Source organism: Anabas testudineus, chromosome 8 (assembly GCF_900324465.2).
Source record: "Anabas testudineus chromosome 8, fAnaTes1.2, whole genome shotgun sequence".
Lineage (NCBI taxonomy): Eukaryota > Metazoa > Chordata > Actinopteri > Anabantiformes > Anabantidae > Anabas > Anabas testudineus.
Genome location: NC_046617.1, coordinates 6260127 through 6332215, shown reverse-complemented (window position 1 = coordinate 6332215; position 72089 = coordinate 6260127). Strand labels below are relative to the sequence as shown.

Below are 72089 nucleotides of genomic sequence, written 5' to 3'. Positions count from 1 at the left end.
CAAATACAGAAAAAAACCCTCCCTGTACTGATAGACCTGTTTATGTGATTGTCACACATAGCTGGCACACCTGGGAACGATGCCATCAGTGTGGGATGTCCTGGTTAGGATTGTTGTTCAATCACCGCTCTGTGTTGTCTCTGGCATTTTGATTGAATGTTTTCTATTCACACACAGAACTCCCTTTAATGGCCTTTTTCATGTGACAGTGATCTATATGCAGGTAATTACAATTGGCTATGATGGATAGTGCTGTCGGGTTTACCATGATTATCCTGAGATTAAACATGTTTCAGAAATCCCAAATGTCAAGAACTATTACAAGGTCACAGGAAGAGTCACTTCTCCACTTCTTCACATTATTATTTCTTGTTAATGAGTCGGCTCCAGAGCTAAATGATGTGCACAGTTTCTATTGTGCATCCGCTGAGGTACATGAAAAGCAGCGCGACTTCTGTGCAATGAAATCGAACAGTATGTACCTTATAAACCATGTGCGCCTTGTTTATGATGATTAAATCTCTTAGCATGGTCGTCACGCTGCAGAGTGTGAAAATACATTCAGTTGATGTTTAGTCAGACAGGTTTCACAGGCATGTCTGACTGACTGAAGCCTGCCAGAGCTGTGATGGATGCTCTATAGATGGAGTGACAAAGCCAGTGATGTGGAGTCTTCTGTCAGCGTGTGTGAAAGAAACAAAATGCAGAAAATGGTAAAAGTGTTTACCAAGTGACCTTTTCTGTTTGTTGTTGGTATATGGTTCACTTTTTGTGTTCCCTCACGTCAAACCGAGTCCCTTTAAGACCCCCGTTCGCTTTTAACCGTCAACGTAGGTGATAATTTGTTCTTAATTGACCTCTCTTGTTAAAATAAAGGTTAGGTTGGATATAAAAATTAAAAAAGGCTCAAGGTTGTTCCCTGAAAGCTCGACTGGATCATTGCCAGTCAAGGAAGCCAAAGAGTTTCTCAAACTAAGAGGACATCCACCAGAAAGACACAGCCTTAAAGACTAATTGGACTGATTAGAGGGACTCCTAAGCCAGCGTTTCTGATTAAGTGGAGTGATGGAGGTGATAACGTCCGACTGGCAGGTGGCACTGGACAATTAAGCGGGCAAAATGAAGCACGGTTCCCTCCTGTCTGGATGGGGGGGGGATCCTGACTTACATTTTATTCTCCATGAGCAGTGAGATGTGACCAAATCAGTCTTCATCTCATGCCAGCACTGGCTCCATGCATCTTTATGATGCAACCATTCATTGACTGACAGATGCTCAAAGTGTGAACAAAAGCAAGGGCAACGATAGGAGCAATTTTGTTTCAAGAGTTTCACACTTTCTTCCTCAGCCATTGTTGAATTGTCTCATTCTTTTTCATCTTTTTTTGTGTGTTTATGCTGCTGGACCCAAACATTTTCCCCACACAATTACGTGCACAATTCAATATTTGTACTTACTGTATATATATAATAAGCAGATTAGATTTCATTTTCCCTCGGAGACACATCAACCAGTTAAAATTCAGTTTAAAAACAATAACTGGGGAAAGGAGAAAGCAAAGACACCCATGTAGCTCTGCAGGGTGTGTTCTCTAACTGAGTTTTAGAAAACACAGGAAAAGCAGCTCTTATCTTCCAATTGTGGTGATGTATGGCTGTATTTGCTGTGCAGCTGTGACATATGTGCCCCAGTCTGTTTAAAGTTCACTTTTGCATCTTAAAAGTCAACTTCCTGCAGGACAGACGCTGCACAATGTACCCGTTACAGGGTATTATTATACTTATACCAAGTGTACAGAAATACCCAGCTTGCCTATCATAACTACTGACGCTATAAATTAAGAAGCACTAAGTAATACTAACTGAAAAAAGTGGGATAAATGTTACCAGTAAACTAATGGTGTAAATGTAAGGTCACTCTTTGTATTTAAAAGTATAGTTTGATAAAGTTGACAAAAGTACTGGGCTGTTTTTTCCACACACCACTCGTGATTGAAGACGTCCTGTACGTGTTTCCTCTGTGAGTTTGGATTTAATTCACTGTTCTCACTGCCCCCACACTTCATCTCCAATCTGAACCCACTGAATGTGACCCACTGAGAGACCGAACTGATGCACTGTTATATAATGTACTACAAATTATGACGGGACGATATCATGAAAAGCGTGTTACGTGGCTCCACTGAGCCTGCGTACAATATGTCTGAATGAAGTCAAGCAGCGCTCGAATAACAAACACTGTTCACTAAGCATGTACAGAAGGAAAAGACTTAAGAGATTGCTCCTCTCGTAATGCATGCCAAGTCGTTTTTGCCTCTAGTTTATTAAAAGTAAATGTTGTATTGACTTTTCAATCACTCAGCCTTATTGCTTTCTTGGAGACACTGACAGGGAATGCTTTCATCTGTGTTGTGTCTTGGTGAGATGTCTTTGAATGTTTCTGTAGCCTTTTCTTTTACCCTGCATTATTAGGTTTTCATGATAACCTATAGAGCTCACACTTCAGAGTCCCTGGGGAGATCCAAAGCTGTGCGCTATGAAATGCATCTGGAGGTTTTTACGGCACACAAACCATGTGGAAAAGTTTATCCCAACCACACTGGGCAGTGGATTTTTCACTTACTGTTTTCTCCCTCTGCTCTGCATGTCCAAGTGTAAGATGATGCTTTAATTGGAAATATGTCATTTTTCCTACCACAGAAAATGTGTTTATGAAACCTTCAGCATCTATGCCATCCTTAATAAACCATTAGTTCCTCTCAGTCCCTGCCCAGTGACAGCTTCCAAGGCTATGACATTTATTTCCAAATGGTAATTGATTCAGGGGATGCCGTTAGTATGCAGCTACAATTTAACAAGTCTCCTCTTGGGGGGAAGAGCAGGGATCAAACCCTGAAAAGCAGAAACAAGATTTCCTCCTCCTCCTCCTCCTCCTCCTTCTTCTTCTTCTTCTTCTTCTTCTTTATTTATTTTGCTGTTGTTGTTTATGGGGTTTTATGCAGCCCCCTCCTGAGATGGGAGAGAAGATTGGAAAAGGAGCTTCCCGGCACACACAGCTCGTGCGGTGGGATGCTGCTGGGGCTGTTATTGATTGGATGCCACCGACGGAATGGACTCTGTCACGGGCGGTACTCTCCGCTCAGGCTGCAGGCTGTGTTTACCCGCGCGTCTTACCTGCGAAGTGGAGGCATCAACGCCGCCGCGGACAACAACAACAACAGCATGAGGGGCTGACAAGCAGCAGTAATCCTCACAAGATACTGTCATGCCTGCTGAACAAAAATAATGGTATCGCATCCAGCACGTTGGCTGCATGCAGGCCCCCCGCAAAATAGCCAGAGTTGTCACTCATGATTACTGCTCGTGAGCGCCACAGACCGTGGCAATTATGACACCCTCAATGAGAACACATGAGGGATTGACTCACCATATAATGTGATCCCTAGCAGCTACTAACAGGCGTCATTGTGCGCCCTCGCTGCGCATTTCACTTTAACATCTGCTAACGCGGATGAAGGCAATCACTTATCGTAAAAAAAATAAATAAATAAAAAAAGCACCATTAACAAGACACACCTGAAACCCGAGTGTGTGTGAAACGAGCAGTTGCCGCGCTCCGGGATCATGTGGTTCAGCACATCCCAGCAATGGAGGGCGCCGAGTTTGGAGTCGGTGCTGTAGAGAGCTGAGGTGAGGCGAGCTCAGCGCCGCAGCCTTAACTGAACAAGACAAATGCACCATGTCCTGCAGTTTACACTCTCTAATCCAGCCTCCCTCCTGATCATTAGTGTTGCACAAGTAATGAAAAGCAGGAAATGATCAACTCTCTCACTTCTACCCCCCCTCCTTCAGTCTAGTGGAGTCACGCAAACCAGTATAAGGACACACGAGCGCCACAGCTCCTCCAAAGGCATGTTCTCCTTTATGACAATAAAAACCCTGTTTGTGCTGTTATTTGATTTTATGCCTAGAGAAGAGCTGTGTCCTCGTGCTATGATGTCTGTCTCCACAATGCGGGGCTTCTTAAAGACCTAATACTACACTTTATTTGCCTGAAAGCCAGATGCCGTCTCATAAATGTGTTTTTGTTCAACGCAAAGCACCTGGGATGGTGTGATGAGGCACTCAACACACACACACACACACACACACACACACACACACACACACACACACAGTTTGCTCCTTGACTTTCTGTTTTGCTATTTACTTTGCAATCACTGACCTCCTCTGAGAAAACCTCTGCAGTTTGCCCTCCTCCTCTGACGTACAGTGCAGTTGCTCTGCAGCTCAAGTTCATACCCTGCTTTTATGCAACATCTCAAAAACCACTTGTTTAGACAATGTTGCTAAATGTTTTAATTTCCCTTGACCTTACTTTGTGTTCTTTAGAAATTCATTAGGTATTCTTTAAGCTGTGACTCATCCAGTCACTTAGGTCCAAATTAGAAGTTTTAGTGCAGCTTATAAGCCCCTTGTATGCATCACAGAGCAGTGAGGTGTGTCAAATGAAAACAAATTGCAGGAATTAACTCACCAACAAATCTCTCTGGCTGCACAGCTTAACCAAATTTGATCAAAAGGAAACTTTCTTTGTATTTATCCGGTGATTGCTTCTGGTGCCAGCTCAACACCTTCAAAGAAATTAATATTCATGGAGAGCTTTTATTCATTGAGTTTAGTTTGTCCATATCTTAATTATGTAATTATATCATTTTCTTTTCAAAAACAGTGCCCTGACTTAAATATGAATCTAGATACGTGTGTCCTTGTGGAAGCAAGTGGACAGTCGAGTGTTGCAGTAAAACTCCAGAACTGAAAATGCTTTCTTCCTCTTTCAGAATGGTCCAGTTTGTTTTGAATGAGGATCAAAACCCATTTATCTATTGACTTATTGTGAATTTAAAGATGTTTCACTATAGATCCCAAAGGTTTGTTAGTGGATGTTGAGTTCTGCCAATGCCTTACCCAAATCATCAGCGTGTTTGTTATTCGGAGGTGATCGGTGGCATTGCTGCCTGTTCCCAGTGTCGTTCTATTGGTTTCATCAGACTGTGACCTCCACTGCACGCAGCCAAGTGTGAAGCAGTAACCTTTATACCTTTTTTCAATTTACAGTACAAGCATCACATCATTTCAGTCTCTTAACCAACTGTATCCAATGTGGTGGTTAACCTCGACCATCTCCACTTGACGATGTCTTTGACCATCAGCTTGTCTAACCATCCCATTACTGGAGGATCTTATCGTCTAAAGGGGCCAGTTGTCCTAGAATAAAAGTGATTTGTATGACATGTGTCCCAATTGTCACAGTTACTGTGAGATGTGTCTTTTGACTTTTGAAAGGTGTGTGGGGAGATGATTTCCAAAGCTATTTGACCATAGACCATCCAAAAAACATCTCTGAGAGAATATACCAGCAGCACCTTAATCCCCATTTACTCTCTTTTATATGACTTTTATTGACCTCTCACAGCATTTATGGATAACATGGGAACATTTTTATAAAACAATTTGTTTCAAAAACTTTGAAATATGAAGGTAACAATGATTAATATTACACTGTGTGGCATTGACATTATAAGGGACATGAATATCCTTGGACGATATCTGGGATCCTTCCTAGTAGGCCCATAATAAAATACGTTGGTATGTTTTTAGTAAACTATATTTCTAAGAAAATCTCAAATGTAATTGAGTAAATGCAAATGACATGATATGGCATTTATACATCAAGTGCACTGAGAAAACTTCAACATCACTTTTCTAAGTCCCTGCAGGATGTCAGAGGCACACTCCATGAATAAAAAATGGCAACAAATCTGAGATTTTCCTCATTTACATAATATTTGGTAAATAATTCATCAGACCATCAGGATCACTTGGTGACAGGTAGGTTGGTGGAGTAGAGCAGGCTCGATCAGCATGCTCCAGCATCCTATCATCACCTAAAATATGATACGGAAACTACAATATTTTGTTCTGCCTCAGGCTTTTAATAAATAACATTTTTCCAAGTCAAACAGTAAATAAAAGACTTAATTTTTTCCCCACTGTGTAAAAAATGGCTCCAACACTGGGTTATGTGTGATGATGTGATTTTATTTCAAAAGCTGTAACTAACCTTTTTATGAAATGCCAAAGGATCAACTGTAGAACAATAGACTAATGAATAAATAATAACTGTGTAAAATATATAAATTGACAAGCAATTTAAAAGATAACACATTTTTAACATACATTAATTTGATTATTATTTGTATTATTGCCTCTATTAGACTTATTATTATCCTATTGAAAAACCCTATAAAAAAAAGTCTGTTTTTATTTATAATGACACATTTTACGTCATGTGACTTTTCAGGATAATGGCATTGTCAACATTCACCACTCAAACATGCAACACGGCCAATATAGTTCATTTAAAATAGAGTTCAAGCTGTAGCTACAACCTTAGCACTAAGACTAACCTCAGTGTCACTCTCACACTCTCCAGTCTAAATAGGTTGTCTGTTCTTCTCATTTTAGTAGGACTGCAGAAATACAAATTACTTAGCAAAATCATAGTTACTTTTTTAATTTGTTATTCCTTTTTCTTTTATCACATATATCTGACTAAATAATTTGAACCAGGGAAAGAAAATGTTCAATCGAAGCCATGTTGTAATAAACTAGAACAATTTTGCCTTTTGCCTTCGATCCAACTTTCACACCTTTAACCTTTAGTAAGTGGAATTTGCCCAAATGATCCCAGCCAACTAAGAATGTATTTATTTATTTAATATTGAACTCTTTTGAGCAAGGAAGGAAAAGCTGATCCCTCTGCCCAGTTTATCTTACTTCAATTTTGTAAGCAACCATGTACAATGGTGGATATTCCAGCAGGTCATTGGCTGATGTTAAGATATAATAAACTACATGTAAACTACCCCTCAAATGTTTGGGATCACTTAGATATTTTATTGTTTTGTTCAGTTGAAATAATATTTAAAAAACAGCAATTACAGCCTGGTGGACTTTAGGCACTCTAGCTGTCAATTTTAACAGCTTTTAGAAAAGTTTCCTGGTAGTTTCTAGCATTGAGCCTTCCTATCTAAGGACAACAATAGACTGACGGGTCTCTAATGAAAGTTCTTTCTTTCTGGCTATTGGTATCTATTGGAACCTGTAAACAAACAACTGCTGATGTTCAGGTACTAAACTAACTTAAAGACCTCCACGCTCCCCTGTTTGCTCTCAGCTGTAGATCATTCTTTAAATATCATTTGATTCATTGGAATTGCTTGTGAATTGCATGAAAATCTGTTTTTTTTTTTTTTTTTTGGAAAACAAAGATATTTATCGAATAACATGTGGTCCCAAACTTTTGCTGCACTTCTTCTTTGCATACATGCAGTCATGCCCAGATAGTGTTAAGATTGACTTTGTAGTGTTGATCTTTTCAAAGATGTTGAGACTGTTTGGCTCATTAACAAAGGCAATGGAGTGGACCCTTGCACGGGCGGCCGGTGTCAGAGGAGAGCAATTCCCTTCTGCCCCAGAACTGAGGCAGGCGCTTTGGTTGGTGCTCTGATCTGAGCCAAATCAAGACCCACATGAAATCCCTGATTGGAAGACAAAATATAGACCAACTAGATGCTAGAGAGAGAATGTGGGGCAAATATCTGTGATGCTAATCAATGTGACAATTACAAGGCGAGTGGTTTCAAGAGCCTTCTTCCTCCTCCGCTGTAAAGAGCGGTGTTACATTCCCAGCGTGATTGTTTTGTGCTGTTTGGCGTGGAACGCTGACTCCGAGCTTGAGATCTCTTTGGCATCATTCATTATTTCATTGTTCTGTGGAAATATGGTCTCATTATTCTTCAGCCAATGTCGACCCCATCGTTACCTGTCAGCACTTTTTGCTGAGGCCAGCTCCGCGCACTTGAAGCTGCTTAACACTAATGGACAATCCCTCTTCCCTCTGCGCTCAACATGCCATCTGATGTACCATTTTGACTGACAGAGGAATGGAGGGCCAATTTGCAACTGCTGTCTTCCAGAGCATCCAGTGTGGAAAGACATTCATCAAAAGCTGTGTGCCCTTTTTCTTGTCTCCTTGTCATATTATCTGTACAGCACTGTCAGGGGCGCCTTGAAGTTGATCATACTTTATTTCAAAGACATGCATGACTGGATCACATGACTGCCATAAAGTAAAGGCTGGCAATTAGAGTCAACTTCTTCTTCCTCTGTCCAGAAAATTAGGACTGTGAGATAAAGTGCTGTGGACTGATGAATTCAACAAGCAAGTGCTTTGTATCAGTGCTTCCTGTTAATATGGCATTTGAATTCATTTATACAGAGCAAAGAGTGGGAGATACCTATGATACCTAGTGATGACTCTCTAATCAGTCCTGCAGTGTATTGATATAGCTACTGCCATATCTGACTGGCAATTAAGATCCTAATGCTAAATGAAAAACAAAACAAAAACAGTCCACCATCAATGTTACTGTGCAGCTTTACATCAGCAGTAACACTGTGTTCTGAGATGTGTATTTTCATTACTGGGAGTAGTTCTGGTTGTAACGTCTGATAGCAGCAGGGACAAAAGATCTGCGATATCGCTCCTTCAGACATTTACGATGGAACAGTCTGTCACCGAAGGAGCTGCTCGGAGATGTCACTGTGCTATATTCGTTCTCCAGGGAAGGATGATAGCTTGGCTCTTTCCCCCCACCCCCTGCATGGTGTCCAAGGGCATCCCCCAGTCTGCGCTGGCCTTTCCTATAAAATGCAGCTGTGTTGTCTGTCCAGTCCAGTTTGTTGTTCAGTGAACACCCAGGTATTTGTAAGAGTCTCATTGTCCTTTCCCTGGATGTTCACCGGCGCAGGTGATGATTGTGTATGCCTTCGGAAATCCACGACAGGTTCTTTGGTTTTTCCCCGCGTTGATCTGGAGGTGGTTCCGCTGGCACCAGTCCACAAAGTCCTGGATCAGTTCTGAGAAGAACATGCTGACAGTAAAGAGGAACAGAGCCCAGCACCCTTGGGATACTGGTAGAGAGGGATGTGATGTGGGCAGGTTGTAAACTGAGGAGAGTGCAGAGAGAGGTGGGGCTGGAGCATTCATTCATGTTTGCTTAACAGGGGTTTTAAACATTTGTCCTTGTGTTGAAGTGCATGAAGTCCTGTGTTGAGTTGTTAGTGTCATTGTAGAGTTATTGTTTTGCTCCATGTTGAAGCTCTTTTTCAATTAGGTTTGATGCAGTTGTCTGAAAATTGTCCCGACAAAAGATTTTAATGCACTTCCCAATTCTTCCTGCTGCTATTATGATCATGTTCTTCATCTGCAGTAGAAATAATTCTTCTAAAAACCACAATATTTTGTGAGCTGAACATGAGCCATGTCCATGGATGTTATACTGCATCATGTAGTATCTACTGTATGTTTAACGTCCGTCTTATCTTCCCTAACCCTTATACAAGTATTCTACTGGATGACCAGTTATACTACTATGCTGCATATCCAAACCTTATTTTGCAGATCCCGATGATATGAAACAGACTAAATTATCTCTAATGATGTCCAGGACAACTGTAATATTCATTTGTTGTAACGGTGAAGCCATTAAAAAACATGGAGCCTAGGGTTTGAATATTTAATTCCAAGAAATTGTAAGAAAGGGAAAACTGTAAAAACTAAAATTTAACAGCACTGATTTTAGAAGAAGCTCCAGAAACAATAATCACGTAATTTCACATGTGAATTCATGTTGCTCCAGATTGTTTACATCTTTGTGAACCTGACACAAAACAGAATAACTTTCATTTGACAAAGTGAAAATTACTTTCTGGAACTATCTCAATATCTAATTTGACCAGTCAAACAGGTAAACAGTTACATAAAACAAGTGGCACAAACAGTGTTTAGTGTCTTGGGATCCATATTAAACGATTAGTCATAAAGAATCTTCTGATAAAGGCTGGTAGTTTGTGGCTATTTCTGAACAGTGTAATAACTTCGCTGCAGTTAAACGTTGCAGAGGATCTGAATAAATATGACCACCTTGCCCCAGTGGAGGCTGGCATAAAAGTAATAACAGCAGACCTTTGTCAAACTGCATTCACCTTGATCAAATAGCACTCAGGCTGGCTGAAACAAATTTATCTCGGCAGTAGTTTTAGTCTGCACACCAGATGGATGAGCTCTGACACGGCGAGTGGATGAGGACAGCAGGGTTTAGCCAATGACAGCAAAGTATTTGAAAGTCAATTTGATATGGCTTCCTCTCACTGTCAAATTACCTGTCTGGATGTTTTAATGTGGTAATATTTGCCATCTGGTATGACCAGATTTTACCAGATTAAAAGACATTTTTGAATACAATTAAAACTTCATAAAAATGAGCATTACTATTCTGCATTAATAGTGTGAACGTCCCCCTTGTAGGTGCTTCTTTTTTTAATGCCTTTGTAGCGATGGGTCGTTGCTTCGATCAATTTAGTGATCTATACTTACAATATGCAGCCTCATTAAGGTGCAATGTAGAGACAAGGCTACACATTTAATGTATCTATCACTGAAACTCACAGAAAAGTTAAACTGTCAGAATTCTGCACACTCAGGACGCCATGCGTCAATGTGATATATGAAATCAGAGCTCAGACAAGAAAGAAATAAAAACCCTTGGATAAATAATATTTGACATTTGAGGGAAAAAACAAATTCTGGGAATAAAGTTGGAGAAATTAGAAAAAGTTATAAATAAATTCATAACAAATAAACACACTGGATCATGTTTCCTTTACTCTCCTTGTGTATTAGTGTCCAATCCTTTGTGTAAACGATGTTCTGTCTCAGTGTTTGAAGTGAACAGATAAGTGGCATTTTCCAAATACTGAATCATTTTTAGCTTCTGAACTGTTGAGTCTGAGACAGGAGGGATACAGTAGGTGGTTTGAAAGAGGAGTGAAAGACGCCCGGTGGAGGTGGAGAACTCTGACACGGTCTCCAGTTTCTCTGTCCATTCATCCATTCTCAGGAAGTTTAAGACCACTTCACACGTCCACCAGGGAGACCACAGCTAATGATTCATTTTAGGGAGCACACAGCCTAGTTAATCTTATTTTTAGAGTACTGCTCATATATGATGGTACTTTGAGGTGCTTCACATCAACATGAAAGAACATTAATCAGCATTATTATATTAAAATCACCTTTAGTGACAACGTCAGGCCTTAAAATCAGGTAAGGAATTAAAGGTTGTAGGAGTCATGAGTCTTAGATTCTAGTCCAGTCCAGTGAGAAATGAAACTATGCAGGAGGATAAATTAAAGGTGTCCAAGCAGCTATCCTCAGACTGAAGAAACTACCTGGATGAGTAGTGAAACATGAAGGAAGTCCAGTTACCATGACTCAACTTCCAGACACACAGTAAATAAATAACACTTCAATAATAAAGACAATATAAAAGGCACATTCTTAAATCTAAACTGTGACTTAATTAAGTACATTTTGCATATTTAGATTAAAGTTTCTTAAGTGAGAAAAGCTGAAAATAAATCCACAAGGCAACCTTAGAAAAATGTTCTGCAATCAGAGTCAATCTGACATTTAAGATCCTGGAATTACATTTTTTGAGACCAGAGTCAGCATAGGCTTAATTTAGTCTTTTTTTTTTTCCACATGGCTTCTTCCATACATCCAGTCTTCAGAATCCAGCCAGAACACTAATTTCCCTTGGTACAAGACATTTTTAAGCAAGCAGATCCCTTCCACCCTCCCCTCTCTGAACTTAAACGGCATTTGATTTAGAAATCTAAAGACAACCAGCAAGGGCATGTGTTCACACACACACACACACACACACACACACAGTCGAGATGCCGTTTAGATAATTAGCCTAACTAAGGTACCTGGATCGGTGACGTGGGTGGGGTGGCGAGAAAGAGGTGAGGAGAGAGAGAGAGAGAGAGAGTGAGAGAGAGAGAGAGAGAGCAGGGGAGGGAGGCGGGCCAGAGAGGAGAGAGAGGTCTTGCCTCTTGTCTTGCTGAGGTTCTTTATTCAGTGGCAGTGGCTGAGACAACCCGTTACTGACCACCGTTAATCCGGTAAGTCCTCACCAACTTATCTTTCTTTCTGGTTCACTGGAATCTTCTCCTTCTTCTTCTTTCAATCCCGCACAAGTAAAAAAAAAAAAAAGGAAGCTGACGATTCGTCCAAAGTTTATGCGTAAAACGAAAGCGTGTTTGTCATCTTAGTGCAACTCGGGACATAGTTCTTCTTGTTAAATAGACAAATGTATGTTTAAAGTGAAATGGGAAAAGGTTTAAACTTGTTAGTTTTTTCTTTTTTTTTTCACTGAAGCGCCTCAAACAGGCAAATGGAAACTTGGGCGCTGTCCTTGGTGCTGAAAGTGTTCGCTGCTCTCTTAACTCTCCATGATCGGTCCAGATTCTTCTTTCTGTCACATGTGTTCATTCATAAACTTTATAATGGGTACTTCACCTAACGTTAAGTGTTTTTTATCGACTAAATCCCACTTTGCATGCCTCTTCTCTCGCAGTATGACCACAAGAGTCGTTCAGAAACGGCAGGTTTCCCCTCGGACGTCGGGTCTTTATTGCGCCTCTGCAGCCAAAATCAAAGGAGAGGTTTAGCCAAGCGAAGAGAACGGGCTCTGTGCTGGATGACAACAAAGTCTGAAGATGCATTGTGCGTCTGAGAAGCGCACAAGCTGCCTGTCAAAGTCCGTCAGTGAAAGCTTGACACGTAAGGGAGTAACTGCGATGAAGAAAGCCTCAACAAGCTCCTCTCGGTGAGAAGTGGAAGAGCGAGAGAAAGATCAGACAGAAGAAAGTGGAGGCCAAAGAACAAACACCAGCGCGTCCTCGAATGATGGGGATAAAGCTTCTTCTCCTTCTTTTGATTTACTTAGATCCGCTGAATGTGCTGTGCGCCGCCACCACCCACAAAAAGAACAAAATCCCGCCAAGGAGGAACCCAAAGGTGAAGGAGGTCAACGGCAGCACCACTGCGGTCGCGGTGGTCGTGGCGGTCCCGGGGAAGATCACCCAGGTCCAGGCTCCCTCGGTCGGCGGCGTCCAGCACGACACCTGCCTGGGCTATTACGACGTGAGCGGCCAGTACGACAAAGAGTTCGCCTGCAACAACACCGACCACCGCTTCTGCTGCGGCAGCTGCTTCCTGCGCTTCTGCTGCGCGGACCGGGGGAAGCGACTGGAGCAGAGGAGCTGCACCAACTACAACACTCCGGACTGGATCAAAACCCAGCCCCCTTCGCCGGCGCCAACAGGTGATACGTATGACCCGGAGCTGGACCAGACCAACACCACGGTGTACATCACCTGCGGGGTCATAGCGCTCATCATTGCCATTGGGATTTCCGTGAAAGTTGCCTATGATAAAGCCACTAAGCCCCCTCAGGAAATGAATGTGCACAGGTAAGATTTTGTATGTTATCCCAATTTATTCAGTGTAAAGAAGCAGATTGTTTTTTATCATTTGCACTTTGACTTTACACTTATGTCAGTGTCACTCTGTAATTAACAAACCACGAGTTTAGATATAGCCACTCAGTGATCCTGCAGAATACATGTTCCCTTATCACCTTACCACAAAAATGTGCTGAAGGCATCTGTTGTTCTCCCATCTTCAGCGGGCAATAAAGCGGGGAGGAAAGACCTTCTCATAACTACACATCTACATATCCACAGTTTGACTGACTGTACTGGGGCGTCCATTCGCTCTGACAGCCTTCAAATGAAAATCTATTTACACTCAGCCGGTGTTCTGGTGACTCATCTGATTTATAGCTTGAGTTAAAGCCTCAATATCATGGATTCAATCCAGCTCACGACCCTTAACACATGCCAATACTTGCCTCCCTGGAGCTCCCTGTGTCACAAAATGTAAAGACTGTATATTTTGCCATGGTACACGTCCCATTATGTGTCAGGTTTTTGGAGTGGGAGCGCATGGTGTTTTATGTCTGTTCAAGCCCAGGAGGGTAAAGTAAATGCCGCTGAAAACCATTATGAGTGATCACATTCATCCAGATGGGAGGTCTCCCCCTGCAATGACAATATTTTCAAATCCTCAAGGCACCAGTAGTGGTCACCGGATTGCTCGATGAACGTTAAGGCAACATAAAAACACATTCTGTGGCCATTTCACTCACCAGCTGAACGAATTGCTTTATGGTGATGTTAGAAACACACCTAGGGGAACCGATGTCCCACAAACCATCAGAATGACTTGGCCCTTGTCTGTTATACACTAGTGCATCAGCACGTGCCCACTATTAGCAGACAGACATAGTTAGAGACTAGCTGGTGAACATATTGAACCATTTGGAGCATTTGTCATTTGAAGACGTCAAAAACAGATCTAAGAGAAAATATAAGACTTACATTGACGAACACAGACTGGAAACAGAGTTCCTAATCCACAGTAATCTTGCTCTATAACTGTTGGATGTGTAAACAGATATCTCAATATGGTGAGATAGGAGGGGATGCTTTCAGTGTTGGGTTTGCTGCCCTCAGTTGACTGGTCTGAATCTTGACATTCAACTTTACATGTGATAATTATATGTTTTAATATTTTTAAACAAGATACCTTCAACAATATGTGCAGGGCAGGTGAAGAGGAAACCCGAAACAAAATATGTGACTGTGTGAGTGACTGGCAACTTGTATACTATGTTTTTTAGGTTAAAATAGGTCCATGCAGTCTTTTCTGTTACTTATGCTGGAATATTCTCCACCACCAGTGAAACTGGTGCTGAACATGAAGAGAAGGAGAAAAAGGTGTTTAATTGGGGTTTGGTCTGAATAAATTGAATGTTTTCCACCCACTGGTAAAGATAAAAATCATAGTCACTTAGTCATTGTTCTTAACCAAGAGTCACTTGAGTCACCTGTTATTACCCAGAGTCCATTTTGGACAGAGCAGAGGAGGACTTCTTGCTTCTGAGCCAGAGCCCTGACGTTGATTTAATGATATGAAGATAATTGAGCTTTGTTATGCCTCCGTCATGAAACTTTGGTCCCTGCTGTTTTGAAAATGTCAAGGGAGATTACTCAGCTCTCTTGCTGAGTGAAATCCAGTGACAAGGTCTCGATAAAAACCTGCCCAAATTCTACGACAACTGCACAAAGGAGCTCTCTCAGTAGATCATTTGGAGATTAAAGTTTCAGCGATCGCTTTGTCTTGTCAAAGGTTGTCACTGGCAGCATTTAATATGCATATGGACTCGTGAGGCTTTGTAATTCAGGGTTTAACTGGGAACAAAAGACACAAAAACAACAAATCTCACGACGAAGCTCTTTGGCTCTGAAAAATGAAGGGATGTTTAGGTGTGTTACTGCTCTTCTATACTAACCATGGGGCATAACTACACATTGGTCTGCTTAATGTCATTGTCATGATACTTTAGGGAGAGAAAAATTAAAAGGAGGCACTGCTTGGTGAATACTCAATAATGTTTTTTCTCCTTTTTATGATTTGTTTATTTTCATTAACCATTTGGCACATGGAGCTGTCATAATGAAGTCTGCTGGAGTAGACCTCAGAGGCTGGCAGCAGACATTCATGCTGACAGCCGTGACCAAAAAGAATTAGTGGAACAAAGGATTAGCTTTATATTTGGCTACGGCCTACTCCTAAAAAGTGGGGTCTTCTCTGTTAATTTCCAGCACTTCTCTAAAGTGAATTAGACTCCTACCTTTGTGACCAAGGGAGAACTGTGAGCAGAATACTGAGCTGTTGGCAGACCTTTGCTGTTTGGTCTGTGACCTTCACCGAAGCACAAGAAATGCCAAGTGAGAGCTAAAGTCAGTGATTTAAACAGGCTCTATTGATCACCTTCTGCAGAGCAAACCAAGGTGCATTTTATGCTGGCTAGGTAGTGAGAATAATCCTTTGTTTTCCGAGACTGAGCAACTGACTTTACAATCATTGTTGCCAATGTATAGTTCACCAAAGAAGTGATGGCAGTTTTGCCTTTAAATTAAAAGTTACTGAAAATAAACCATGGATATTATTTCATGATACTAAAGTAAGATGTCACTCAGGGCAATAGTGTTATCATTCTATTTGATTTAAATCTCTCACAGAACAATCACTGTTGTAATAGCTTGTGTTATAGCCTATAATTTAGTTTTGTGGCATTCCCCAAAGGTCGATGCTTGGCCCATTGTTGTTTTCAACTTGCTCCTCCAAAGTGAGATAACATCCAGTCCTGTAAGGCTCTGCATTGAATTTAAAACCTTATTGCTGACTCTAAAGGTTTTAGCTTCTCTACAAAATTCTCTGACAAATTTATGACAAACCCTGCTTCATTTTTCAGGTAACTTGACATTAATCAAAAATACTAATATGTTTTCTTTCCGTTGTGATTTATAAGCTCGTCATATTACAAGCCATGTTAAAATGTGCACTTCTTCTTGCAAGCCATAGATATGCATACGACATAGAAGCCAACTAGGACAATGCAAAATCAGGTCGCCTATGTCTGCGAAAAAGAAACGGCTAAAGTGTGCTCATCCTGGAAGGGAAATGCTATAAATACACTGTATATCTCCCAAAGTCACAGAGTTATGGGAAAGTGGACTACGTGCTTGCTTTAGGTTGCCATTGACACAGTTACGTTGCCCTTTCGTTTCCTTTAAGAACATGCAGCACTGGCACTCCATCTCACAGACCGACACACACCGTGCTTCAAAAAGTTGTAAATGGCATTGGTGAAATATTGTTCTTATTTTGTGGCTTCAAAGAAGAGACACTGAGTTAACTCTTAATAAATGGGCCTTGAGCTTGAGTCTGACACAAATAATAGGATGTCTGTACCTTGTGGACCACACTATTGAAAATGTAACTCCCTTGTGTCAGTGGTTGTAATTAGGATTTCCTCTCTGCCTTGTTTCAAACCTCTGTGATTCAAATTGGAGCTGTAGCTAAATAAATTAGGAAGACCTTTAGGGGAATGGCGAGGAGAATGTTGTAATTGGAAAAGGGAAACATTTCAGATTAAATATATATATATATATATCTATATTTTTTCTATTTGTGTGATTTCCTTTCAGAGCCCTGGCAGACATTCTGAGGCAACAAGGGCCAGTTCCAATATCTCAGTACGAACATGAAAACATTGCAGCGATTGATGGCTCACCCAAAGAGGAGACGCCAGTCAGAACGTCGAAGAATCATTATACACCTGTACACACCATAGCCTCCAACCATGGTAAGCAACACTGCTCTGCTTTTTTACAGATCAATAGCTCAGACTGCTTGAAGGCCAAATAGCTTGTCCGATGTGTAGCTTTCCCAGTGTAGCCGTTAAAATGAACACCCCTTTATGTTATTATGATGGTGTAAAAATGTAGGAAAGAGAGACCCCTTTGCATTCATAGATCTGCCAACAGCCTCCGACTGGCATCAACTCCGAAATGACATGTTGTGAATCTTCAGCTCTCCCTTCAATCTTCCTTAAGAGGGAACATACAAGGAAACACACAGCGAATTAAATGAAAAGCGCTAGCTGCGTTCTCCTATCCCTCACGATAAGGCCTCATAAGCCTAAAGACCATTGGCTCAAAATTAAGTTTGCAAATAATCATCTTCTGCGGGAGACGCAAGCTTTTTGTCCAGAGATGATTCTGTCGTGCGACGCAGATCCCCCTACTTTTATCCGGTCGGTCTCCAGATTCATGCTCCAGGGATCAGGCTCGTTTGCTAAGTGCCCTAGTATGATGTCCCAGATTCAAAAGTGTTATGTTTCACTCTCGTGTCACCCTGCCTCCACCCTGCGCTCCACCAGCACCACAACCCAACATGGAAGGGATGTGTCAGAGGCAAGCTGATACAGACTGTTCTGAACGGCAGGATATGAGCTGCTTTTCACAATGTTTGCAGCACAATGGCTCTTTTCACTGGTGCATGTGGTTACAATGGAGCCACCTAGTCAATAGAAGGGTGCTATGCGTTTGCATTACATCTTGTTCCTTTAAAGAAAGTCAAATTACACCGCAGTTGGTCACTAATCTGGGTGGATCTCTTCATCCGACATGTTTAAAATATCATTTTGAGACTTCAACACTGGTGGTGCTGTATCAGCTGTAGTACAAATTGACAATTTCTTAAATGTAACAGTCAGAGCTAGTAAAGGTTTGACTCTGCGCTGCACTTAAACTCTTTTAAACTAGAACCATCACACATGGTAGGGCTACAGCGCCCCTGTTTTAAAATGCAAATGCCACAAAGCCATGCAGTGCTGTTGTCTTGCAACACCCACAGAAAATATGCCTTTATTGTCCACATTGTGTCACGTTTGCTGCACGAGCTGTAGCTGGACATCACATTGCATGGGTAAGTGCTTTCGGATGGATAAGGCATCAGAAAGAAGACTGGAGGGTATCCAAGCAGGGATGGAGGCACTGCAGGTGCCACTCCAGGACATGACTCAGGCTTTGTCACACATTTACAACAACAGAGAGCTGAATTTAAAAAGCGTCAGTGCTGAAATGAAGGTTCGAAACTCAAGGCCTCTTAATATATAAGGTTACTCTTCAAAAAATGTTTTCCAATTGAGATTGCTGGTTTATTCTTTTTTTAATGTGTTGTCCACATATTTGGCAACAACAAATTGTGCTGTCCACCTTTTCTTTAACCTCATGATATTTTTCATTGAGGTCGAGGATTAGTGGTTAAGACGATGAAGCTCATCCATTCATTCCACTTTCAGGTTTATAAGATGGCTCTTGTGAGGGCAAATGGCAGCATCCCCTGGGTTACAGCAACAGATCAAAGTTAATTGCAGAAGAAAGTAAATATAGATTTGAAAAGATTTTTTGTGCAACACAGAGCATAAAAGAGTAATAATAGAACATAGCGACGCTGTCAGATAGTGTCCTTAACTGTGTGTAGTTCATTTCTTCTTTTCAATCACTTCAGTTCAGAGTGATGAAACTGTCCTTCAAAGAAATAGAATTAAGTGAAACAGGGCAATTTTATGGTGTTTCTACCAAAATGGAAAATACTAGAGCAAGAGATAAACTGATAAAAAAAAAAAAGAGGCCGATGACATGTTTATAGATCTGAAATCAAAACATCAGCGACACGTGATGTGAACTCATTCCTCTCGCTGTTCCACAAAAGATATCATGGCCAGATGTGATGCTGATGAAGTGTGCCTCACCGCGTGGACAGTACTTCTCCTGAAATGTCTTGGAGAGACCATTACAACTACAATTTTGTGCTCTGTTCTGTTCTGTTCTCTCATTCTCTGCTCTAAAGTTTATATGATGCTGTGAAAATAGGGGATAAATGTCTTCCTGTCTCGGACAGACAGAGAATGAAATCATCTCTGTAGGACACTTACAGCAACTGGGTTCATTTTGAGTTTCAAAGCCTTTCATAAAGTTGAATATGACAAGAGAGCGACTTTTGGGATATCGTTTTCAAATACGGCATCATATTGCTGATGATAATGAGCCTGGATTGCCCAGTCTGCCTGCAGAGTGACATTTATAGACTGTGACTGTATTTATTCTCCAGAAGGCTGTTACGACCATTTACACTCATCATTTTACTTGATAATGAGCATTTACCATAATTATATGGTCAATAATATGTGATGGGTGGGTGATTGCATGATAACGCCTGGCTTTGGTTCTGCATTGCATTTTATCCCAGAGATGTTGGATGTGGTTTGGTGCAGAACAGTAATGAAAAAACAAAAAATAGAACATAAAAGTGAAGGCACACAAACCACAAAACTGGAAGGACACCGTCGTCATGTGATTGATGACTGGATGCAGCAGCATTAAAGTACCAGACATTGTTGAAAATAGTCTTTTTGTTTGCTACCTCGCCCAGAACGTGATGAGATGATTGATACCACTGTCATGTCTGTATGGTTGAAATGAAGAAGACAGGAGTCAGTTAACTCCCTAAAAGCCTCTAAAGCTCACTAATGAACACGTTGCATTTTATTTGTTCACATACACTCCCCTTCAGAAGTTTTGGAAAAGTGAGGCCAGTTCCTGAAAACATTTGGGTTTGACATGAAAAAGATGAATGATGAGACAAAAAGATCAACAATTCAGCTTTTATTTCCAGGTGTTGACGTCTGGATCTGATAGAAGATAGACTTAGAAGATAGAACATGTTGTTTAAACCGACCCATTTTTCATGTGAGCAAAAGTATTGGAACAGATTCTTTCTTTCTCCAAACTTCATTTCTGTACTTTTTGGTAAATTCCAGACTGGCCTTCCTGTTCTTCTTGCTAATTTTGGTGGTTTGGCATCTTCTGGTGTAGCCTCTGTACTTCATGAACTACTGTTCATGAACTACTGTTCATGAACTACTGTTCATGAACTACTGTTCATGAACTACTGTTCATGAAGTCTTCTGTGAACAGTAGGTTGTGAAACCTTCACTCCAGTTCTCTGGAGGTTGTAGCTGATGTCACCAACAGTTGTTTTAGGTCCTTTCATTACAGCTCTCACAATGTTTCTGTCGTCAGTTTCTGTTGTCTTCCTTAGTCTACCTGTTCGACGTCTGTTACTTAGACGTTCACCAGTGGTTTCTTTCTTATTCAGACAAATAGTTGTACTATGGCCAGTGTCTGTGCAACAATAGCTCTGATCGATTTTCTATCTTCGCTCAGCTTCACAATCGCTTGTTTTTCACCCATAGACTGCTCTCTGGTTTTCATGTTGGTCACACCTCTTAGCTATAAATGCAGTCTGAAGAAGCAAAATCCAAACCTGAAACTGACGGTAGACATTCAGTGCTATTTATTGTTTGAATAATCAGTGTACTAGATAACAAAACACACCTTGTCAGTCACACGTTCCAATACTTTTGCTCATGTGAAAAATGGGTTCGTTCAAATAAAAGGTGCTATCACATCCAGATAGACACCTAGAAACGAAGGATGAACTGTTGATCTGTAGACTCATATTGATCTTGTGATTTGATTTTTGAGACTAAGGAGCCCCAACCAGAAAAAAATCCAGATCAAGACAGAGGTCTTATAATAATATTATCCAACCATTTCATCTGTTTTATTTCAGAGACTGTGAAATGTGATGAAAAGGTCTGGAAATAGCAAAGTTATCAGAAAACCTGCTATTTCCAAACGTTAGATGCCATTTTACTGACCAATGAGACGAATGTTAACAGAAGCAGTCATGTGAGATGAGGCTTTTGACAGTAACTTGTGCCTACAGGAAAGGTATTTGCAGTCTTGAGTTACTGATTCGATGACCTATTAAAGTGTTTTATATTCTAAATCAAACTCTTCATTCCTTCATCCAAATGATACATGTGATAGTTGTCTAAAAGGAACGCTCAATATTCAGTTTCACAATTGTTAAGGAACACCTTAAAATAATAAGGGACTGTCTGTACTGCCACATGGGAGCAGTTCGTATTACAGTCAGCATCTCCAGCGACTTGATTTCAGTTCTAAGTTGCTGTCATACAGATGCAGTATAGTCCATAAACTGTGTACATACTGTTTGTACACTAAGCTTCTAAAAAATCAATACAGGGAGATTCCTTTATTGATATTTAGAAATGTATTTAAAGGTCCCAAATTAACAGCAATGGTTAATTACTGACTGTGTCAGTAATCAGTTTGTAGTCATCCTCTAAGTTTGATAAAGACAAACAAATGAGCTGTGGAGCTAAAACTTCAGTGTCAAACTTCAGCGGTGTAATGCAGACCAGGCCTAATGGTCCCAGGTGTTACTTCTCATTATGACAATTTGAAATGCTGTTCGATCTCAGCTTCCTGAGGCCCAAAGGTCTGAGTGATGTTATTGACTTTGAAATGGTTCCTTGGAGAAAGAAGCATTTAACTATTCACTAGTTAGAAAGTGAGCAAGAGAGAAAATAAGAAGACGACTTGATAAACCAACTCTAAAGATTTGGGATTTTTATTCAGTCTTTTTTTTTGACACTGTGTTGTTTTATTTCCTTTTAATACTCATCTGTGATTGACTGGACAGTTCAACATTGTAAGGTTGCAGGTATCTTGTCTCGCTCCTTTGCATTCATGCAAGCTGCACTCTCAATCACAGCAGTGGTTCGGAACAGACTTAACGGCAACCTGATACAAATTGCACTGTGGAGCGGTCTTTTAACGTCAGGGAAATTGAAAATGGTTTATACCTGAGATTTACTGCAGCTACAGTATGTGCTAATGTATGGAGAGGTAACCAATCAGTAGTTTGCACAAGGGTTTTGCAAAATTACAATCAAACATTTAGCAACAATAACAAAGTGCAGTCACAGATCCTTTCTGTGGAGAATGCAATTGCAACCCGATTATGTTTTCTGTTAACATAATGATGATATGTTAACACTTAACTTAAGTGAGTCCCAAATATGTTGATGCTTAACATATGAATTAAATGCCCAAATGAATGAAATGCAAGCTTATTTCTGCAAAACATCTGCATCAAAATATCTACAACGTGCTGTTTTCACAACATAATCACACAATTTATGAGACAAGTGACAAAATGCTGAATAGAGGTACATGACAAAAGAAGCTAGGATGCTAGAAGCTACTATCTCATGGAAACAAAAGCTTTCTGCTGTATTTATTGAAAATCTCACAGTATTTTGCACACTTTGTCTCACCAGGACACTACGGTAAAGAAAACATGCGCAGCGGAGGCCAAGACATGCACAACTTCATCTCCTCTGGGTTTGTGACACTTGGTCGCGGCCACTTGAAAGGTAAAGTCTTACTTCAATGTACATTCTTCACTTAACAGTAGCATAAAAATCTAGTTTGGACAAATAATAACCGCAAAGCCACTGTGCCGTGCTGACACCAGGACTGTACGGGTTTGAAAAGAAGTGAACGCGTCTGTGAGTTTTGCTCCAGCTCAGTGGATATTGGACATTACAATACATAATGGCTTGAAGTGACATCTTGCACTGTCCACATACACACTTTGGAAAAGAAGAAACACATTTGTTATCTATGATTAAATCCACGCTTCCAATGACAAAGTAACACTTCCACACTTGGTAGGCAGCCTGTGTGAATGCAGCATGGCACAGTAGTAGATCACCCCGCTATTGTCTTCCTTTTGGAGTTCTGATAAATCCGAAGCGGTGTTGGAGTGAAAATGAGCTGTAAACAAGAGGCCCGTTGTTATGTTTTTACAGCGCAGCATTCCATAGATGAATCGGGGCAGATGTCCTGGCAGGGCGATCTGGACCTCCCCATCTCCTACGGTACGTTCTCCAATTGTTCCTGATCCCGGCCGGAGAAAAAAAAAAGCCACACAACCTGCTTTCTGCTCAAACCTGATAAGGAAAAGTAGCTCACACTTCACACACAAGGACCGGTGGTGCCCTTGGCTTATAATCACAGCACAGTCAGTGGGTGCCAGAGTGCCAGAGTTGTAATATTTAATTTATTTCGTACAGTAGGCGGTTTTGTGAGCCAAAATAATATTTTGGCCTGGTGGTTGTTGAATGAATGTGATGGTCTGCAATCAAGGTTTATTCAGCTGACGTCTCTGGACGGGTGTGGTTAATATTAACAGGGTCAGTCTGACCAGCTCATTAATAGTTTAAGGTGTCTGCAAGGTAAATGACAGTGTGATTCAGATACTCAACGGGAAGCATTTGTTCTGATTCAGAGTGTCTATCTGAATCTTGCTTGTTTATTCATTTATGGCGGCTTTGCTCTGCAGTTATCATCAGTCACAGAATTAGTAATGTGGTGACGGCTTTTTTTTTCCTTGATGATTCATTTTCTGGTGAGCCAAGCTGATGGTGTTGTAATGTTTACCGCAAGATTCTGCTGTAGATGTTTCAGATCGACATATTGAATCGAAACCCAGATTCCCATTTTTGTACCCTCAGATACAACCTTATAATGAGATGTTTATTAAATGGTGAATGTAAACTATTACATGATGCATTAGAATGAACAGGTGTGGCCTTGTTGGTTTTGTTCAGTTTGACGTTTTGCAGTGGAAATCAGTTTGCTATCACAAAATACGTGGGGTGATACTGGAAAGGTAGAAGAATGTTCAGGTTTTATTTGACTTGCTTCATGTTGTTCTGTACACACACATTTCAATATCTGTAAACTTGAGAAGACACAAACAGACATCTCCATATAAGCCATTGTCCTGACATAGTTACTCGTTTGAGGTGTTTTTATGTTTCATATCTCTTAATCTAAATATCCCTAAGTTAAGTCGCAGAGACACCTGGTCACCAGGTCATGGAGTTGCTGGTTATAGTGACTCAAATGACTGAAGAAAACATAGTTAAAACATCTGTTTTCCCTGTACTGAGCACGCCAACTGATTAAACACAATCTTTTCTTGGATCTAACAAACTACTTGCAGCAATTAAAAGGAAAATCATTCCAATTACCAGCAAAGATAACACATCAACAAAAATGCCATTGATGTGATTTTTCTTCCTCTTGCACTTTTGACACAGCACCTGGCTGTTAAATACTAAACAGGTTTTCGAAGGCCTATTGTCGGCTTTCATGACCTGGGTGAACTGCGGATGACTCACTTTGAAGAAAGACTAATATTTTAAATGTCGTCTGAGGCAGCGACCCTCTGCTGACTGTACCTGTCCCCCCCCCCCCCCCCTCGCCGCACCTGATAGGCAACACGATTCAGAAGCCTGATGGCGGTAACTGTCACTTCAAAGCGGAGGTCCTGTCAGCCTCTGTCGTACACGTCTTAGTTTAACAGCTGGCTGTCGGCAGGCTCTCTGCATCACCCCCCCCCCCCCCCCCCCCTCCCCTCACCTCCTGTGAGGAGGAAGCAGACTGACAGATGTTGCGCACCGTGTCACTGCTGTCTGCATCCTGTCCTTGCTCCTGCACTGCTGTACAAACATCTTGAATATCACTTCTGTACAATATCTACAGCAGAACTGTCTGCACAGGTCGTCTGATTCACCAGCCCCTTACTGACTTTATGTGAAGACACGTACTGTCGGTGAGTTCAGTTTTCAGATACTTGTACAAATGAAAATTCATTTTGAGGGAAATATAATATCTACACTTCAGACTTGACATTTATACATAAGAACTTTTCTTCTTCCACATTTTGAAAGCGGTCCTCCTTCCTGTGCCCAGGAATTGGATTGAGCAGTAACTGGAGCTACCAGATTCAGGCACTTTGGATTTCCTGTCTGAACCCAGCATGGAAATAATCGCTGCCTTCCTATAGACAAAACATGCTCAAACTCAGCAGTGTGTAACATGTCATTGTTAGCATGGGTGCGTTGAAGTGAAAGAATCAGTGCAAACAGTAGAGATCTGAACGTACGTCAGGGCTAACAACAAAGTTCATCAATATTCATGCATCTGCAGCATAAAGCGACTCTCCAAGGCTTGTGTGGATCCACAGAGGCGCACAAGTGCCTCCGTGTACCTGCTCAAGGGTTTGGCCCATGTGCTAAAGTGACTGTGTGAGGCCACTGTCAAGGCTACAAGAGAAGAATTTATGGCCGATGTCAGTGAGTGCCGGGCGAGAATTCGGTGCTCACTGGCCCCTTCTGTTCGTCTATTCCCTCGTGATGGGTTGTCTGGCGACGAGGTCATTTGACAGCTCCGGACAACAGCGAGTTTTGATGGAAGGTAAACAGCTGTCACAAGGTAGATATTCAAACGGAATGAGGTTCCCAAACCAGACAGCCAGAATGAGAAACGTAATTTGACGTGTCAATGCCTGTGTGTAGCTTGGTCTGAAGTAAATGGCTGAAATATGTATGATCCTTTATTTGTGTTCAAAGGATTTGCCAGTCTAAACCAAATGTGTTATGAAGTTAGTGAACTAAAATCTTGAAACGTTCATATCATCAATGAGCACTTTTTTTAAAGGTCATTTCTTATGATAAATACGTTGTTTCCTCATAAATTTGTTAAAACAGCTGTTATTCGTTGATGTCTAGTTTTAGTGGCCGTATAATTGTTGCTCCAGTGAGTACGTATGACTCCAAAGTCACGCACAGTATTTGGGATTGTCTTAACTCTGGTCTCTCTGCATCCAACCAATCTATTCCCCCTACTGTATGTTTTCCTTTAGAGGAGCGACTACTGATATTTTTTGTAGAGTTGTGACTTTATTCCCTTCGTAATATTTTAGTCTGTAAAATGGAAAGAAAAACTGTCCTCAGTGGGAAAACAACTGTGCCAGTAATACAGAAAAGAACACCTATGTTTATTGCAACATCATCCACTTACTGGAAATTTTCTCTCCGAGCTTTCAGCAACATCCCCTGGGCTTTGAGTCTTATATAGCTAAGAGCTATGAAAAATTTGGGACATTTTCCACTAAAAAGACTTTGCACTAAGACATTTATGTGATGTCTATCAGCTACAAAGTATGTATGGGCGAGATGGTTACAGCACCACTAAAGGTCTGCGAGACAGCAGAGTCGACATGTTTTGCTTGCGAAACTGCTTAAACAATTAATCCATTATCTGAAAAGCCTGGAGAATGGTGTTTTAATTGTTTCTGCAGATTTTTACAAAACCATCACAACCTCCAGCACGTCTGAGGTTAAATAATCCCACTGTGTGCATTTAGCAAACATTTCCCAGATAGCTTGTGTACAAACACTTCCCTCGTCTCTGGGACTTATTCATTTGTCTCCTTGCCTTCTCCGCCTGTGGCATCCACTGATGTGCATCCTGCTTAATTACTTTTTCATGAGTTGTTCCCAGTTTCTGTCCTAAGGGAACAGGTTTCCCCCCTTATCCCAATCCACTTAAGGTGACCTTGTGTTATTGGGACGCACTGCTGCAGCACTCCCACCCCTCTGCACTGTAATCCCTCCAGGCCTACAATGTGTCTCTGCATGGGCATGTGTACAGCTGTGTGGCTGAGTGCGAGTGCGAATGAGGAAGGTAGAGTGTGCCAAGTAGGTATCACTTGCCCCGTTTGCCTCCATTACCGAGACTTTATATTTCACTGCCTTTAAAGCTGCTGCTAGTGTCTCTGAACTCAAGCCCACGGTAACTGAAAACCTTGAGCTTCACCATCATCAATCAATAGATTGTGTAAGGTAACGTCATCAGCACCCTGCAAACTCACGCTTACCAACCTGACTATAATTCTATATATCGATTCAAGGAGATCAAACAGCGTTGAATCTGCTGCAAAGTGAAATCTACTTTTAAGTTTCTCACTTGCTTGAGGACTAGATACTATTTTTTGCAGCTTCAATTTGTGATAAAATGCAGTCCACAAGAAAAATGTATTAACTTCTGTATTTTCATAGTTGTTGAGTTGTTCTAGTTGAGACATAAATGAGTTGGTGTTACTTGCTCATAAAAGGAAGCATAAAAATGATGCATAAAAATGCATAGCACTAGTGTAAAAAGTTAACATACATGAACTAATTCATACAAATGTGAGTGAATATTATCTGTTTTGAAAGAAGACAGGCTCATGGAGGGAAGAGATGAAACTGATGTCTACACATACTATCTGCAGAATGACACCAGATACATCAAGCACAGCAGTCTGAACTTGGCTGTACTCTCTCACCAAATACATTTAATGTTACTGAGTCTATGTTTTTCAACTGTGTTAGTGCATCAAGTTGTTTGGTTCACTGTTTATTGAAGAGAGATGCTACAGCTAGACCCGCTAGTGAATTTACAGCAAGAGCTGCGTCACAGCCGTCAGTCAAATATTCTCAGGATTCATGTGTATGCTGAGAGATTTTGCACCTAAATGATGAGGTGCAAGTGTAAGTGTTTTATGCCAACAAAGGTGATAGGGTCTAAGGGCGTGATTTTTGGCACTGTGGATGGACATAGGTAATTAAACGTTCACGTCGGAGACCAGAATTTACAGCCCATCAAGGGACTCTGCAATTCACGGTTGTCACTTTAACCCCAATGTCTACATTGTGCTCCAATATCCAAATATTTGTTTGGCGCCATGTCTTTCACCTGATCTTAACCTTGCTTGCAACCTGTTAGAACCTATTAAAACTTAAGTAAACAAGCCCTAAAATGGTCCACAGCCACTAACACTCTATATTATGTCTGAGACAAAGTTAGTTTCCACAACCTCACCAACGAAAATGGCAGAGATGGGATGTGTACTGAAACATGGACACAGTCAAAAATGCAGCTTTAAGTCTTGTGATGATCAAAGTCTTCAGTAGGTTCGAGATTCAGACAAGGCATCAGAAAGAACGAAACAGCATTGAAAGCTTCACCCCCGCAGCTTCCCGTCACCAAGTTGTGAACTTTCCATCCTGGTGATTTGCGTGACAGTGGAAACCCAGTCGCATCTCATGCTGGTTCAGATATGAACCCGGACTCATGCAAATCTTGTAAAGGTGGCTACGTTCACTACAAGGCACTACTCTGAACTGGCAGATGTAACTCGCAGTTCTCTTTCTTTGCAGTAAGTAGGAGAAACAGAAAGGACAGAGTGGAACATTTCTGAAGTTGTTTGATATTAAGAGAAGAGTTTGTAAGTCATTGAGAAAGCTGGATTTAGTCACATTTGAACTAAAATACTGTTCACTCAGCTTGAGAGGAGAAGCTAAATTACATTAACAGATAACATTAGACATTGTTACAGTTCCTGTTCTATAGAGAGCATCTAATCGTAGTTCTCATTTTCAGAGGCATTGTATATTTACTTTTAGTCTTGCTATGGTCATGAAAAATAGGTTGTCAACAGACACTGGTGGTAACAAGGTTAAATTAGCCACTTTTTTGCTTTTAGTGCTACCACAGTAAAATGAATGTATATTTATTCCAAACAGTACTTGGTCTATTTGCATATAAACTTAATGGAAACACATTTTCATAATTTTAAAATAACCTATTAAGTTGGCAGCATTACCCCCACATAGGAATTTTGTCAGGAACAGCTTTTCCACTATGAATAATGTTTCCAGTAAAAGAAGTGAGGACCGCATCTAGTGAATAAATGCATTCATTTGCATTTATTTGACAGAGTGAATGAATGAAAAAGGCCACAATCAATCACAATGAGTGCAGGGTTGAATTTGGCCACAAGGTCATGTTTGTGTGAGGCGAAACACCAATAATGTTTAAGAATATTTTCCTCATGGGCAATGTATACGTACGGTTGCAGTCCATGTACAAATAGCTATTATGAAGTTGTTAGTTATTCTGCATTAACAGATGAAAGATGCAACACTAACAGTAAAATGACAAATACACGCACACGCAGTCCTGACCGTATGATCACATTTGTCTTCCTTTCCCTGACATTAATGACAGTATTCCAGACATAGTCCTGAAAGAGGATGTGGTAGCACACTCGTGATATACGTAATAAATAATTCTCATAGCAGTCAAACTGTAAACAGTTCATCACATTAATGCGTGCTGCAGTTTGTAGTGTGGTAATGCGCTGTAATGAACAGCGTGATGCCCTGTTACTAAATTTCCAAAGGCATCTGTGTTGCTCTTGGTTGATCATGCACATCCATATGGGTTAGGGTTACAAGAATATAAGAATAACAGAATATGAATGCATATGAATTATGATGTAATCCTCCTGAATCCTCCTTAATATTATCCTGTCTCTCCATCTTTTACCTTGTGAAGTCACTGGTTAAACACAAAGCGGCGTTCAGGTTTGATACAATTTGCGCTTCATGTACACTAGTCAGAGGTAGATGTTTTTGCTCATGTGGAACCTATTTGATCTGTAAAAATAATAATAATAATAAAGCCTTATAAACCCAGAGCCTTCCCCCTGTTGCTGGGCAGCTTTCAGTCAGCTGTGATTGGTCTTTATCGGGTCATTTTAAGTCAGCACAGAGTTTGCAAAAGTGGTAATTTCCGCTTCTTTCTCAATAAGCATGATTCGGAACAGCAGGGAGACAGTCCTCTCACAGTGCACAGATCTGCGACTGCCAAATGCACAATATGAATTGATTCCTCTCCTTATCTCGCCTGTCCATTAAATAGGAGGCTAATGAACCTGATTAGGTTGGTTAGATGAAACTCACACTCCGAGAATCCCACAAGCCTTTCTACCACATGGCCGAGAGCGAATACTGTGATTCATACATCTCATCCTGACACACACACACACACACACACACACACAGATAGCCTCTTAGCACCTCTTCTGATCCAGCCGCTCCTCATGCATTATGTAGTGCGTGTTTGTACACTGAAATTACATCTGAAGGACTGACCAGATGGAACCTGTGCTATCTCACCTTAAAGCACCACTTACCTTCACGAGAGATTCCTTATCTTAAATTGGAAAAGTATACTGTAGTGTCCTTTCTTCCATTTTCATATCAACGCAGCAAATCAGTCTGTATATATTTGTGGTAGCTGCTTCAGAATATTTTGAAATATTCTTACATATTATTATTGTAACTATTATTGTATGTTATTTAGTCCTCTTTGTGGGTCAAGATTGAACAAAACTGGATCCTGTAACTTAGCATAAAGCAGTCTGACAGACTCCTGTGAACCCCATGCCTCCAGTTAGTATCACAGAGTGTTTAAAAGTTGTTGTATCTAAGTCAAAGTTAAAATAACTTGGAGTATCTTGGATATGTCAAAACTTCCCCAGAGGCACATATGGGCTTGTGACTAATAAATGTATCTTTACACTATGTGCAACAATCTTAAAATGCCCTATTGAAGCCACAGTGGCACCCATGTTCAGTGAATAAACCTGATACTGTATGTTAATGGACCAACCGACCGCATGAGGAGTCCGATAAACATTAGTTCACCTGCTCAGCCACAGTTCACACAGCAAACCTGTGGACGAATCAAGCACCGCTTTCATATCCTTCCCTCTGAAGGCCGAGGGCTGTGCCACCATGAAATGCTATTAGCAGCATAACAAAGTTGTGAATTGAATGTGGCAGCAATGAGAAAGCACTATGACATGTGAAATCCTGTTAGGATGCAGATTAGCGTTATCTGCGTTGCACCTGTCAATATCTATTATGAGTGGAGGGCAAGGACATCGTAGAGCTGGACATGGAAATGCTTCTGTCAGCACTGTGGCCACAACCGAATACCAATACTTTAAAGAGGACAGCTTGTATTGGCATGCAACGAATTAGCTGTGATACAGTAGGAAGGCCAGCCCGAGGCAGCACGGTTTTTATCATGCAGGAAGTATTCTCGCTTTACAATGAGAATGGATTGAACGCAGCAGAAAGCTGCCAGAACGATAGAATAATTAAAGTAAAAAAAAGCTGACAGCCAAGGACGAAAAAAAAAAAAAATCTGTGTGGTGGGAAGAGACTCGGTGGTAATGGTCATGTTGTGAAGGACAAGTTCCTCATTTGGAAAACAAATAGGAGTCTATTTCTGTATACTCACACATACATCCTGAAATTTTACAGATAGATATAAGTTTAAAATCAGATCTAAGAACATATTTCTACGCAAGAAAAGAAATATCAAGTTTAAAAAGCAATTTACAGCTTATTTTAGTTTGTACCCCCCTCCCCGATTTACAAACTGACAAAGAGTGGTGTGTCTATTACTGAGCCGCATACCTGCACTCTGTCAGCTGGTTGCTGTATTGTAATGGAGGACTGAAAGGATATCGCCTCATACAAGTGAGGTCATGTGTCCTGAAGTGGATAGATTTGGAGATCAAAGGTCAAACTGTGACCTCACATCTGTCTTATTATTATGAATGTGATATGTCAGGACAACTATGAGTGAATTTCCTTATGTATGATACAAACATCCACCCGAGCTTGTGGATGAACTGATTAAAAGTCTTGACTTGCTGGCGGTGACGAAGTAAGCTGACATTTAAGAGGTTTTTATCAGACGCTGAAAAAGATTACGTTGTGTTACAGTGTGTAAATACACAAAAAGAGACAATCTAATCTGGAGTGTCCAAATCTACAATCAGAATACAGCCACACCCATCACACAAAGGACAGTAAAATCACAGTGAGCTCATCAGAGAGAAGAAAAAAAAAAAAACCTGACGTACAAACAAATCAGCACCCAGTTGGGAAGAGATGAGGTTTTTGTTCCACAGCAACCCTCCCACTCTCTCCCACTCCTCTCCATACAGCTCTGCTGCTGCTGCTGCTCGAGTGTCAAATTGCGAGCAGCGGCAAGCTCTCACTCCGGGTACAAATGGCTGGTAATTGTATGCAAAACGGCATCAGAAATTACAACTGCAAGTTATCTGCAGGTTGACGACACTGCCGGAGTCTTCTCTTCTGAATGCTTCATTAGTCAGTGCCTCTGAATGTGTTCTGTGACTGTGAGAAGCCGAGCCGCCCACCGGTTTCCTGTGACCCTTTTGGGCAAACCTGTATACTGCTTCAGTGATGCATCCTACACACGCCAGGCTTCATTCATAAATCCAGCGATTTAGAAAAAAAAACAAAGATGTGAAGATTCTGCATGACTACAGCCTCAAACTGTGCTGGTGAGATCAGGGAATGCAGGTTTGCTGCTGAACACCGTCCCTTGTGTATTGAGAAGCGACCAGCCTGCAGCGCCCCGCGTGACAGAGCAGCACAAAGAGATTAAGAGAAAAAAGAAAAGACAACTAATATGGAGGCAGAGTTAACTCTAAGGTTTGAAGGCTCCAACAGGGGCCTTTTCGCGTATAATGTGAATCATCTATCAAAGATGTTTCAACAAGCTGTGTGGCCACTTCTCTTTGGCGCTCATTAAGAGTCGACTCCAGCTGGGTACCTGCAGGAATGCATGATGGTTCATTATAATATTTACCCGTTTTGCTGTCATTTATCATTGGATATAATGCGGTTTGCAGAGCACCCTCAGCAATAGGTATTATTAAAACTGCAGACTGCTGAGCTCGGTGCGCAGCCCACAGCGGCTCTCTTACTTCACATCAAAAAAAAAAAAGGTCCTGGACTGAACCAGTTTCTTCTAGGTTTCCTGCAGGTGATCCAGTTCCACCCCCACAGTCTAAATACATGTAGGTTAGATAAATTTGACTCTATGCTAACATAGGCCATACGGTCCCACTACAGTGACAATGGAGAAAGATGGATGGGTAGTAAGGGTACGCAAAGCAGAAGTGGAACCAGGTCACCCTTGAAACAAAGTCAATGTCAAGTTGAAAGTTTGCAGGAAAAAGGTCACAAGACATTTTTAACACTATGTTGGTTCATTTTAGGCAGGGAAGGTTGCTCTCATGGTTAATATAGGTAAAACCTCCACTGTGTAATTCCAGGAGTCTGGAAACTCTGTATTTTTAATAACCAAACAAAGAGAGAATAATGCTTAGACACTAGTATCTGTCATAAGTAGTTCTGGTCCTTCAGCTGTCTAAGTGTAGTCTAGGTAAATATAGTGGAGAGATGGGTGTAATATTTCTGAGTGGTCTGTGTGTCCTGGAAACAACAACAACATACATGTCACCTAACTATGACCAACAGGCATATTGCTGCAAGAGTGCTATTACAGAGAGGGTTCGGAAAGTAAATGCTTTATATTTACTAGATTCACATTCAGTTTTATGACTGCGTGCTATGATTGTTTTATGATAGAACCCAAAGAATTTACAGAAAGATGTCTATGCTTCATACACGGTGCTTTCCAATAGAATTGAAATGGAAAAGGCTAATTCATTGGTTTTTGCTGCACACTGGGTTTATTGTTGGCTTCGCCTCTTAAGTTGATTTTCAGGGCCTTTTACTGCAGTTTCCTTCAGTAGATGTTTTTTTTTTTCACCAACATTTTCCACCATGTTGACTTCCACTTATTTCTTTCCGATGAAATTTGTTTGCTTTTGATCAGGAGCAGATCCTCTCCCGTCCACTTTGGCCTTTACTTTGGTAGAGATTTTGTTCACTTTTGTGGTTCATCTTGCTGTACTATAGCAAAAGAAAGGCTAGTCAGAGAGTGACTTCACCACTTTTGCTGTATCAGAAGACACAGTTTGTTTTGCAAAAATAAAAAAGTCGATAGAAAACTGTTGTTAGACTCTAGCATGAAGAACAAGTAAGTCAAAGGTATGTGTTGCTCTGCGCTGTTATTTATTTGCACTTGAAGCTTCAGTACATCCAACTGCTCTAATAATTAATCCAAAGACTTTTCATCAGCTGCATTTTCTGATAAACCCAAAACATTTCTGTTGAATGAGATGGAAAAGAGATCTCTTTATGGAGCAGTAATGATGCATGCGGTCGTGTCATCTTCCCTTATCGCTGTGATGTGAGCTTTAATATGCTGCAGAGCCGTGGCCCTATCAGATGAGATGTGGCTTCGGGCGAGTGGAGCCTTCATGGGTGGAGGGGATGGAGACAAGGAGAAGGAGGAGGGGCTGAGCAGCTGCAGCTCTTGGTGCATCATATTCTTCCCATTTCTCTCTAGTTCCAGACAACAGGCCGCGGTGAAATGACTGTGGGTGCCGCCAACTGTGAAATTAATTGAACTTGTGATCCGAGGGGTAGAAACCAGCTTCCGGCCGGAGGAGGCAAGTGTGCATCCGTGCTTACATTAGCCCATGACAAAGGAACAGCCAAGCCCAGAGGCGCTGACTTGATCTGTGGTCAGTTTCCTCGACAAGATGTCTCCGGACGTGGCCGAGCTTCACTTGACTTGTGTGACATTGTAGCATAGTGTGTGGGACATGCTGTCACGCTGCGGGCTCTTGTTAGAGGCATTATTTTGGAGAGCCATCGGATTTGTTCACAGATCCATCACGTCAAGCTGATGCTGAGTGTGTAGATCATTAATCAGTGTTCATGACATGTTTCCTGGCCACAGGTTTAAACCAGTAAGCCCAGCACAGTGCTTGAAAAGATAGTCCTGCTTATTAATTATTATTATTATTATATATTTTTTTGTTTGCCTGATCCTGCAGTAAAACGATTAAGACCAAGCCTTAAAGTTGTCAAAGGAGGCAGGTTTATTTGGACTAATTTCATAAACACCATCAAAACTACTCCAAACCATTTTCAGACTTTTCTAATGAGACACAGGGAAAAGTCGGGAAAAGTCATCTGAAGCAAATGCTATCACGAGAAACGTTTGTTTCGTGACACATAAGAGCCACATAAAGGAGAAAGTTTGTGTGTGTGTGTGTGTATGTGTGTGTGTAAAAAGTTGTGGAACAGTTTTTTTATGAGCAGCCTGAGGTCACAGCTCAGGCTTAGTGTGCTCGCTAATGAGGACCAACACAGGTGGAAGAAATAGATCTCATTTCATTTAGTTCAGGAGTCCAGAGTAAAAAAAAAACACAAACATGTTTTAAACCTGGCTTCAACTGTTAAAACTCGATTTATTTGCTCCTAATAGTGATAATTGCCAAATAGGTAAAACCAATCAAGGCAAATATGAAAGACATGCAGATCAAGGGCAACATGTGTCTTTATGATTCAAACTGTTGTCGTCCACAAGTCTGATGAAATGTAATCAATAGAGAGTAAATTAACCAATTATATTTCTCAAATTTTCCTTTTGGTGTCCGACCAAAGGCAGAGCTGAACAGACCGAGGGCTCACAGAGTGAAGAGAGTAGGCCATCTCTGTCAGTGCTCTGCTTTAAGCACTTTGTGTCCCTGAAGTATCCCAGCTCTGCGGTCCCCAGCCCTGTGGATCCAATGCAATCTGCGCTACCCCACATTAGATAGCTCTCCTTCAGCTCTCATCCAGGTCACATTGCACTGCAGAGTGCAGCAAAAGAGTCTCCAAGACTGGAGGTGGAGGAGAAACTGTATAAGCGCCTGTTGGTCACGTTTGTTGAATCATGAAGCGAATAGATCCAAATAGATCCGAAACAACCAGTGTATCTGTAAGGAGGTCATCTTTAGGACAATCCAAATATATAGTGTATCTTGCAAATTAGATACAGGTTTTATATGATGTTCACCTGTGATATGAGGGTTGTGAAGATGCTCCTCTGATTATTTTATTTTAGAATAAAATATTGTCTGCAAACCCCTTTTTTAATGGAATCTTTAAATGTTATTCATCCTGTTAAGTAGAGTATCCTGTGCATGAAATCGATCATATTTTGATATGATGAATATCTGTACATTACAATATAAGATACTTATAAGTAAAGCCTTATGTCACATGCAACCAAGTGTAGCATTGTGTTCATGGCAGCGAGTATAATGACAGAGAGTGAAAATAATGTCCAATCAAGTCTTGAGCTCCTAAGGTCAAATCAAGTTGTGTCCATTCAAGATAAAGTCAGATCAGTTTTCAGTCCCCAGTCCTGTGTTTATGTGCAAGTCCGCATGGAAAAGGTCATGTCTCGAGTCCTTAACAGCAAATGTATAGTAACGTCCTACTGAGTCAGGTCCAGAGTATCTGAGACGAGTCAAGTTAACTCACAATACATTTGTCTTTTTCATCCTAGCAGAAGATTAAAATGTAAGAATCTTACAATTGTGCTTTCAAAAGTCTTTAACATGTGTTTTTTAATACATATCTTATGCTTAATGTACAAATGTAGAAGCTGTGAGCATCCTGCTTGCTGCTTCTTTTGTTACATTGCTTCCCAGATCAAAACTTGAATAACTTAATTTGAAGGCATTAGGGAGATGAAGTCTCTAGTAAGCCAATCTCAGATCAATCAGGATCAACATAAATGTCAAGATTACAGGAGTCCAGGTCAAAATATTAACAACTGTTAATACAGAAGTACATAAGATACGCTTTAGTTGTCTTGTAAAGAAAAACAGTTTCAGTTTTCACAGTAATGAAACGTAATCATTGTTGCATAAAGAAATTAATAAAGAAATTATAGAAGTTATGTTAAAAGCAACAAATGGGATTGGGTAAATCCAATAATAGCTGCTGCACTGATAAAACACTGACGATTCAGAAAGTGTGAATTTCCGTTTTAAATTGATCCTGCTATTTCAATTTAGCTGCGATGAAAAACAAAAAAAACTAGACAACATGTCGCTGTTCAAAGAAGCACCTTGGCATGACATTCATTCATTTACAGAAATCAAGTTATAGTAATATTTAATTAGAAGTCTTTGAATCTGCCATTCTGATATCGTGACCTCCAAGAAATGATCTGTCTTTGTTACATGGCTGCTTGGCTTAATCAATTAGACGTGTAAGCCTTTAAGCTCATTCCTCTCGATATCTGTGATGTGCATAATAATGAGCCCATTACTGAAGATGCGGCATAGGTTTAGCGAGATTGGGTGGATGCAAAACACAACACGCTTATATCGTTTGTAATTTCTCCTTGAGAGGGACTGGAGAGAGAAGGAAACGAATGGTGAGAGGAGACTGGGAGACTGCGACGGAGAAACCAGACACTGTGAGAAATTGAAACCAGTCTGACTCATTCCAGGCTTGAACACACAGCCAGCCATACGTGGCATCTGTACTATCGGCCAATAGTTGCCTGCAAGGTGTAAGAAAAGTCACTTTTTCAAAGACATGTCCTCCCTCTACATATAAAATGTGTCAGCCACTATGTTCTGACAAAGCCAGCTGCCAACAGAAAAAGAAAAATGACCTTTTTCAAGAGAGGAAGAGGCCTTGGCTGTTTTTTCTCTGCTGTCAACGTTTCAGTGTAAGGTTTTGCTGTTAAAGGACAATCTCCCTGTTTTTTTGTGTGTTTTTATTTGATAATTGGATGGTGCTATGGACTGAACAGAGCCTTGAACGCAGCGCAGAGTGGTGTGTGCATGTGTGTGTGTGTGTTGGAAGCCAAATCATGTTTTCTTTATTTTTCTCATGCCAGTTGAAAAACTGTTTCCCAGTTTGGGTTTAGTTCTAGATTTAAGTGCTGTTTCAAACTAGATTAAGTTAAATACCCTTTTGTGATAAACAAGTCCTTCATTGTGTACAGTACTACAATGAACTAATGAACTAATGCTACTTCCTGCAGGAAGATTAGAGTGGCTGTAAGATTAGGAACATGTTTAAATTCAGATAAATGCATCTTTCTGTGGTGACACATGGATTATTTATTTGTACTCCTCCCATTTCACCCAATTCTGGGCTTTCTGTGATCTACGTCAGCTTTTGTGAGCAGCCTCAGGGCCAGTGCAGTGTGCAGACAGTCCCACTAACGAGGACCAGCCGAGGTGTTTTAAGATTAATCACGGTTAAATTGGTTCAGAACTCCCTTTATTTGTACAACCCGAAGCCACATTTCGCTCCCACAGGGGTTTACTACAAAGTATGGCACCTTCTAACATGCGTGATGGAGTCAAACGTGGCAAACAAAGGAAAGGTGAGAGGTGAACTCCTGCAATAGGTGTTACAAGAGTATCAGAAATTAAAAGGGACGCAGAGTAATAGTAGGATAATGCATGTGCACTGAAGTGAACAAACTATTTCCACAATGTCACAATAGCTTATACGTGCACATGTTCACAATTTAAATGGGAAATTCCTGTTTAGATATGTGGCACATCTTGCAAACCCTTTGTTTTAACCAGCCTTTAGGAAAACCCCCTCACATAACAAATATTGGCTAAGGCAGTCGTGCTGTTTGCTGAGGCACAACACAAAGCACGCCGGCTATTAAAAGTGCAACGGGAACTTGTATGCATGAAATGTCCTCCTTCAAAATGCATCTGACACTATTTGTGCGTTTCATTTGTGCAAAAACTAATTTTAGATCTGACTGCAGCGTAAACAGGCAGAGCTTAACTCCTGACAAGCTGTGTCAATACAGGATTTAAACACAGACATTTAGAAATCTCATTCAACAACGTGACACGCACAGTAACGACATGAGCCGTTAAAACTCGAATTTATCCCTGCAGTTTTCCGTGTAAAACCATCCACAGCCTTCATGAAATCGCTGGAGCTGACGACTAATTCTGCACTCTGAGCTGAAGCACATATGCTGAGCAGTTCAATTCATTACACTTAATATTCATGCGGTTTTAGCCACAAACAAACTCTTCACGTTTCCTCATAAGCTCTCAGTCATTTTGGGTCATTTACCCCTCCGCGTTACGACATGCCACATGTTGTAAGTCTGCAAAATGGAGAATATTTATAGGGACTTGATGTGGCATGAAGGACTGTTTGTGTTTTCAGGATACACGCAGAAGCTGAAGTGTAATCTCAGTGGCCTCTGGTCACGGAGGGGCAGCAGCACACGTTAACACCCGTCCTTAAAGCACATCTAGTTTTCCCACTGAAATCGTTTGGGAGCTGCCACTCCACGAGGCAGCAATAACTCGTCCTCGGAGACCTTTAATCAACAGGAGATTGATCCGAGAGCAGTTTGGCCTAAAATCTGAGGGGATGTTTGGCACCAGATTCATCGTTGTTTATTGGATGGAACGTTCAGTTAAAAGGCCAGACTGGGACTGGGACAGCGAGTGAAGGTGATTTTGGTGCATTTCTTTTATCATTCGTTGAGGTGAGGAGATGAAGAACTGAATTTAGTGTCAGTTTGGCCACTCATGCCCATCACCGCTTACATATAGTGTTGGTGTGGTGTGCTTTTTTTTTTAAGGGGAAAGAGCATCAAACCACGAGCAAATTTCTTTTTTTAGTCAAAAACGACACACCACTGAGACCTGTGGTTTAAAAAATTAAAATCAACAGCTCACGGGTCTGACCACTGTGCTCAGATGATGTTTCCTGTCTGTGTCACCATCAGGGATTCTCACTGGCTCGAAAAAACGATTTCTTAATGTGATTTGTAGAAATGATTATTTCCATCTGCTTTTTCTGCTGCAGCCTGACTGTGTGAATGCAGGTGAACACTGTGTTTACTTTAGCTATTAAAGATTTCTCTGTCACAAACAGGTGAATACTGGAGAGGTCAGCAGGTGAAGTTCAAATGAGTAATTGAATCCAAAGTTTTTTGCTCCACACCACTCATTAAATCATCACAGTATTGGCTACGGCTTGATATTTGACATGTTAAATGCATCTCTCCAAATTAAAATGACCTATTAAGGATTTCATAAACATCCTTTTTGATGCGTGACTTGTGTGACTTAATCCTTATGCACATTACTGCAGAAGATGTACAGTAGTCCTTTTGTATGAGGCGTTTTTGTCATGGAGAGAAATGCAATTAGCCACGCAGTCAGCAGGCATCTTAAAAGAAAAGTCGCATTTTTGATGAGTTCATTAGATTTCTAGGGAATTTGGTGGAGACAGCCCTTCAGCAAACACGCAGCTTAACAAAACAAAACTGTCACAGTTGTTGGAATATGTTTACAGAGGGATTAGACCAGGCTAGCTGAGCCCCACCTGTTGTTAAGGATCGTTCACAACACTTTTTCCCAGGTTGCAGAGGTCAGTAAGAAGTGCGGTGCTGTTTGAACACCGCGTGTTGCTGCTGTTCATTCATACAGTAGATTGTTTACACGTGGCAGTCATGCTCTTGTGCAATGAAAAGGGATGGCGATTATCTCCTAACTGATCTAAAAGTGGCATTATTTCTATACTCAGCAGCTATTGTGGCAATTATCATGTCACGCGGAGAGAGAAAAGGGTTAAGAACACAGACAGGCAGCACAAGAAAATGAAATTCACTCTAAGAGGTGGCATATTTAACACTTGACCCCATTATGGAGAGTGAGCACAGAGGTGTGTCTCTGCTTTACTGGCCTTTGCACTGACAATGTTCATTTTAGAAAATGACATGATCTTTGGTTGGCATTCGTGGCCTACTTTCTGCTGTGATATCCACACTGTCAAGTTCAGACACTGAATTAATAACTTGCATACTTATTATATCGCTACACCCTGGTTCTCTACTTTCTCTTTTTTATTAAGTTTAAATTCTTTTTTCCCTTAAGTCTTATGTTCTTTCAAAGATTATTTCCAAATGTAGCCATAACTCCAGGGTCTTGTTCAAAACCCTTCACTAATAATCTAGTTGTATACAGTGAGAATGCATAAAACTGAAACAACCATTTTGAAACAGGTTTGCAGCAACAAAGAAATGTGCAGGTAATAAAACTACGAAACCCAGTGACCTGCAGTAAACCTGGAGACCCTTTATCTTTGGGAAACTGGGTCATTGGGTTGCTTTGCCCAGTTGGTAAACCAGTTTTGGTTTTGTGACTCTAGCTTTAAAATGCTAGGAAACGGTTGTGACTTTGTAGATTAACTTGCATTTTAACTACATTAACTGAGGTTTTCATGTAGTATACGCAGTTAAAACATCTAATATTTAAAGTTACTATAACAAATACTTATTTACACAATAAAAAAATCCCCTACAACAACAGACAAATATTATGTTTGAATGTGTGCAACAAAAAAGTGCGGAAAACAAATTGTTAAAAGATTAAAATGCTTCTTTAAACCTTATGAGAAATATTGGCATGCTGTATGAACTTCAAGGTAACTACCATGGCAACATGCCATTTTTTTGCAAATGGGGTGGACTGTGTGACTGGGAGGGACGCTCAGTTATGATGTGCCCACATGATGTGATGTTGACATAAGCTTCATTTGGTGTGCGTGCTAATGTCCAGCCCGGGATGCAGACGATGAGCAGCCTAGCAGCGCTATCCCTGGATAAGCCTTCAGTTGAGAGCGGCTGTCAGATTCTCAGAAAGCGTGAAGGTTTCAGGAGTTTAAAAACCAAACCGGGGAGGTGACGACTCTTCCCTTAACACTGCAGGGAGAAATAAATGCTTTATGGTCCAATGGCTTCAGGTTGTTTGTGGCTGGATTTATCTGGTCAGTGGGAACAAAATCAATGCATACAGTGTGACTTGCTGAGCAAGCTGTTGTTCTCCAAGGAGAGTCTAGATGGCTGAAAGGGTTTAGTTTGTGAAAAATATTCTCATTACCTCAGGGTTAGAGTGGCATTAAATGATATTGAATCTTATATACATTTCATTAGACCCAACCCTAAGTTTTGTTTCACAAACTCATGATAAATGATCAAAAAAACAGCCCATACTTGTCATCATTGCTGCTAATTGGATTTGCTTTCCAGTTCAAACTGTCTGCCCCCCCAATAACCAAAGTAAATGTGACCTTTTTGACATATGTTACTTATCTAGGAATAGCATATTGTGAACAAATGACACACTGGAGGATCCAAATTTTTCCAAATATGTCAGAATGATGACAAATGATGAGATTAGAGTGCTGTTTTTATTTTTTTTTACGATAATGATGCATTCTTGCTCTCCATAGGGAAATTGATGTTGGAAAGCTGCACATATGTAATGATGCTACTACAGGGTTTTGATCTTGTTCAAGGACATCTTAACATGTGCCCGGAAGGGACTGAGAGTCTAACAGCTGTCCCTTGGGTTCACAGATGACTGCACTACCAACTGAGCAACTGTTTCACTACTTCAGTTTGCCTAAATTACTATTTAAAAGATAAAATCTTTCTTTAAAGACCTGCAATGGTACAGTATTAACAGTTTGATTTAAGTGATTGACGTGGCCTAAAGGCTGAAAGGGACGTCTCTTTACTCATAGAACTAGGGTTACTATGTAACTACATGCACACAAATTGACAGGAAATTTTAAAAAGAAAATCAAGACCTTATTTATTGAAAGCGGAGGTAATAGATTTAACACTATCCTTTGTTTTCCATTGGTTGAATAAGACAGTGGTTTAGCAACAATTCAGTTACTGGGCCAGAACAATTCCATTTCAGGTCTCCAATTAGTTCAATTGGTTCCATGTTAAGCTCAGTCACCAGAGACAACCAGCACAAATAGAAAAGGAGGTGATTTTGTCTTTAATATTTGGGTCAGTCCTGCCTTCTGTCTCATCTCTGAAAATGAAACTTTTCTGTTCCATTTCACTAGTAGTAAAAAGTCATTTTCGACATAAAAAGCATCTTTTTGTGGTATTATTGCCTCACCCGTTGTACTCTTATTCTTCTCTTCCAAAACTACTCTGATTGTTTTTTACAATGTGATGCAGACAGTAGATTATCAAGGTGAAGTGATAGTGCTGCATTTTTTAATGTAGACCATTACCTGGGCTTATAGAAGCCACCGAGACTTTCATGACTCACATTAGATTAGACCAGGCTTCTTTCATTGTTCCCCAGGGCCACATTCATCTTGTGGCAGTCACAAAATATTGACTGTAATGGTGACAAATGTGGTCTGCATAGTACAACACTTTACGGGTTATATTGTGCTTTCCTGTGTAAGGCCAGTTCATTACTGGAATTCATTATATGTGCAGCACCGACTGGGTAATGCTGCAAGAATTGAAAGAGACCAATTTACTTTTAACAACATGCAAGGCTCCCCTAATCCCTCGCTACAGACCTCATCAGTGAAACGGATGGTTGTGAATATAGAGCCCATGAATCTTTAAGCACCACAGCTCACTTTGGTTGTTTTGTTTGGTTGTACAGTAGAAGTTGCATCGCTTGTGCTGCTAAGTTAATCCCTCTCTGGCTCTGTTCTGTACATGCTCACTCATCTGGGTCATCGTGCAGCAGGTGAGGCGATAACTTCCATTCCTGATTCCAGGCCCTCACCACTCCTTTTTATTATGAGAACCCCCAGTTAGGATACCGTGGTGTTGTGTTTTATGTAACTTGTGTCCTGCCTGTGCAGACAGGTTCGCCAAACAGTGTGCTACACCCCAGGCCTCATGTACTGCCCTAGTTAAAGGGGTATTTTAAGACTTCCCACACGGGTTCATTTGCCCTCATCTCCTTCTCAAGTTCAGCCTTTTCCCTTCTGAAAGATCCTTTAGTCTCAGACCAGAGGAAGGAGCCCAAGACAATTGTTATACCATCATGTTGCTTCAGTGACACCAGCCCTAGATGTAAATGCATCAATTTTCTTGTGCACTGTACTCCTGTCCTCCAGTGACAAATGGGTCTTCTCCTTACGTGTACTGTAAATGTTCCATATGCACATTTTTATCCATCTCCCCTAACAGCAGCTAGACAACTAAAACTGCATCATTAGGTTTTGGAGAAAGCGTGTAGCAACAGTCAAAAAGTATTTGGTTAAGTTTGGTAAGTATTCCAGTTGGTTAAAAGAAAGTTAGAAAGACTGTTAGAAATGGGATGCTTGATCCAACAGTGACCTAGTGGGATGTGTTCTTATAGTAGAACCAGCTTTCAGATTTACAAAAGCTTACCTTACCTTACTTTACCTTTTGATTCTGAGAGACAACACGAGTTATTTGCATGATCAGCTCAGTGTACTGTCATAAGAAAACTGTTAAAGGATTCTTGCTTCATAGTTAAGGAAACTTGAAGACACTGAAGATTGTTTGCTCAAAACAAAAACCAAAACAGTTTTTGCCTGACTAAAGCGGTTTTCAGATATGCTGTAAAAGTGTTAGGGTCCAACTGATTGACAATTGGGTAACCCTAACTCAATCAGATGGACCAGACATTAAATAGACTGGACTTTACCAGCTCTCTAGTACACAGTGTACATTCTGCAAACATTGGCATGCTCGATCTAGACGCTAGTCCTCACCTAAATAAGTAATTCTGGTGGGTAAGAACGTGCCTGAAACAGATACTCTGCTGTTGTGTGTTGTGTGTGTGTGAAAGGCCAACACACAGTGTCTGGAATATATATATATATATATATATATATATATATATATATGGATCAGTTTGATGAATCTCAATTATTGTTGCACAGGATCTGGTTCAACATGATCAAACATGTGGTTAAGAGTCAATTTCATTTAAAGACTTCACAATAAAACATTAAAAAGAATTTGTATAAACAGGGAAATTATGAAACAAGGGAAAAGACCAAAATAAATAGAATGAATAAAAGTCACACAGTTGCTAATGAAATGCGTGATTTATTACATTTGACAAACATAACTGCAGTTGCTAGTGGCAAGATTATGGAAAGTCAAACTAGCCCCAAAGCCACCATAGTGCCCCAGACAGATCCTTGAAGAAAAACAAGCATAGGTGAAGTGAAATATATAGGTTAATTCATCATGCATCTGGGAATGCATCAAATAAATCTGTTTTATTGTTATTAGGCACATTACAGTATGTGATTAAAGTTATGTTTAAAGACATTATGACCCAATAGCTTTTCGACCATGCACTGAGATACATCCAATTTTATGGATGTGACCCAGCAGTGGCACACAGTTATTTTATTTTTTTCACTTATCACCATTTTTATCTTTTGATGTGCTTCAGATGAATGCAATTTCAGTAATGTTCCACTCAAACATCACTGAAGTCATTTTAATGGCTTTTGCTCGCCTTTTGCAGAAATTTAATTAGCAGCATATTATTTGAAACCATCTTTCCCGCTGGGCTGTGTTATTTGTGCCTCTCTCTATGACCTGACGTAACAACTACTGCTCCCTCCTCAGACTATCCTCTTTTATACTCCGGTCTTTGTTCTCGCAATACTGAAGACGAATTATGAATTATGAATTATTTGTGCTCAATTCTTTTAATCTGCTCAGATGATAACACAGCAGGTTTATAACCTGTGTCATGTCATTAGTAGAGAAGGTGAATGCTGGTTCATGAAGGAGGCTCATAACTTCACATAGTCCTGATCAGCAGTTCTGGGAAATTTATAATTAAAATAAAATCTCCTCCATCCTCTAATGTTTGAAGAGGTTCAAGCCTAAAGATTTGCCATCGAGATATTTTAAAAATTAATCTGTGATCTTTATCAAGGCAAACATCTGATGTTAAACCATTTGCGCTACAACCAGATGGAAATAGCTGACCAATGTTGAAGAATGAATTAACCACTTGTTGTAGATCAGAAATCCTGAAATCTAGCATATACAAGCAGAGACAATAAATCATATCGTACTCTGTGAACTAATGTCAGGGTTCTAGGTCATCCTAGAGATGTTGAGATACAGCTTAGATCAGCTTAACCATCTGCATGTTAATAATTTGCCATTTATGCACTGTGAACATGCCTTTAGTTGTCCAAACCATGGAAAATAAGCCCCAAACCAAATTAGACAAAATGGATACTGTTGATAGTGCTGTTTATGTGTTTACCTTTATGACTAAACTAAGCATCCTACTGCTCACTCAAAATATTTCCATTTATCATATAGAGCATATAAAAATGCTGGTTTATCAAAGTTTATAAACTTCCATAAATTAAGCATACAACCAATTAAGTTCACTAATTTCCATCAGATAAATAGACCCGCTCTCATCCTCAGCTAGTCTCTGACATCTTCAAAAGGCATCACGCTTCCTCATCAGGAGTAACAGCCGACACAAACAGGAGGCTGAATCACTACATGGATTCCAGTCAGGCAGTACCCATTTGGATTTCATCTCCAAGAAGTCGTAACCCCTGAGAACCTGCTGACAGATGTTTCTGGCACCCAAAATGAACAGAAACAGCGAGGGGGGGGACGGGGGATGAAGGCTTGTTAGTGCATCACTCTGTCTTGTGAGATATGTGTGTGGATGTTGTTTGTATCCGTAGTTTGGTGTGTTTGGTGTTTAGTTTTTATCCGGTAGGTCCTCAAAGTGCAATTTCCTGTTTTTTTGTTTTTTTTTAATACAAAGTGCTGTCAGTGGGATCGGCACAGTGCATTAGCTACAGGCATAAGCCCTTTTTGCAGCAAACTCAGAGACTCTTTGCCCCAGTTAATGTGATCTCCTTTCAGAATGAATAATGTACAGTATTTTAGGTTCAAGTTAAAAGCACACACACACAAACGCAAAGTAAAGCAGTTTCTTCATGTGTCTAATTAAGAAGTGAGATGTCTTTGGTTAGGGAGGCTAGAACAAGTGTGAGACATGAAAGCAAAGATGAGAATGTGACTGGTGGAGGCTCTTTGACAGAAGGAGTCTGCAGACGGAAGACACGAGCCGGGAATTTTATTTACTCTACCATGTGAGACACTGGAAGGCACAATGAGGCCTCAAACAAATCCATCGATACAAGTGCTGCTCGATTTCTCTTTGCTTTTTTGTGACTTTAGTGAAAGTGTAAGGCCTTTGTGATCCCCCTCTTGACTGCTTGACTGCTATCTACACAAAGTGCATTTGTTGACAGGGGCAAATAGACAAAAAGAGACTTCACTGCTCGCTCTGAATGTTTTAGTGTATAATCTGTATAGAGGGAAAAAGACACAGTCTGCAGTGCTTCATCTAAATTTGGGGGAACTGAGTCATCGCACAGTAACTTGCAAAACACCATAATGTCATTAAAACGTTACGTGCAGTGTCCTCAAATGTTCCAGGTGGCCGTACTGTTTCAGCGTCAACAGCTTCATTTGGAAAATACGACACAGCTTTTGATGGAGTCATTTCCAGTCCTCGCCATGCAGAAGCCAGCACCTAATCTTTTAAGACAGATTCATGGCTTCGCTCTGTCTTGCTGTTCCTCGTCCTCACCTCTTTGATGTTGCCTGTGTCAGGAAATGTCTCACATCCCTTGGAGAGTTGCATCCATCTGCTACTCTCACCTGTATTTCTCATTCCCTTTGTTTGGCAGTGTGGGATTTCTTCACCTGTGCATGTAACAGACCACCTATTCTGCCCTTATCTGTTCACTGACCTCTCCTTTTGTACCGACCAGACTGCTCTTCAAAAGCTCTGACACAAAGCCCAACAATCACTTCACTGATTCATACACATTCATTCTCTTTCATCTCCAACCTCTCATCTGCTCCTTATCGCCCCTTGTTTCCTTCGCTTCTTATCTATATCTCAACCTTTTTCATTCAGCCTTTCAGAATTTTCTTGATTTGGTAAGGAGTCAGGAATGTCCCAGAAACATTTTCTCACATGTATTCTTTGAAATAATTTTTTTTTTTTCCTCTGTTGTGATAATCTGATTTCATGTCAGCTCGTAGCAGGAAGGCAACTTGAAACAACACGGCATCAGTTCAGGTTTTATTTCTACCATATCTTCAACACCCACCTGCCTCAAGCCAATATCATATTTCAAACACAGCATTGTTTGAGAGAAAAAGCAACAGAAACCTTTTTAAAAAGCAAAATATCTAATTTATGGAAAGCAAGTTTCCTTTACACAGCATGCTTCCCTGCTGCTGTATAATTAGTAGTCAGTCCTGCAGTCAGGACCATGGGTGAGGGGGGTGCTGGATATGCAACCAACAACTGTGGATACTGTGAATCGAGTACAAGAAGACTTCCATGAGAAAAAAGTCAATTAACTTAGCTTTTTTAAAATAACAGCAGTGTTTCATACACCCGTTTAACTTTAGTAGTGGGCGAATTACAGTCTGACGGAGTATTAATACTGGGTTCTTTGAGAAAAGAGCTCATATGTAAAACATCATTGCAATGGAGTGCTTTGTGGTTTGCAATTTAAAGTCTATAACACACATCAGACACAACATATAGACAGAAGGAGCCTGCAAATCAATGAGGTGAATTCTACCTGTCAGAAAGAATACATGTCTTTTATGCCTGCATCTACTTTTATTTCAGAAACCTTTACACTTGTCAGCATCCATAACTCTGTACAGTTTGTCTTGTGTATAGGGATAAAAACTTTTGCACTTTGTTTTTTACAGTGGTGTTTGTTTCTGTTGTGCTGCATATTGTTGGCCTGACTGACTTTAATTCTGTGTATTTTCAAATATTTTATTGCAAACTCGGTTGTCTTAAATTGCCCCTTCAGGGACAAATTAGCATTTTGAATAGCATAAAACTGCAGTTGCTACCGATGGGATGTGCTGGTATGACGGAGGTGCATTTTTAAGGGGTGATCTACATTAACATGGTGATCTGTGTCAGCAGACCGTAGGCTTGTGTACAATGTTTTTGATGCACATCATACATCAGTGTGTATGTTTTTCTACATGAGGTATTTCAGAAGAACAGAAGAGCTATTTATTTATGTAAAATCCAAATGTCTGTGCAGTCTGTGTAACCATTCATATTATCAAAGACTTGTATTTTGCCAGTTTTAGTGTGGATGTCTTCATTTGATTTCATTTAAATTGTAAAAATCTGATGTAACTGTAGGATATAACAGCATGGAAAGTATCAGAGTCTGATAAAATCACGTTTCCTAATAACAGGAGGATCCCATGGATCCAGCCACTCACTCTGACAGACCATGTATGAGGTCTTGAAATTGTAATGTGGAATCCATCAATTCTGACTGGCTCATTTTATTTTGTTAAAATGGTCCATAACAATAAAATGCACCAGCTGTTTGTAATTTTTCCCAGTCAATCCTTCAGTGTACACACACGCTTAGGTTTTAAAAAAAAAAACATAAAATATTCAAAATGACCTCACTATTTGTCCTTGTTTCCCAGAATCCATGTTCATTTAAAGGCAATTTGCTGAAGCAGGCACATTTGAAAAGAAACATAATTCAGGTCGTTAATACAAGTCTCCAACTTTTGATCCTGGACAGAAAATAAATAGTTCACTGACAATGTTCACAACAGTTTTTGCAGTGATGGCATTTACCTTATAAAAGAATCGGGCTTGGTTTGTTACAAAAAGAGTTTGGAGTGACTTAAAGCAAGAGATACAACAATTTTATTAACCTAAAACCAGGAACTTTTCCTAACCTTAACCAATGTCTTTGTTGCCTAAACAACACAAGAGTAAGGATGCAAATCCTCAACACAGGTGTCAAAATCTCATGCTTTGTTCAGTCATTACACACCTCAGCACTCTCCATGACTACTATTGAAGTACATTTATGTCAAAGGCGATGGAGGCTGGGACCCAGGGACAAGCCCCCACCAGAAACCCTTTTCCTGGTAAACACTTTGCACCTGCAGCCCACTGGCAAGCTGCAGGCACGTTACCAGATCAAAATAACCTGGAGGGCTTTTGGGCTTAAAGCCAAACTTTTAATAAGCACTCTGACTGTGTACCTGTTGAGGCGAAACCTAACTAGAGGGCATGTCTGATACGAGGCTGCACAGGGTGAGCAAATGTTCTTCACACTTTCACCCAGGGGCTTCAGGCCGTGCCAATAAAGATTAAAGATGGAAAGAAAAAAAAAAAAAGAAAAGCACAGCAGGGAGAAGGAACTTGATTATATCTGTAAATATATGAATACTCAATCAAGGTATTGTTGCTAGTTGTTATGAAAATGAGTTTTGTGACATCTATTTAAAAAGGTCCTCCTGTTTTGAAACCATTTGGGTTTAACTTGACATTTTCCAAAGTCCCACTGCATTCCAATTTTAATGAGTGGTGGCATTATCACTCGAGTGTTCATTTGAGATTCTTATGAGGTTGACAACATCTAATCAATTTGGCCCGCAGCCCCTCGGAGAGTGTGCAGGGCTGCAGCCACTTTGCCTCTGCTACTGAGGAAAACACATCTTACTACAGCTCTTCGCAAAGCTGTATTAATCATAAGTCTCCTAATAAACACCATTAAACATGCAATCGTGGCATCTCTCAACACATACCGCCTCACGGTGCTCAGCCATCTTTAATTATCGTCATCATCCCCAATTGTTTACTTGTCGCGAATGATCATTTAATTAGGTAACTTCAGATGGAGGATCCAAATATTATGCATAGATTATAACAAGATCACAGGCAAACGGCTCCTGCAGCAGCTTAAGGAAGCTTTACGCTGTGGGACAAGTATCAATCACATTTCTATGTAAATAGATGTAATTATCTGTTCTAATCATCACGCATTACTCATGAGGCACAGAAGAAAAGAGCGCTTGTTGCTTTAATTCTGCGAAAGTGACGGAAGTGTGAAGGAGACAAAGCCACTCAAAGACATGCAGCAGTGAGCCAAGAAATGCTCCACTGATGGAGATGGCTGTAAAATAACACCCACTTACTCACCAGCTTCCTGATAAAAGATTCTCACATGAAACGGCTAGACAATGATGCTGTTTCTGTTGTTTGTTTTTTTCTCTTTCTCCAGGAACACCAGGGTTAGGTTAGCCTGTTTTGGGGAAAAAAGGAGAGAGCCAACACATCTGCACAGTTAAAAGTCTCCTGGTTTAATTCACATTAGTCACAGGCCCAGTCAGCAGCGTCTAATATTCTGTTAACTCACCATTGTTAAAACGTAACTATGGGTTTGCAGTGAGTTCTCATTCAGAAAACCCTAATATCACAAATAAAGAGGACATGCCCTCAGTGGTAACTCCAGCTTTGGATAAGCTGGAGACTTTCCACTGTGTGTATTTCAGAACGCCCCCCTTGTCCCTGCACGATCATTTATCGCTGCCTTTTTGGTGTGCAGGCTCTGGAGATCTCAAGTTTGTCTGAGAGCATTTCTTATTTCTGTTAAGTCACAAGGTCAGCCTGAGGGAGGAAAACAATAGACCGTGGCTGCTGTTGACTGGAAATGCCATGTCGGGAGTGCATGACGCGACCAGGAGCTGTGACACACAATCCCCAATCAATAAAGTAGAAACAAAGATCCTTGGCCTTAGGGGCCACCAGTGGGATGTCGTCATGTGTAATGTCAAGCTGTTCACCTCAGTTCCTCTGTCTAAATCTGAACCACAGAGATCTGTCAGAAATATAGATGGGACCCAAAAATGTCTTAGAACTACTAACACACACAGACTAGAAGAGAATATGATCACCTGGACTGCAAACCATCTCCTTTCAACCCAGTTTCTGATGTGCAGATCAAAAACGAAACAAGAATGTTTGTTTTGTTTTTTTTTTGTCATTTTTTCAGAGCGAATCTCTAGTTTGCCAGTTCTAGTTCATGAATTTTATATGACGCATGACTGTGAAGTCGTGTCTGATCAAAGTGCGAGCTCGTCTCAACTCGAATGAGCTGCGTCTCAACTGAAACCGTTTCCCAAATTGAAGTGAAAGACGTAAACATTTACATAGACTTAGCATTCTATACGCTCCCTGTTAAAATGCCAACAAGCTGCCGAGCCCGGCCCATAATTGCAAAGTCATTAAAAGATCTCGGTTGTAATTTTCCAGTTTGTGGTGTCTTCACAAAGCCTGCCTTCTCTCCTTCATTTAATCGTTTAATCAGCGTGCTTATCAACAGTTGCTTTGTGCCAAGCTACAAACGTAATTACAGGAAAACATGGAGCGTAATTATGGAAAATAACTTACTGGATAATTCATTTTTTGAATACTCTGCTGCTTTTCCTCTACACCAAAGATGATAAGAGTGACTTAAAATGCTTGCTGTGTCTTCACTTAATTATGTCTGCTACATATTGTCTTCTATTTGTTCCATGAGTCTTATTACATTTTTTTGATTTGAACTGACAAAGTTTTATTATGAAACAATTTCCGGCAAGATTCTGTTGATGTTCTCAGACTACAAAAGAGAGACGGAAGCTACAAAAAGTCCTATGATAGTGGGCCGTGAATTGTACCAAAAAAAAAGGTTTCTTTAATTCAAGTTATTATTTTTTTTTTTTTATACAAGCTGTATTTTCAATGAAATGGGTTGTTTTTATTCACCGTCCGTACACACTATATGTCAATATGTGTGGACACTCATGAGATTTTTGAAGGTGTTTGCAGCATTCATATAAGAACAGAAAAGAACAGGATGAACAGGAAAAACCAACCCTCCTCATTTAGTCAAAGGCTAGTTTAAGCTTTCCTCTTAATCACATTGCCCTGGTTTGAACTATATGTGCTGAAAACTACTGGACCTTGTTGGTATTATTAAAGTACCCATGTCTTTCTGTGCTGCATCTTAAAGTGATTAGCCATAATGCTAACTTATAGTCTAACAGCCTAAACTTTTGTAACTCCTAGAAAATCTGCTGAATTCATTGTGTCAATATTGAATTTTTAGTTGGATGTAACTTTTTTTAGATTTGAAGAAATTCCCAATCTTCAAGTCAAATAACTTTTTTCACCCTTGGCTGCTTGTAATTACCATTTAAACGATATTATATGAACGCGGCATTAGAGTGATTTTGACATTGCATTTCAATGAAGGCGCCGTGTTCATAAAGTGATTGTGTTAAACGGTAAAGTTGTGTCCAACTTTAACAATGTGGGAAAGGGACAAGATCTCTTGACATGAGGTTTATTAGCTGCATATCAACATTGTACATAGTCTACAGTGCATCAACATTATAATTAAATTTTTAATCCATTGAACCTTTTGATCTGAACATCACATCACAGCGTGGATCAATGTTCATTGATCAAGTTCCTACCAAAGGTGTTGGGTGGGGTTGGGGGTCAGAGCTCTATACAGACCAGTCAAGTAATTACACACAAGACAATTTCTTTAGGGACAATAACAACTAAACTAAAAACAGACTGCTGACACAAGCTTGGAAGCAACATGAGTCAACCAGTTTGTCACTTTGTGTCTAGTTTGGTTTTAGCAGGTTCTTATCTAGGTGCAGGTCTTTCTCTCAACACAGAGACATCGCTCCAACCTCAGCTGGTTCTGCCTCTCTCTGATTCATGGAGTCCTCTATACCGCAGCAAGGAAAACGGCAGCTTTGTGTGATGTTACTTCTGACATATCGAAGAAGACATCAGATAAATCTGTGGTTATCCTTGTTAGTTACTCGCAGACTCCAAGAAGCTGTGCTCTGCCAGACACCGTCGGTCAAGCTCATGACGCTTCATGGGTAAGGCTGATCGATGAATTCTGTTGTGCACGTCTGAAAATGTGCTAATGTGAGAAAATGCTTGTCGGTGGTTAAGAGAATCATGACAGAGTGAGTGTGTGTTTTACAGCTGAACGGAGCGGTCTGGTGTCCCCTAGAAAAAAAACATGTTGTAAAAGGGCCAGCCTTTGCAGGATGTGGTGATTTCAGGTGCGTGTGGTTCACTTGTAAACAGAAATAAGATGTAGTCATGTGCAGAGAAGCCATGAGTGCAAAATGCTACTCTGAGTATTTGAAAGGCAGCATACTGAGATGTGCCATTAAGAGGCTCTAGAGGGTTTCATTGAGGTAAAGATGCTCTTTGCTACTTGCTGTCTTAAACAAAACAGCCACATAAAATTACTTTTTATACCTTTGTTTGTTTCTATATCAGCCATTTGGCCTGGAATTATGTTCAAAATAACTAAGTGGATTTCCATTCGCTTTCAATTTCTGATCAGAAAAGCAGAGGGGGGTGGAAAAAAACATAAAAGCTGAGTGGAATGAAAACAGACGTGGTGAAGTAATTGTGATGTAAAGTAAACACAGAATGCAACTAAACGGAGCTTCAGTCCACTAACATAAAACATTTGTGTGGAGCAATGGAGAGACTGAAACACTGCTGACGTTAGTATGACGATGCAATATTCACACGCAGTATGTTGTCCTCATAACTTGTCTTTTAATGATGTCTCTACTTCTGCTGTGATTTACTGGCAGCAGTTTATCTTTATGCATTCAACTCCTTCTACTTCTATGACAGTGGTGGATGGAAATTTTCCAACTTCTATCTCAAATAAAATGAAAGAGACTCTCTTATATCAGCCATCTTACCTTTCCGGGTGTTTATACATTTCTACTTCACCTTTTGTAAGATTAGCATGAAGATCAGCGGCAACAGATTAAAATAAAAAAATAAAAGAAAGATAAATACATTATCCTGATTCAGTCTTCAGAATTGTGATGTCAATTCTTCAGTTAGTTTTACACCCTCCAGCCTTTTTCTTTCTAGCGTCTCCTCGGTGTCACTCTGCCTCTCCATCACACACAGACTGCACGATACATATGCGCAAGGGCAAAATGAGGTGATCTGTCCCACCAGGTCCACATGGTACTTCGACACTCTGCCAGCATAATGACATAGCATGGGCTCTCACCGAAGCCAGCGTCTGTCCATCAGCTTCCCCAGAGCGAAGCGTTTAAAATGGATCTGGGTCACAGTGGGATCCCCTCTGTCCGCCCGCTGGAACCTGGAAGCGTTCGATTCATTTGTGACAGAGCGGCCTTCATTACACCAGCCAATCCATGTGACACACTTTACTGTCAGTGAAAGCTGCTGCATTATGTATTAACACTTAGCGGGTATTTTCTTTTTCGTATACTTTACATACTGCTGAGCTCTGTGTCAGACACTCTCAGGATGTCTGTACGTGTTTGAATGATAAAACTCGTACCCAGACGAACAGGGACAAATCCCCTGACGTTTGCTGCACTTTCTCAGTCAATGCTGATGTGACTGCAGCAGTAACAGTTTAAACCTTTAACACCAGCCACTGTAAAACGTATCCTGTTTAGGGCTACAGAACAGTATTAGTATGTTGCACAGTATTCCAAAGATTGTTTTTGTACAATTGAAGCCAGAAAAGCTTTTGGGTTAATGCACCAGACAAGCAGTTCCCATCCCTGCATCCATCAAGTGATTGTGTGCCATCTTTGAGCCCGGTATCTAGATCTCATTAATGCATGCATGGTTTCAAAGCAGAGGCAAGTGACAGGTCTGTGGACTTTGTGGCAGCAGTTATGGGAGGACTCCTCTGTTTAAACATGACAATGCCTCCGTTCACTAAGCCAGCTCCATAAGGAAATGTGTTTTAGCCAGCTGCAGTAGTCCGTGGTATACTGCGATAATCGTGTGCTGACACACTGCACTGACAGAGCACTCAAGATAACCTGTCATTCTCCTGGGTTTAAGGTGTTTGTTAAAAAAAAAAAGAGCATGTCTTAACAGGATGGTGCTGATGATTTTACCTTTACTGTAATTTTCTTAATCCTGGTGCTGAAAATCTGCATGAGATTGTCTTGAGTTCACGCTTACATGCACTACCCCCATCCATACGTGGTGTTCTTTGGCTGTTCAAGCAAGTTGTTGCCGTGCCGCAGTTTATTTGAGGACAGAGAGTCACATTTTCAGGCATCTTGCTTTTGGTTCCACTTGAGCTCAGATGACATTGTTCTCCACTGACCAAACAGAACTAAGGCAGTAAACACTTCAGCCTCAGAAATAACTATATTTGGTGTGAACGCGCTCAGCCTGACTGCTTTGCATTGTGTGATTGCTCACTGGCCTCAGGGCTGAATCATGCAGGGCTACATCATTGGCTGCCGGGACCAGGATTTTGCCTTGAAATTCACCCTCCTCCAAAATAAATTCTATATTTATGCAAGGATGTGTGCTCACTTTAGGGTCAGAGCCGCTGCATAATGCTAGCAATCAGATATTTCACATAAAAAGAATAACTGGATCTAACAGATGGAAGCCTTGAACTTAATATTACCTCGAAGAAAAACCATCCTTACAGGGTGATAAACAATTGAACTTTGGATCTCGTGGCACATTTTAAGGTGCGAATATTGGGTGGCAGTTTGTTTTTGGTGTGGAAAAAAAGACAGATTCTGTATTTGCACAGATAATAAACAGTTTTTATTTAGGGCAGAACTGCTTTCATATCAAGTTCATAGCAGGGTAATTTAGCAGCATTCCTTCTGCTGCTGTATTTGGTCTCTTAAACAAACCTGTGTTGTTGGAAAGCAAAGAACAGACCAAAAAAAAGTTGTTTTATAATTATGGGACACAGCTAGTTAAAACCATTTAACTGAAGAAATCCCACATTTAAAGGAGTTGGTTTAATCTTTATATTGGCTCAGATCTTAGCAAAAGTCAAATAACATTTGTGAGAAATGTCACATCCCCCCGCTGGGAGGGCGACATCATTGTAATTCTGGCACTGATCTTTAACAAAAACAGAACACAACCCCCCGTCGTCAGTTAAAAGCTTTGTAAAGACCTCATATATGTTGTTTTAAGCTATGCAAAAGCTGTTTTTCTCATCTGTAGTACGCTTGCAGAATGATAGATGAACACATTTAAATGCAAATAAGCTTCTACTATCACATAGCCATTCTTTGTATGCTCTACTGTTCAGAAACACCAGGCATAATTGAATAAAGGCAATATTTCCAGTGCAGCACTAGGCAATATTTTCATATTTTATTGTAACCCCCATCGCTGCTCAGTGACGGAGGTCTCGGAGGATGTTGCTTTGTTCTTTAACCGCTCGAACGACATATAACGACATTAGGACAACATGATGACTCACTTACAGCAAAGATGGATCACCACGAAGTGTAGCCGCTTCCGTGTTCCTGCGTAAAGAGGCTGTGATAAATCGTTTTGGTAAATCTTTGTTACACTGTTGATTCTGTCAAATTGAAGAAACACTCACAGTCACATAACTGAGCAGTGACAGTTTACTACTCACTTGAGACACACACTGAACAAATCAAAGCTCTCATATCTGGGCAAACAACAAGCGCAGAGTGCAGTGAATGGAAAAGCCGACTTTCACAGCAGAGCTTGTCGTTGAAAGGGACTTTCCTTCTAAAGACTGTTTTGTTCTGTTTTTTTTTTTACACCACTTTCAGTGATACAGTGTGTAGGTTATGTAGTCCACAGTCCAGAAATGAGCATCATTAAGAAAAGCTTATGTACAGTACAAAACATTAGCTACTAATGGCCAAGATGGTTTCACTGGTGAGACTGTAAGCAAGGATACCGCAATTCATCCTGATGGGATGGCCCTGTCCATGCAACTACACTGAATATGGTGAAACACTATTAGAATTGACCAGTATTTTGATCCTAAAGCACTAGAAGCTTTGCAGTTTGAACTGCCGTCTGTGACACACTTGAAGCAAATGCAAACATCTGACAAACGGAAATCATGCTTTTTAGGCTACAGTTTAATTAACGGTTCAACTTGCTAAAAACAAATATGCAAGAAAGGGTTGGTAAACATCAATTGAATTTTAACTTGTTTCTGTGGTATTGAGGTTGCAGAAGAGATGGTGAACAGATTCAGTTTAAGCAAAGCATACAGGATGTGAAAGCACATCACCGGCGTTTCGATCTGATTTTCTCCAGTCAGCTAAAACCACCATGTCAAAATTCAGCATTAACTTTTTGTTCTTCTTACTATAGGAAACCACCACCATGACTACCAGCACAGCCACCTGGATCTGACTGCTCTCACACCCAAACTGGGTAAGAAAAGATGGTAATGCCATCATCAACTGGATAAGTGGCATTACATTTTGTGCAAAATTTCTATAATGAAATTTAAAATTTTCCCATGTGATGTGTTGTCCTTGTTAAAATAAAGTCTTATGCGACTTTAGCAATCTGATTGGTAGCAATTGACCTGACTTGCCTTTTTTAAAGTGATATCAATTATTATCCATCTCTAAAATAAAAGTAATTTAAACTATTTTGGAGACAGCCTGTTTATAATTCCAAGCATAAAAGTGTATCTTTCACAGGGAAATTAAAATCTGAGAAGCTGATAAAGACGCCGTCTGAGAAAATGAAAAGCAAAAAGTGCGGAATAATCAAAGGATCATCTGTGCAGTTTGCTGAAGTTACTGAAAACCCAATTACAGTTATTGCATCCCATTTACTTCTCTAAATGTGATTTTCTGTGAAAGAAGAGCAGCTTTCAGTGTGGAATTATTGAATGGTCCTGCGTCTAAATGGCAATGAAATAAAACACCGTGTAATTAAAGAGGGAATCTGGTCTTATTTCTTTCAAAAATCCCCTTTTGTGATAGTATCAGTGATGCAGAGGTCAATGATTTTCGTCAGTCTTTTCAGTGTATCGTCACTGAATCATAATAAAATGTTTTCTCACTGTTGATAGTGCGCTAAATTCCACGTCCTGGCTGTGCGTGCTCGCCTTTTAAACAGGACGACCTTTTCACTGGGAAAATGGGGTTTCAAAAGTACTTTCAGCATCAAGTAAAACTCTTGAAACAGCACTTTTGAAGTTTATTTAGCTTTTGACGAGGATTGTAGGTGCACTGCATAATTCAGTAGTTGCTGGACTTTGTGTTAACCGTTGGGTAAATTCTTGCATTACGTTTTGAAGAAGGCCAACCACTAGTTTGGGGAGGTTTGGTTGAAACATACTGTGCACATTGACTGTCATTGATCATTTCTTTCTCACTTGGATTTGTTAGCCCACAGACAAATGAGATACGGTAAGTAATACACATACACGTGGCGTTTATGTGTATTTTTTCCTTCACCTTTTCCTCCACATAGATCATGTAGAGGCAGACTTCTTTGACTGCACACTGGGGGTCATTTTCAAATTGTCCTTTCTTTTATAAGCACTTTTTTTGCATCATAAAACTTCAACTGCATTGTAATCCATGACCTTTACACCAATCTCAAAATCTTTTCTCCGCGCATTACTTTTCTCCCCTTCACTCCACCTTACCAGCTCCGCCTTACCCACAAACCCACACACACTTTTTTCCAACTCATTGAATGTGTACCCCTCTACACCATATGTTCCTTGGTGTTGTGTGTGTGTGTGTGTGTGTGTTCCCTTCCTCCTTGCTGCAGTGGTCGCCGAGTCCTATTTTTAAATCCAGCACCAGAGTCCTAGCCTGTATACGAGCCCTTTCCACCAACTGTGCCTCCTGACCCATGACTGGGCGTCCCAAATACTAAAGCCACAGGAGCTCCACACATCGCAGGGAGCTTTAATGATGCCACACATATCAGTGATGACCCAAACTGAGCTGTTGAAAGCGTTCTTAAAAGGCATCACTTGAGCTGCTTGGGCACGGTTAACAGATACAGTTTCCAGCTGGCAATGAACATGTAAAGGAAAACAACAGGCTTAGTAAATGTTGAGTAAAATGGTTTCCAGCATCCTTCGCCAAATTCATCCAAGCATGTTACATCTTCTTTTAAAATTGATTGTGTGCCTTAGTGGAAGGCCTGCACAGTAGTTCACGGCTCAAAAAAAACGGTATCAATTTAAGGTTGCAAAAGCTCACAAAACAGCCAACTGTGTGTGTTTGTGCACAAACAAGTTTCGAATCAGAATACTGGATCTTACAAAGACACAGATGTGACCACAATTTCTTCAAGTAGGTTATGAAATAAAGCAGCTGTGCACGTTTGCGTATGAGAAAAAGCAGAAAGGCATGTTCCAACTTTGAATGTGCTGTAAACTTTAGAGGTCAAAGTTAGTGCAAGGACACAACAGAGAGTGAACAGATGGGGGTCTGCTCCAGTTGGTGCTACAGCAAATATGCGGCCATTCAAAAGTAATGTCTCTGTTTTATGAATGTGCTAATGGAGAAGGAAAAATGTGTCACCCACCAAAAAAGGAGCCTTTTGTTAAATAGCTACAGCTAACCTGAAATGTCTTATACTGTACAGAATGAAAAAACTGTAACGATATCATCAGGTACAATACGTTCATTTACTTTTAACCAAAATCATTTCCAAACCATGGTGCTTATTGTGAAGACACAAAGGCCTATGTAGTCAAAATAAGATCTGTGGCATGACGGCAGTGTGCTTTGAATGCCCACCACCCTTCCCAATCACTTCCTTGCATCTCTGTTACTTTTAACAGATGTAGTGCTTCCTTCATTCAAAATACAGTGTGTTGTCTCAGATCATAACACAGCCAGTGATTACATTTCCTGTAAAATGTAATCACTTTTTGTTTGTATAATGTTAGGAGACTTCCACCTCCACGGGGTCAGTTTTCTTACCCCAAAACATCCAGTACATACCCCGTGCCCTCACTCTCTGCCTTCCTTTCTCTACTCAGTAAAGACTCCCAGTGAATGAAGCCCATGTTATCAGTGACTGCATACTGACTGCACTGCGCCACTTCCTCCCCTGTCCCCTGTAGAGAGACCCCAACGGATGAACAACATCCTGACCTCAGCCACGGAGCCCTACGACCTGTCCCTCTCCAGATCCTTCCAGAACCTCAGCCATCTGCCACCCTCCTACGAGCTGGCCCTCAAGTCTGACTTAAGTAATTACTCCACCTATTTCCACCGATTAAGTAGGTGGTCCTTCATTCATCCTCCATCACTATGCTTTGCCTGATGTGCCAAAAAAAAGGAAAGTCAGGGAATGACATCACCCTCATGCCTTGTGCATTAAAGGGTTGCCACATTCACCACATCAGGCCTGATGATGTCCATTACAGAGCCATGCCTCATGATAAGTATCTCCAGATGTTTGGCGGCTCATTGTGTAGCTAGCCCTCTCGCTTTTTCACCTTTTCGGGGAAATCAACTTTTTAAAATGCATGACAATATGCTAGCCTCCAAACTCATTCCCGCTGAATCATCTATCGGCCCATCGACTGACATCTAATTGGCGTGTAATTTGGCTCCATCTGCGGTCCATGTCATGTTGCTAATGTCTCATAATGACATACTGTATTAAGAGCCTTTTTTCAGCTGAATGGTTTCTATATGCCAACAGGATGGTGCTTTAATGTCTCAGCAATGTTACAGTTCATTATCTTTACTGACATTTTATGTTCAACAGTGACGTAGATGCCGGCGTTTCAACCTCATGACAATAGCATGCCTGGTATTATAGCATAGAGTAGTTAACCCATAGTCCCATAAAACCACTGACATACAGCACTGCAAGATAAGTCAATGCTCATTTATTCAGTAGTTCCATTCTTTATTAACTATGTAGTTAATGTAGCTTTTGAGTGCCCGGTGTGAAGGCACCATTTCTAAATGATATTTATCATGGACATTTTTACTCTAGGGATGCTGAGGATTTTTCATTTGAATAATCTGGTGTGAAAGCTGCAAAAAGAAGGCAATAGTATTTTACAGATTCACTTTGTCACCCAATTAATACAGATTGCCTTGATTGTTTGTTTTAATGATGTGAAAGTAAAGCTGTGTTGTGGACGAATACTGCTCCTGCCCATATACTGTAGGTAGTTTGTCCCAACCCTTGGTGTTTGTTGTAAGAGCACCCCGAAGTCTGAAAGGTTCCTTTCTATGTGGAGATGTATGTACTCCACATGTCTAAGTCGGTTCTCTCTCCTGGTCCAAAGACCAGTGTGTGTGTGTGTCCGCTTTGTGATAGACTGATAACCTGTATAAGATGTACCTCACCGTTTGACCAGTGTCAGCTTGGATAGGAACCAGCACAATGCAACGCTCAAGGACGTAGGTAGCGGGGATAACTTATAATGGATATGTGAATACACTTCGCCAACTTTTCTTTAATCTTAACGCTCTGCTGTGTTAAAATAAAAATAAAATTGTGTAGCCCAGAGATTTCTGGGCGTATTTATCTATCTTCTTATCGTCTGTTTCAAACTGCGCTCTAGAGACTTTTGCAGTTCAAAGAGAATCTTTAAGATTCCAGGAAATACAAGATATTTTATAAGAGCTAACATTTTGAGTGGACTACTAACGCTTCACATTTTCTACTTGGGATTATGTATTTTTTATGTGTCATTTTGAAATGAACCGCTTGCAGATGAACTGAAAATGTTGAATTACTGTAGAGTGACTAGGTCATTGAAGAGGGACATTTTGGTTTCCTCTGAGCTGCTCTAACCTGACCATGAGAATTCCTTTGAATCAGTGAACTAATCAAATGGCACCTTTTCTCCCACCGCTTTACGTTATTTGCTGTCAAACTTCTTTTAATATGCTTAAGTAAACAGTCATTGAATATGGGTTGTTATGTTTGTCAGTCGAGTGATTTAAGCCGTACGGTGGAACTGTGCTCTGTGCTCGTGTGTTATGCTGCGAGATATCGAATTTAACAGTTTTCACAGTAAATCTTCACTAAAAACATGTCCTTTAGCCTCAATAAGCTATTGTGGGTTCAAAATGATTCGTCATTGAAAACACTGCAGATCTCTTCACCCACATCCACACTACTCTTACTTTTAAGTATGATTCTCAGGAATGAATTCAATGCATAGCTGATTTTCAAACTGCAGTTGTGCTGAATATATGGCACCATTCATCGTCCTTGAATCTTAAGAGAACCTAACTCACTGAGAGAGTCGTTTAAATGTGCCACTGGTCCCATTTCCATGGCACAGTTGTGCGATAGAAAAACATGCATTAGTGCTATCTCCTTTCAGTTCATTCGACATTCTTCTTCTCTACAGTCGCCTTTTCTCTACCTTCTCAACTGGATGCTTCGCTCTTATCTGGCTGGAGCCTTGTACGTACACAGAAAATCACAGAGATGAATTACGTTGAACTACAAAGAGTAGAGAGACTTTTCAAATTTGAGACAGGAGCCCTGCAGACTCTGTCAAACAAACGAGCAGAGAAGCAGAAAGCCCGTCCACTTGAAAAAAAAACACAAAACAGAATGCTAGGTTCAAGCATGAGTGAGGTATTTGGAAACAAGCCTAAAAATAATATAATTACTTGCTATTTAAATGAAACCATCTGGAGAGATGATGATGACTAAATTAAATTAGTATGGTTTATTTACAATATTAAATGATCGTGTGTGTGCATGCCGAGCATGCGTGACACTCCTTATCCATCCTGTCCTTCCATCAGTGAATCTCAGCCAATGAGGCAGATAGAGGACGCCGCTCTAGAGTAACCCGCTCACCTCCTCCAAGGAGGCTGTAAATAAAAGATAAGAAACTTAAAAGTCCTAAAAAAAAGATACCTTTAATCCTAACAAAAAGTAAAAAATAAAATACAAATAATAATGTTATTGCTGGTTTGCCTTCTTATATTTCCCTGCTCCTGTAAACCTCTGTAAAGATCACTTTATAATTGATGTTCTACTAGTTTCACGAGTGTGCATTATATGATTACAGTCCTTTGTGATCAATAGCTGACACATAAATATGGTGGCTATATTGAATGTAATCTAGCTGAGTGGGAGCTGGGGTTTAATTAGCTGTTGCTAGCAGTTTGCTGCTTTTGTAGCTGTGCTCCACATTTGGGACCCTTTAGCCCCTCGCAATCATGTTAATTGTAAAGTGCTGCATTTGTTCCACACCGCAGAGATCAAGCAATATGTGCAGCCCCTCTTAAATCATTTCAGTCATTTAAAGTGTCAACCGTGTGCAACATGCACACACTCAAACAGCAGTTCTGGTTATTATGAGGCAGCTGAGAAACCCTCCACTGAAATGACTATTATGGTGAATTCTCATATCATGGCTAAACTCTTCATTTAACCTTAATGACAAAGAGAACAAAGCCTAATTTCCCCTGATTTTATAGTGTTTTTTTTTTTATATTTTAGTAAAATGCCTCTTTATTTCCTAATGTGTTCATGTTTCAATATGCTGTTGACAACAATTACGATATGCATATTCAACACTTCCTTCCTGTTTGCTTTCATAAAAAAACTCTGATTAATGTACTTAAACAACTTTGATTCTATCAGTTCAGCAACACAGTCATGTCATATTCACCACACTTTGTTTTATAGCTTCTGTTGTTGACTTAAATATCATCTTTATTTTTTGGTCTCAGCCTCTGTCTCTTATCTGAGACTCTGCTTCATTTGAGAATTTATAGTGTGTTTCTTTCTTATCATTGCAGCACATACAGTAATACCTTCCTACCACATTAACATTAGAGCATATAATCACTCAGATCATCTGATCTCTCACAGTGACTAGATACTCAAGTGTGACCTATTGATAGTGCTGTGGGCCCCAGCTTGTCGACTGTCTGTATACTTAAGCGTCTGGTTGGGTTTGGTTGACATTTTCTGCCATAATGTCACATCTAAACAAAACCGTCAGGGAAAAATGCTGGAGCACATCGCCACAGGCCAGAGTTGGGTCTCCTTCATTATGAATGCACATAACAGTGGGCATGAATCCCCTCATGGAGGAACAATAAGGTGACCTTCTGTATTCAGGCATGACTCCTCTCCCTGAGAGACAAGAATCCAGACAAACAATTCCCAGCATCTCTTTTCTCTACGGTTCGCTGAAGCGTGGTATGGTACTCCTAAAGTGGCCATTCAACCTCTGTTTCTGCAATAATTACCTACTGCAAAGGTAACGACCCTTCGGCCCCAACAGTAAGTCAGAGAGCTTCCATGGTAGCATCCCCATGCGTGCCAGAGCTGCCAAAAAAATAGATAGATAAAGGTCTACAGAGAGCTGTTTCCTGCCTGTGGTTAATACAGCTATAATGACTTCACAATTAGGTGTGCACAGAGAGATCACCCTGGCTTCTTGCTAAGGAATTAAAAAAATTACCATTTCAGGCACCAACAGGGCATGAACAGTTGAGTACTTCAGCATTCTGATGAGCCCTTTCTGCACTGAAAGATAACTACACTGCTGATTGTACTGTTTTTCATGAAGAAAAGTGACAAAACAGTTTGACTCTTCTGGGTCTAATGGGTCAACATTACTGAGGGGCATTAGCCAGTAATGGATCAAAGTTGCCAGCTGATCGGTGTAAACCAAACTTTGAGGATGGCCAGAGATCTTTACTGGATGGTTTTAGGAGTATGTGGGGACAGGGAAACAGAAGTGAACGTCTGAATTTGAAACAAGGAACTGTGAACAAACCATTAAAATCTGACCAAATGCCTTGTGGTCCTGGGTACATGTGAGGAATATTCAAGCTCTGCCTGCAGATTCTAAACAGTGGCATCAAATCATTCCTTTTGCAAAATGCAGATACATTGCATCAGCACATTGCAAGTCCTACAGGATTCTTGCATGATGATGCATGAGTTGCCAAAATTACAACACTTCATAATAAAATAATAAGGTCAGATCTAATCAAATTTTACTTGACGTGCAAGCATTCATGGATTTCTCTACTGTATTTACTAGACTACTGTAATACGGGTAGAGTAGATACTGTTGTTGTCTTTTTCTCACCACCTTTCTCTTACTCCTCAGGCGATAAGGACATAGATGAGTACTACACAAGAAAGCATCATCATCCAGACTTTGGTGGCCGGGGACCAACCCACATGGTGAAGCTGAACGCAGATCCCCAGCAGCACCAGCAGCGACAGCGTCCGCGTCGAGTCCAAAGGGCCATGTCCCAAGACCACGTTCTGTCTCCTCCCAGGACTCCCCGTCGCGGAGATTACGGGTTATCCTCATATGGCGTCATGGCGGCCACTGCATACGGAAGCAGCCGCCACCTGTCAGAAGAGCAGCTACTGTCAGCTGACCGGCTCCACTCCCAGGATCCCTTGTTGTCCCCAGCGATGAGGCGTGATAAGTTCCGGGAGAAGGCAATGGCAAGGGCAATGTCTCACGCTGACATGCTGATGCCCACCACACCTGTTATGGACCGACACAAGATGACCAAGATGCACTCCCAACCCAGTGCCTCAAATGACTACAACACGTTGACGGTCAACCACCAAGCCACCACATCTAAGAGGCAGGCATTCGCCTCCCGACGAACACACACGGTTGACCACCTACAGTACATTCCCGGCCACCACCACACATACCACACTGCCAGTAAGAATGAGGTAACTGTTTAACCGCAGCGTAAAAGGATTCTTGAAACCCCATGAACATCAACAGAAAGATATGATATCTCTTCAGCCGTTAAAAAAAAAAAACCATAAAACTCCTAGATTAAATACTCTTCCAGCTTTTTAGCACAAGCTTCCTGTGTCATCCAGATCTTGGGTAATTAGAATCAACCCTGGCAAAGACATTTCTCTCTTAGAGCATCATAAGGGCTTTGCGCATTGACACAACGTGGGATCCTTCATGTCAGACTTTTGACAGCATGAAGAAAATATTTTTTAAACTGGACATGGGACTAGAAGGGAATTGTATCAACTTTATAAATATATAAATATACTATATTTACTATTTGTATTTTCAGTCCTTGTTATAGCTTTAGAGATTCACATTGACTGATGTAAGCACTTCAAGTGGTGCCTCTTAAAATTGTCCCATTTCAGCAATGAAGTGGATTTGTGGGTTAAAAAGCACAATAATGAATTCCCATTTTTGGTTAATTTTTGATCTTTCGTAAACGGCCAGAACATATCAGCTTATTAGTGAACACAGATGCTATTTCTGTTGCATACAGTAGTTGAGTGTAAATAAGCTATATTAGCAGCATAAAAACAAGAAAAGCTGGCCCTTTGGCATTATTGTTTTGGTTTTCTTCTCCCTATCATGGATTTACAACTAATAATTTAATTTTAGATAAGGCAAATATCCCAAATTAATATTAATTCCACAGATGTCTGCAAAGTATGTGGATCTAATATGTATAAGGGAAGTCTTTTTTATGTAACTGTGCTTTTAGCATAGAATGATTGTGTATAAAACAACACTTTAACACTGATGGTTGGTTGAATTAGCCTTATTTGCATTCATACATTTCATTCACCTTGCTTGGTTTGTGATTGGCCAGCTGCTTCCATCTCTACTTATCAGACAGAATTGAGGAGCATATAGGTCCAGTTGCAGTTTTGTGTCGATGTGATGACTGAAACAATCAGTAATAAAGAAGATGCCATAATCACTAGTCAGTCAACCATTAATTAAAACTGTGAAGTGTTTGTTCAGGTGTTTTCATTAAAGCAATGCCTTACTGTGTGAAACTCCATATGCTCTTAATTGAATAATCATGCTTTTGTCAGGTCTTGTTGTCTTAGCTTGTGTGTAATACTTCTGATTATAATTTACCAGCAGAACCAGCAGTAAAGACGTGTACAGCGATAGATGATACAGTACATATACCTCAAAAGGACTAAATTCAATTGACAACTCTCAAACTCTCAAATGAAAACCATCACCAGGCACATTGTATTTTTACTGGATACTTGTTAACCTGAATTACTATAGTTCATGGGCTCTTAAGTACAGCATGGACACAGTGGTTCTGTTTTCAACTGTTTATTTATATTATGGAGCGTAGATGCCTTTATGGATTTACTTGGTTCATAGTAATTTAGGCCCATTTGTGGGACAAGAGTTGGACAGGGACTGAATTATGTATATGCTGTCTCACAGGTTGAGGAGGGTCATGGTATTGAAATAGGTCTGCAGTTTGTGTCAATATCTCTAATACCCAGAATTAATCCAGTTGGACTTTCAATAAGCTGTGCTCTCACAGTGTGACAAATTATAAAAGGAAAACAAGCCCCAGGTTAAGGCTATTCAGTCCCAAGTAAATGAAGATGTTGAAGTTATGTTCCTAATGTGGTGAGGTGCTATCGAAGCCTGCTAGGATCCAGATTCACTGAACAGCACTGCCAGCAGTACACAGATATTTGTTTCTAAATGTTTTTGAATGAGGCTCAGTCTTCTAATTAATTATTGAATTTAAGGTATTCCTGCTTGATTTTTGGTTTTGGAGCTTTCTTGTTGATGCTAATTTCATAATGGCGACTACCTGAAACTCTAGGCACAAGGCTAAGCAGAGAACTGCAGAGCATGGAGAGGGCTGGGCTGGGCAGAGCAAGTAGTTTTTAAGTCTAGCTCCGGTTTAAGCTGCATATTTTAGTCAGGACAATGAAGACCCAAGTTTATTAAAAAATATTAGATTTGTAGATTCTCACGTCTATCACTAATTTCATCCAAACTCTTGGATCCATAAAGACCTCTAGTGAGGAGCCCAAAGACCTTGACAAATTGCCAAAAAATTATGGCGTCTATATTTCATATCAGCTTCAACTTTTAGGCCCCTGATGTTTGGCTTTATCGCTCACACTCAACACTGGATTTATCCTTTGCACTCAAACGGCTCTTTAGGTTTACACCCACATATAGTACCACCCTGGTGCCACCTTGGTCTATAGGACTCTAAGAGCAACTCTTCTGGGAAGGATCCCTATACATCATTTGACGTGTTTCTCCTTATTTGGCTTGATATTGGTTTATTACAGTGTATAATAGTAGCCTTAGCAACTCACAGTGGTGTGATTTAGGTGCTTGTTTGTGCTTATGGATACTACAACTGACCCTGTGGGGCATGGACTACATTGTGTGTCACCATAATTCTAATAGCGATAACCTTAGAGGACAAAGCCTACTTGAAATATAATAGTAGTTGCATACTGTTATGAGTATATTATCCCCTTCTAAAGTATTAGAACAGTGACTGCTGTAGACTGAAAACATTTGGGTTTTATATTAAAAGTCAGTAAAAGTTATATTGAAAGACCCTAAAACAACTGTTAGTGACATCAGCTACTGTAAAACCTCCAGAGGGCAGGAGCGAAGCTTTCGCAATCTACTGTTCACAGAGGACTTCAAGTACAGAGGCTACACCAGAAGATGCCAAACCACCAAAATTAGCAAGAAGAATAGTAAGGCCAGGCTGGAATTTACTAAAAAGTGCAGAAATGCGCCTCAAAAATTCTGGGACAACATCCTATGGACTGCTGAGACAAAGACATGGAAAAGCTAAAGTTTGAAGAAAGACAGGATCTGCTCATGACCACAAACAGACATGGTCATCTGTAAAACGCAGTAGAGGTAATGTCATGGCTGGGGCAGCATGGCTTCTTCTGGGACAGGCTCAATAATCTTTAATGATGATATACATATACATATACCTTGTACCTCAACTTACAAGTGAGGTACAAGGCGCAAGGAGGTTTTGCCTAAGGACCCCTACTGGAGGTAGGCCAAAGCTGGGATTTAAACCCCAGTATCCTGCGTGGAAGGCAGCACACTTACCACTACACTATTTCAGAAATCTATGGAAACATTTTGTCTGCCAATTTAAAGGAACATGCAACCCAACTGATTGGGAGATATTTAATCATGCAGCAAGATGACCAAAACACAGTTCAACAGGGCCAAGAAGTGGGCCAAAATGTTTCTCTGTTTTCCTATATTCATTGTTTGATGTCAAACCCAAATGTTTTTTCACTCTACAGCAAAAACAAAAGGTATTGGCGTCACGTTTTCTATACTTTTGGAGGGTAGTACAGGTGCAGCCCACTAACACGTGTGCCCCATTGGCAGAAAAAAGGTGGTTATGTTGGAACTGCTGTTTATGTTCAGTCTCACTGCAATTTATAGACCAAGGTATCACAAAGTAGGTGGGAGTGGACAAAAAGTGTTAGAGCATAGAACATAAAGGATAAACCCAACAGCCACGGCCTTACAGGTCTATACCTTTACTATACGTGTGGGATATGGCATTACATACTGCATAACTACTGGTGTCTCTTGGTGATAACATTAATCAGATTATAACTTGACCTTACTGTATAAGTAAAACATCAGGATTATGATCATCATCATTATCAGATATTTGAACCACAGGCTAATGTATATAAAACATGAATACAGTGTTATTTGTTATTAGAATTGTCCAATTTCAATGGCAGGAAGACAATGTCCTATTACACACAAGTCTATTGTTGAATACACTCATGTAATGTTGCATGTTTTTCTTGAGTCTTATTTTTTGAAATAAAAATTAATTAATTTAGTTAATTAGTTACTTTATTTTCTAAAATGTATTATATAAATTGGTCAATTTATTTATTTAACTTGATGTGCAATTTTTCTTTTTTATGCCAGGTCTGCACTAAATGATGTCAATTAGAGATTGTCTTTTGGCTCAAAGTTACTGCATTGGAGAATGCTTGCAGATAATGAAGTTAGGTATGAGGGACGTTGAGGGATGGGCGTTAACTGTTAAGTAGACTGCTTCTGACAAACTTCTGCTCGTCTATTCACTTAATAATGATGTCACCCCAAGAGCCTTTTGTCTCTATGTGCAATATTTTCAATTCATGCAGTATAACCATATAGCCACTTACTCTTTTTGAAATGTTGTGTGGTTCATTTGCTGCCATAAAGGTGTCCTCATGATTTAGGACTGTTTCCTTTCATAGTCAAAGAGGAGTTTTTTATAATCCAGCTAAATGTTGTATGAATGAACAGGTGTCTGTATAATTGCACAAATAACTGGAGAGTAATTTAAAAGCTTCAAAGCAACAGAATATGACTGTTCTTGTGCATTTTTTTTTTTGTTTGTTTACAATCTATTAAAGCACATTGTATGTGTTGTAAACATTCATTTAATCACTTAATGCTCATGTCATATTTGTGAATTAGGTTGTACACTAAATTTATTGACGATGAACAGGACTTATTCTTTGTCATAGTGATCATTGTGACTATGAGGGGTTATGTTAAGCTGAGGGAATGGTAACCAAGCTATAAAGACAGTGAATATACTTGATTTTGATCAGTTAACTTCAATGTAGCTTATTCCTCTTTACACATATAAAATATGCACATATACTACTATATACTGGATAATGGACTAAAACACGGCAGCCACTGACCTGACAGGAAACTGAGTCAAAACTGTTTTCTGGCTTCAAGGTATGGCATTCCCGCTCACTCCACACACTTTGCATTGCAGTAACGTCATGAAAATAAGTTTCTTCTCTTGTCTGTCAGAAAACTTTACAGATGTAAAACATATGTCAGTTTAAGGCATTACTCTTTAGCTCATTAGCGACTTCCCCATGTGATGTGCCAAATAATGCGGTTGTGAAATTTGGTTAATGAAATGTTTCCATTTAGAGTCAAATCCCAGAGGTGAGCTGACATTTCTGAAGTTATGCTGTGGGCTCCCGTGGCTTAACTGATTACATTTCAAATGGGAGTTTAGGTAAAAGATTAAAGTCAGACCTCTGATAAACTTTTGACATTTCATCAGTAAGATTAAGCAGGATAAGACATAAGTACTTACTGCTCAATTACTTGCACAGTGATACTCCACTGTGGATTTGCCACTTGATTACTTTAGCATACTACAAATTTTTCATTAGCTGTACATCAGCCCTGAGCTTTTCAAATTAATGAAGGGTTGTTTTGAATTCCTTCAGGCCTCAGACTATGTCTTTTCAGGATTCCCTTGCACTTCATTGAAGAGAGTCCAGCTATTTGCAGTAGGCTACTGTCTTTCAGTGGTTACACACACAATTCCCTTTAAAGTAATCAAATCAGTGTCATCCTGTACATTAGGATAGAATAAAAGCAATACAAAGCAACAGATGGAACAGCCAAGTTTTGTTGGACTCAGTCTCAGGTTTATGCCAGCAGTTCGCAGTGTGATTAACTGTACTCCCTGTGAAGTGGTGCTTTTTTCAAAATAGTGAAATGGCTATCCCAGATTGTCCATAAATGCAGTCTCTCGAAGACTTCTGCCATTAATTCTCTTTATCTTCTCGTAGATGTGGTCAAAATGCAACTTTTCTTTTCATTCCCCATTTGGTTTATTGAGGTAATGCCAGTCGATATCTGTGGCCTTGTGGAGAGTTTTTCCCAGGTTTCTTTGGAGAGACTTCAACTAGACGGCTAAAACTTTCTTACTGTTGACGCAGAGTGTTTGCTTGACATTGTGCTGAATTAATGTAGGCAAATCTTTTCACAGGTGGTCAGTGGACCTGTTTGAATAGAACATGTGTAGTGGATTTTTGGTCCAGACATTATGTGATGTGACCCGATTAACTGACCTGTTAGACTTCTTTCCATTCTTTTGTCATGAACAGGGATTGATGTGTGAGTGTTT

The 72089-nt window shown here is 40.4% G+C and overlaps 1 protein-coding gene across 4 annotated transcripts; it reads left to right on the top strand.

The window, feature by feature from the left end:
- Positions 1-12879: 12879 nt before the first annotated feature.
- On the top strand, positions 12880-66068 carry LOC113158293 (protein shisa-6). 4 transcript variants are annotated; one of them, XM_026354096.1, is made up of 8 exons: positions 12880-13448; positions 17094-17251; positions 22667-22762; positions 23201-23269; positions 57721-57783; positions 58755-58775; positions 60458-60586; positions 65459-66068. In XM_026354096.1, the coding sequence occupies exons 1-8, from the start codon at positions 12880-12882 to the stop codon at positions 66058-66060; spliced, it is 1707 nt and encodes a 568-aa protein (XP_026209881.1). In that variant the 3' UTR covers positions 66061-66068. The 4 variants fall into 4 exon arrangements, with proteins under 4 accessions (XP_026209881.1, XP_026209872.1, XP_026209891.1 ...); XM_026354087.1 differs by having other exon boundaries at positions 12883-13448; positions 60458-60616; XM_026354106.1 differs by lacking the exons at positions 23201-23269; positions 57721-57783; positions 58755-58775 and having other exon boundaries at positions 12883-13448; positions 60458-60616.
- The last annotated feature ends 6021 nt before the right edge of the window (positions 66069-72089 follow it).

Coding starts and splice junctions, on each gene's coding strand:
- LOC113158293 (XM_026354087.1), top strand. CDS start 12,883: ATGGGGATAAAGCTTCTTCTCCTTCTTTTGATTTACTTAGATCCGCTG. Junction 17,252..22,666: donor CACCATAGCCTCCAACCATG/GTAAGCAACACT, acceptor TTGTCTCACCAG/GACACTACGGTAAAGAAAAC. Junction 57,784..58,754: donor TGCTCTCACACCCAAACTGG/GTAAGAAAAGAT, acceptor TGGATTTGTTAG/CCCACAGACAAATGAGATAC.